Source organism: Solanum lycopersicum, chromosome 1 (genome assembly GCF_036512215.1).
Source record: "Solanum lycopersicum chromosome 1, SLM_r2.1".
Lineage (NCBI taxonomy): Eukaryota > Viridiplantae > Streptophyta > Magnoliopsida > Solanales > Solanaceae > Solanum > Solanum lycopersicum.
In genome coordinates, this window is record NC_090800.1 from 52405550 (window position 1) to 52477638 (window position 72089).

At 35.7% G+C, this 72089-nt stretch overlaps 1 protein-coding gene across 1 annotated transcript; it reads right to left on the bottom strand.

Moving 5' to 3' along the window:
* Positions 1-46038: 46038 nt before the first annotated feature.
* LOC138342263 (uncharacterized) lies at positions 46039-46893 on the bottom strand. Its single transcript, XM_069294602.1, has 3 exons — positions 46632-46893; positions 46296-46448; positions 46039-46190 (listed from the first exon to the last, which is right to left on the bottom strand). The coding sequence occupies exons 1-3, from the start codon at positions 46891-46893 to the stop codon at positions 46039-46041; spliced, it is 567 nt and encodes a 188-aa protein (XP_069150703.1).
* Positions 46894-72089: the final 25196 nt, after the last annotated feature.

A 72089-nucleotide genomic window follows, 5' to 3' on the forward strand; every position in this document is an offset into this window, starting at 1 on the left:
TGAGATAATAGTCTTTCGATGACTCGCCTAATGGATTAGGCGATCAACCGACCTTCTTTTCTTTATTTTTTCAGATGCCTTATTCATTTTACTCATTAGTGTACATTCTTTCTTCCTCAATCCATATACCTAGAAATCAAGGATTTTACATTAGGTATTGGCATAAAATAAGCATTTGAGGACACTAAATATATCCAATTAAAGCCCAAAATGAGTCCAAATCATGAACTCATGAACACCCCTAACTTACACTTTTGCTTGTCCTCAAGTAAAACTCAAGTTTAGTAGTTCAAAGAGGATATCTCAAATAGTGCTACACAAGCAAGGATCTATTGTGTACTCAAAGATTCAAGTTGTGACTCAACATTAGAAAAAATTCTCCAGCTCACACCACTTTGTTCAAGTGCAAGTTCAAGCTCCACAAAGGTACTCAAATGCTCTCACACAAAGAATGATACCATATTCACACACAATGGTTCAACAATTTGAAGCTTGGGAATCACAATCAACACTCACACTCACAATGATGAACACAATGCATGATATTACCCGTAGGTTTGCCCGTATTTTCCAATCAACACTTGTTTCATCTCACTCAAGAATAACTATAATCCTAGACACATGTGTAAGAATTAATATCGTTTAACCCTACATTTGATAAGAAATGTGGGCAAGACTATGTGTTAGTACAAACATGTATTAAATATCATGTCTGTCATAAAAAACATAAACATAATGGTTAATAAATCTAAACTATAACCATATTCAATGCACAAAAATCATCATCATAATAAAAGAGGAATACTTCTCACGCAATCTTTTTTTATCGTTAATCAAGACTTAGGTCATTCACCTCTAGTCCTCCTTACTTCATGGAAAACATCTGAAGAATCAATCCAAGCTATTCATCCTTCATAACATAGTACACATTATTCATACTTACTATTAAAAAAATTTGAGTTATCCTCCTTGTCTAGGTTGCAAAGGCTAGTAAGTATTCGCCTCTTGCTTTACATACCTTAAGATCATGGGAATCCGCCTCTACAATCGCATAATATGACAAGCTTACTCGACTCCACATCATTTCAAAACGATCATGGGTACTCGCCTCCATGTCGATTCATCATAATAGAAACATGAGGAATCACATCTTGTTCAATCCTAAGGAGTATGGGAAGTCACCTCATATACTTCTCACATGGAAGTTGAGGGTAGTCACCTCTAGCCTCTCCAATTACATGGTTTTTAAGTCTAGATTCATTTCAGGTGAGAAATCATTTCAACCTAGAATCATTCATGTGAGAAATCCTTCCACATTCATACCTAAGCAATTCTTGTGGGAAGTAACCATTCCACAACAATAACATCAATTACAAACAATCCACATCATAAGCTTTACTCTAAAAAGCTCTACATCTCATGATCATAATATATGTTGTATTCTCAAGAAATTTACATGATACAATATCAATCACATAAGGATAATCCTAAACCCATAAAGTTCCCCTTCGTGACATCAACCTACTTATATCAATTCTAGATTAGGATCATGGAATAGGAATGGGTACATGTAATTTCATCCCAAAAACATGTAATTCTATCGAATCAATCATAATCAATTGTAGTCCACTCAAATGGATCCACACTCATCATAACCAATGAAATTTTTAGATTTATTATATTCAAGGAGGAGCTATCATATCCAAACAAAAAAACATGTGCAACACAATCTCAAGGAGCCTATATTCAATCTATACTCAAAGCACATGTTTAATAAGTAAATCTCCACTCAAAGTCAAGTCATGTTCAACAACATATCTCGTAAAGTCTATAGACAACTCATACTGAATGCACAACAATCATGAGTAAAATAAATCACACATTATTTCTTTCAAAACTTAAGCTTTTAAGAACATTCTATCAAGGAAATCTTTGAAACACATAAAACAGACATAACTTCTAATTATAAAACACACATAACTTCTAATTAATCTAAAAGCTACTATCCCCGGCAGCAGCGCCGAAATTCGATACTCTTAAAATTACTTCTCAAATAAAAAGTAAAGCGGTCGTATCAAGTAAAGAACCCAGCTAACGAGGTCGGGATTGTTCCCACGAGGAAAATAGTTCAGACTTAACTTTAATCTATTATTACTATTATTTAGTCAATTATTTCCTTAGAACACAAAAGACAATAAAGGGAGGGGGGTTTATATCTAAATGAATGAAAATAATTAGTTAAAGTAAAGTTAACAACTAACAGGTCCAAATCTTGGAGTTTAATCAATTAATAAAACTAACTAGGGTTTAAGTGTTCCCCATAGGTTCCTAACTTGATAATTCTAACGATAACAACTCTTTCCAAGCATCTTGCATGTAAAGTGATAAGTTATGTATTTCTAAATCCTTGGTCCGGCATGTAGAAAATTTCATTCCGCACCTTGGTCCGGCTACGTGTGTTGCTATACTAACCCTTACCTTTACCTCATATTAAGCATTGTATTCGATATTTGACTAAGTTGTTACCTCGTACCAATCAATACAAGCCTATTAGATAGTATACACTAAATCTATGTTGATAATTCTTTTCCTATTATCTACCTCCTTGGTCCGACAAGTAACATTAAGGTGAGCTCTAACGTTGGCCATCCGTTAAAAAGACATCTAAACGAAAGAATTATCAATACATGCAAGACACTATTCTAGAATTGTTATTTTAGTTAGGTTTTACCTCATTATTTGTCCATGGTTCCCACAATCCTTGTTTTGGAGTTTAGTTACCCAGAATCATTATCACAATATTAATATATTAAATATAAGAATTCATGCACTTACTTTGATGAGAAAGAATTAAATACAGAAATTCACTTGATTGATCAACAAAATCACCAACACTCAATTCCAGAATAAATTTTTCAATGACTGTAATTAATGTAGGACTAAAGATTCTCCAAAACTCTAACAATCAAAAAGTCTAATAACAAAGATTCTACTAACACAGAGTATAAAATAACCAAGAGTCTAACCCCAAAAATGAGTTTTTTCCAACTATTTATAGAAAAACAAAAACCTAATAAAAGAAGGACTCTAATTGCTGAAAATCTATCAAAACGCGTCCGAGTCGACAGATCTCATGCCAGGCAGTCGTGGTCACGACGGGCCGTTATTGCCTCCGTCATCCTATACTTTACAAAACATTCTGCTGCTTTCTTTATTACCTTCGACGAACAGGTTTGATGGACCATTCCAAGCACGATGGTCCGTCGAGGGTCTCCGTTCCATAACACTTAAATTTCTTGGAATTTGGGTATTGGGACTACTCTCTGATCATCACGACAAACAAGCAGGACGGACTGTCGTGGCTATGACGGTCCGTCATGAACTTTGTAATCCCACACTTAGGTCAGACTTCCCCATTTTCCTTCAGCAGCTTCACCATGGTGCAACCTACGAACCGTCACAAGCTCGACGAACCGTCACAAGCTCCGTAGGTTGTAGCTTTTCTGCATTTCTTGCTCAAAAACTTCTGTGTTCATCATTAGACAGAATTCCTACAAATTAAAAGCAAAATTACATAAAAATCAATAGAAAAAGACATTTGGACACAAATTAAACCTAAGGAAAAAGTGTTAAAAAAAACCATGAAACCACGGTATATCAACAACCTCAACTTAAATTCGTTGTTTGTCCTCAAGCGACGCACTATGACTCACTACAAAATCTTTGTACAATATCATCAATGTTTTAGCTTTCTCAATCATCTGGCTATCAATCCCGGTCAGTCTCATCATGTTTATGCATGTTATCACTATTAGGCTTTAATTATGTGGGATCATACCATGACAAAGACTCACCACGCACTTACACCTATCCTCTTCAATTTCTCATCGAGGTGCTAATATTTCTGGTATTGCAACTAATGTCCTCACTTCAAAACAACATCCTCATTTTTCACACAATGATTTCAGTTTCAGTATAAGAATTACTTTTCAACACTCACTCTCAGAACAATTTCACAAATCAATCCTACATATTGCCATAGGCTTGCCTTTATTTTCTTTGTTTTAAGTTCTCCATACAATTCTTAGGATCATGATAGGACTTTCTTAGCTTGTAACATAGGCTCGGGGTAAGGTAGGGTATATTTTGGCATACTTTAGTGACTTTTTTCCCAATTTCTCATATCCTTTAGCCTTGCTATTTTCCCTTATTTCTTCAGTTGTGTAAGTGACTCTCTTCTTTTCTTGCTTGTATTTATTGTAATTTTTTTATTTCACTATTTTTTCAACTGATTCTTGAATCACTTTACTTTTGTTCTTTATTTCTCTTTGTTCTTTCAACAACATTTTCCAGAGCATTCCTCATAAGATCCACCCTACACAATTCCCAAAGTTAAGTCAGGACCAGGAAAAGGTTGTTTACTGCATTAGCCACCATCAACTTATGCTTTTGGCATAATCTGAGGTGCACATGTCCAAGGAGGGACCAGGGCCAACACATTATTCCCAGAAAAGATTAGTTGGGGTATAAAAATAAAGGTCTAGTTTAAGATTAAATCATTTGGATCAAAGAGGGATTAACTTCATTAGTTTTTTATTTAGGCTAGAAATTGGCTATATTGAACAAGGGAATATGATCCTTTCCTAATTGTCTATTAATTTTACTTTTAGCAGGACGAACCAGGTAAGTTCTAGCTCTGTACAAATACTGGACTATTCAAATATTCCTCACACTCACTTGACATCTCTTTACTATATCAAATTATCAGACACCTAGTTCGAATTTTTGGACTTAAGGTCATGAAGTGGCATATCTCTATGTCATGCTTAGAGCCACATATTTATCAATTAATATGCCTAGTCATACATCATTTCATTATATCAGGATATCTTTTTTTTATCCATCATGCTTCAGAGTTATACTATGTACACAAGATATAGACATGCCGGTTAAACATTAAAAATAATTAGTGTCTTGGGGGAAAAGAACATAGGCAAGAAAACCCCAAAATAGGATCGTGAATTAGGCTACTCAAACTTCACCCTAGCACTCACTTTCCATTCACCCCACCCCCAACAAAAAGATATGCAATTGTCCCCAATGCATAAAAAACTGAAATACGAGAGTGGTCAGTGAAGCGAACCTGGGGTGCAAAGTGCCGACGATCAGCAAGCTGGTGGGTCAGGTCCGGAACCCACTACCACTGTAGTATGGACACCCTCAGTAGTGTCCTCCTCACCAACAGCACTACCTCCCACTGTCTCCACATCTCTTGAGCGAGATGCCCCAGCAGCTGACTACAACCCTAATTCGATGTGCCTCCTCATCAGCAAGCGAGGCTCTCCTCGCAACCTCCATCTCACGAACCTCCTTCTTCCGTGATCTATCCTCATCCTCCTATCTAACCTTGTGCCTCTTGGCATAATCTCGAGGGGGAGGTGGTGGAATTTCAGAAGTGGCGAATAAGGCCGCCATCACTGTGTCATTAGATGGCTCTACAGAAGGGGCCTCAGACTCAGGCACCCTAGCCTCTAGTATCATATCAATGTCCGCTCGCAAACTCTCAAACGCAACTTGAAGGTTCGACAAGTCCACCTGAGGGGCTGGCCGGGCTAGCACCCGCAACTTAAAAGCTTCCAAATGCTGATGAAATTCAATGATCTTTCGCTCTGTGTGCTGGACCATTTTACTCTCCAAGCTCTGATCTGTGTCAACAATAGACCTCTGCATCCAAGGATGGATGTGATGATGAAGTGTAGCCATCTAGGCCTCTAGTTTCTGTACCCTAGCAAGCGGGACCAGAGCAGGGAACGGGACTGAGCAACAGAAGCTAGGGGAAGTGCTACTACCCAGGATAGACTAGACCAGGGTAGTGTCAGTGGTTTAAGAAGCAGCCTGCGTAGCCGTTCAAGCATGTGCTACCGTATCATACTGATTTTCACCATGTGAAGGCAACTCTAGACGGGGCCCTCTGCGTGGAGCCAACTCTTGGCCTCATCCCTGATAAGGCCGATATAGACAGTGCCCAACTGAGTCATGAGCTGATCAATGTGCCAGATGGGCACACTTGTGGACCAGCATAAGGAAAATATCATGCACGGAAATGGGTAAGTAGTTGTGACTTTGAAAGCCCTCTCGTGCATGACCGCCTGGAGAAGCCAAGCGATGTCCACCTAAAACCCGGCTATCATCGCCGCCATTAGAACTGCGCAATCCCATGTGACAATATTATCAACCATAAGAACTTAGTCATGAAGGTCAAGTTAGCCTTCGTGATAGCTCCCTTCAGCTCTGTTACCCAATCTGCACCCTCTACATTAATTAACAAGTGCTGGGCCATCCACATCTTGGTGGCTCTCTAAGTGATGACTCACGTAGGAATTGGCCATTTTTTATAATTTGCCACCGGTAGTTGAACTCGGCGGTGAGAGGGGTCCTGTTGGCATCAACATCCTTGCCTTTGAGATACTGGCGGATTAATGGCAGTGAGATATAAACTTGTATGCCGAGTACTCGGACATTCTTAAGTGGGGTCTGTTTGGCGAGGGAAGCCCGTCTATCTCTCTGCGATTGGAGAGTAGCCACATAAGAGGCGTTGAACTCTCGGACCATATCCTCACTATAGCGGACCAAAGCATGAGCTTTAAACTCTAGCCGGCGTCTGGTGAAGAGATTGTGGATCTCTGGCATGGTGGGGAGACTTCTCGTAAGGACTCGCCTCTCCAGTGTAAGGGTCTGTGTCATGACACCTTTATCATTCGTAAAATTTGCGTCTTAATACACTTGATATTGATCGTCGACACACTAGTGGTTGGGCTGGTAAGCAACCGGGGTGAGAGAACGAGTAAGTGAACCTGTAGTGGAATCAAAACTGTCAACCTCATCAGCGAGGCAGACTGTGCAGCTATTGCGGGTGTAGAGACTTCTGCGGACCCATAGTCTTCCCCCTACCAAGAAACATATAAGGAACCACACGGTTCTTCTTAATGTGTAGCTTACCTAGAAGGTCTGTTGGTCAGTGTGCGCTCCTCCTCATACTGGGAGGAAGCGACTACGCCGGATGCCACCTTTTTGGGTGTAGCTCTGGTTGCCCGTGCAGCTCTTGATGGATTGACAGTGCCTGGGGGCACGTACTCGGGGATCATGCTCATCATCAGAGCCTATGAATAGGAGGGCAGACGGGGCGATAGACGTTGAACGCCCACGTGCATAAACACGATCTTGTTTTGGTGCCATTAGAAATAAAACCTATAAGAAATCAATATTAGTACTACAAGGAGCAAACAAGACAAGAAAAATGACACAAAATAAATATAAGAGCAAAGCTGTAATGATATTTTTATAGTAATGGTGAAACAGGACAAACCAGGTGACGGCTCGTCATGACTACGATGGACTGTCATGCGGTCCATCATATCTTACTTAAAACTATGTTTATGTGGAGACCCCTGAAGGAAAGTCTCTAACAATTTTGACGGAAAAGCAGGACAGACCATTGTAATTATGACGGTCCGTCGTCGATGTCCGTCGTGGGGCACTTAGAAAAAGTATAGAGACCCTTAGGAGAGAGGTCTCTGATCGTCATGACGATTTGTGTAGGACGGACCGTCGAGGGTATGCCAGACCATCCTAGATATCCGTGAAAGGATACTTACAAAAACATGGAGACTCTTAGGAGAGGGGTCTCTGATCGTCACGATAGTTTGTGCAGGACGAACCGTCGAGGGTATGACGGTACGTCATAGATGTCCGTCTGAGAACACTTAAAAAAGATGGAGACCCTTAGGAATAGGGTCTCTGATAACCAGAACGGTTGTGAAGGACGTACCGTCGAGGGTATGACAGTCTGTTGTAGATGTCCATACGAGGACACTTAGAAAAAATTGGAGTTCCTTAGGAATAGGGTCTCTGATAACTAGAACGGTTGTGCAGGATGGACCGTCGCGGGTATGATGGTCCTTCTTAGATGTCCGTAAGAGGACACTTAGAAAATGTTGGAAACCCTGAAAAATAGGGTCTCTGACAACCAGAACGGTTGTGCAGGACGGAACGTAGTGGGAACGACGGTCCATCGCATGTGTCCGTTATTGGAGACTTGGAGAAAATTGGAAAGTGGGTTGTTGGGGGTGTTGGAACGGACCCTATGACGGTCCATCGTGGGTACGACGGTCCGTCATTGGGGTATCCTTCAGTCATTCAGTGATAGAACTAAGGATGCCACATTAATCCTCTATAAATAACATGGAATACTTAGCGTTAGCCTATATGTTTGTAATTAAAATACCTAGTAAACTAGCAATGCTAAAGCACCTATTTCTAGAGTTTTAACAAGGTAATTTAAGGATTCTCAACCTAGGTCAGACAAAATTTGATCAAAGAATGAAGACCCATCAATAAGAAATAGGGTAATACTAATTGAAAACAAAAATGCAATGTAAATGGGTAGAAATCAGAGACACATACCTGAGAACAAGAGAAAGACAAGCAAGTGCGGCACTTGGTTAGGAAGAACAGAACTACAGCAGAAGACTCCGACTAGTAGAGAGTAGATTTTAGGAATTAGGGAATTTGGGGAATTGATCGGTTGATAGAGCGGTAGGAAATTGGATGTTTGAAAGGTAGGGAAATGGGAGAAAGAGGGAAGGTAATGGGTGAAATGAAGGGGTGGGTTTTTAAAAGTTAAGAATTTGTAAAATAGCCTAGCCGGGTTGGGTTGGGTACTCTCATTAATGATGCAACAAGTCCCCGATGACGGTCCGTCACAGATGCGATGGTCCGTCATTAGTTTCGTCACGTGTGCCCTAGTTTTGTAAATAAATTAAAGACTTACCTCCTACGATAGATTCATGCGAGGGTTCGTCGCGTGCGTAACGGTCCATCGATGTGTTCATCAGTAATTGTTGCATAGTGATTTTCTGCAGAATTTCCTAGTGTTGTGCCTACAAATTTAAAACGCATTCGTAGAAAATACTAGCATTACTAGAAACAAAAAAATAGGTATTGGGTTGCCACCCAACCAGCGCCTGATTAAACATCGCAGCACGACTGAAGACACTTGATTACTTAGACTTCATCAAGATGGTATGCCTCGATCACTTCATTCGCCGATTCAGCATGCCCCAAAAAAAATTTATGTGTTGTCCATTCACCTTGAACAGCACACCCTCCTTGATTTCCAACTCAACTGCTCCATGAGGGAATAGTTGGGTAACCAAGTAAGGGCCAGCCCATTTGGACTTGAGCTTGCTCAAAAACAAGCGTAACCTACAATTGAATAAAAGAACCAAATCAACAACCATAAACTATCGTTTTTCAATTTTTAGGTCATGGTACTTCTTCATCTTTTCTTTGTAGAGGGTTGAGCTTTCATAAGCTTTTAGGAGAAAATCATCGAGGTTATTCAACCTAGTTAATCGTTGTTCTGCAACTTCTTCCCAATCCATTTTAATCTTCTTATTAGCCCAAATGGCTTTATGCTCTAATTCAATCGGAAGATTACAAGCTTTTCCGTATACAAGTTGGTATGGGTACATACCTATGGGAGTCTTTTACGCTGTCTGGTAGGCCCAAAGAGCATCATCAAGCCTCCTTGACCAATCCATTCTTTTAGCATTAACTGTTTTTGACAATATCTGTTTGATCTCCCTATTTGACACTTCAACTTGCCCACTAGTTTGAGGATGGTAAGGAGTGTCCACATTATGGAGAACCCCATATTTCTCCAATTATACTTTGAACAATCTGTTGCAAAAGTGGGAGCCCCCATCACTAATAATTGCCCTTTGGGTGCCAAAACGAGAGAATATATTCTTTTTTTAAGAACGCAGTGACACTCTTCCCTTCATTGTTTGCGAGGGCAATAGCTTCCACCCATTTAGAGACACAATAAACATACTTCATTCCATGAGAACTCACAAAAGGCCCAATAAAGTCAATACCCCAAACATCAAATAACTCAATCATAAGAATGGGGTTTAGACGGAGCTCTTGCTTTCTTGAAATGCCACCATCTCTTTGGCATCTATCACATGTTTTGGAAAACTCATGAGTATATTGATGAAGAGTTGCCCAATAGTAACCACATTGTAATATCTTATGAGTGGTTTGGATACCACTATGATGTCCACCAACGCGTGAGGAATGGCATGCATCTAAAATACTCAACATCTCACATTCTGGCACACAACACCGAATAAGCCCGTCGGCAAAACTCCTATATAAGTATAGTTCATCCCAAAAAAACTTCTTCACATCGTACCTGAACTTTTTTTCTTTGATGAAAGGACAAGTCTGATGGAATAATATCACTAGCCACATAGTTCGCAAAATCTGCAAACCATGGAATCAAATCTTGTGAGGCAGCCAATACATGCTCATCGGGGAAAGTATCATCAATATCAGTCTTATCCCCTAACCCTAACTCTCTTATAGCTTCATCTTCTTGACGGGAAAAGTGACCGGCAACTTGATTTTCGGCCCCTTTTTATCCCTTACTTCAAAGTCAAATTCTTGAAGCAGTAACCCAACGAATCAACCTCGGTTTCACATCCTTCTTTGCCATCAAATATATCAATGTTAAATGGTCTGTATGCATTATAACTCTAGTACCTAGAAAATAGGAAAAAAAATTCAAAAGCAAAGACTACTGCAAAGAGTTCTTGCTCAGACACTGTGTAGTTCTTCTGAGCTTCATTTAGGGCTTTACTAGCATAGTAAATGGGGTGAAGGATTTTGTTATTTCTTTGTCCCAATACTACACCAAGAGCAACCCCACTAGCATCGCACATCACTTCAAATGGATTGTTCCAATCTGGTGAAATAATGATAGGTACAGACACCACTTTTTCTTTTTGCTCGCCGAATGCTTTAAGACAGTTATTCATCAAAATAAAATTTGCAATCTTTGTCCAGCAGTTTGCACAATGGATGTGCAATTTTTGAAAAATCTTTGATGAATTTCCGGTAAAAACCTGCATGCCCAAGAATGCTTCTCACACCTTTTAAAGAGATAGGTGGGGGAAGTCTATATATTACCTCAACTTTATCTCGATCTACCTCTATGCCCTTTTCTGAAATGCGATGACAAAAAACAATAACTTCTTTCGCCGTTAAGTGGCTTTTTTCCAATTTAGTACTAAATTACAGTCTTCACATCTCTTAAGGACCTGAGATAAATTTTTCAAACACCGCTCGAATTATTCACCAATCACAAAAAATCATCCATAAAAACTTCTATAGTATCTTCCACCATATAAGACAATATCGACATCATACATCTCTGAAATGTGGTGGGTGCATTGCACAACCGAAATGACATTCTGTTGAACGCAAAGGTTCCATATGGACAAGTGAAGGTGGTTTTCTCTTGATCTTCTGGTGCTATAGAAATCTGATTATACCCCGAATATCAATCAACAAAATAGTACCACCCTTTTTCGGCAGGTTTATCCAACATCTGATCCATGAAGGGCATAGGAAAATTGTTTTTTTAAGTCCATGCAATTTAATTTATGGTAATCCATACACACCCACCATCCAGTTACCGGTCTCATTGGAACAAGTTCATTTTTCTCATTGGGAACCATAGTCATTCCCCCTTTCTTACGTACACACTAAACAGGGCATGCCCAACTACTATCGGTGATTGGATAGATTACTCTGTCATCCAACCACTTAATGATTTCCTTCTTCAATACTTCTTGCATAGGTGATTTAAGCGTCTTTGCTTCTCAATAGTTGTCTTATGATTGGGCATGAGTTGGATTTTATGAGAACAAATACCATGGGGGAATCCCGCTAATATCCGAAATAGTCCACCTAATAGCTCTTTTGAACCTTTTTAGCACTTTCACAAAACTCTCAACTTTTTATTCATTCATATCTTAATCAATGATTACCGGCAAAATTTCACCATTTCCTAAGAATTCATACCTGAGATGTGGGGGGAGATCTTTTAGTTATAACTTTGGAGCCTCCTCTATAGATGGTTTTGTGGGTGAAGACTCCCGATTCTTCATGTCTAACTCATATTTCTTCAGTTTAAATCCAACATCACCTCGATCAAGATCCGCGACTAATGACTCATACTCTTCAATGCAATCGTAATCAAAATTCATTATCACTGCCGCTAAAGCTTCTACACCTTACCGTTCTTCTATTGGTGTCTCAGATGGATTCACATACTTTGTAGGATATAGCAGATACAGATTGGAGCTCACCACTCTGCCTCATGGACTTAGAAATGTTGAAGGTCAGTTCTTCATTGTTCAATCGAAATTTCATCTGCCCCTTTTCCATATCAACTAAGGCTCTACCCTTAGCAAGGAATGGCCTCCCAAGAATAATAGTCACTTCAAAATATACTTCACAATTAAGAATAACAAAATTTGCCGGAAATATGAATGACTCCACTTTTACCAGCACATCGTGGAGTATCCCTATAGGCTTTTTTACTGTTCGATTGACCATCAGTATCTGCATCGCAGTGGGATTTTGATCACCCAAATCCAACTTCTTGTAAATTGATAGGGGCATGAGAATTATGATTGCCCTCAGATCACATAATGCTTTCACAAAAATGTAATAACCCGATTTTACAAGGAATAGTGAAGGCACCCAGATCTTCTTTCTTTTGTACCAGAGATCTTGTAGCAAAAGCACTACAATGCTACATTCTATCATTATCCTTAAAAGTGACCAATCATTTCTTTGTAACTAGATCTTTCATAAACTTGGCATAACCGGGCATTTGTTCTAAAGCTTCTACCAAAGGGACATTGACAGAAAGATGCTTCAACATGTTATAAAACACCGATATTTACCATCCTCGGTCTTTTTCACTAATCTTTTAGGAAATGGAGGGGGGTCTAGGCATGGGAGTTACCTTTTTAGGCACATCAACATCTTTTCCAGTGTTATCTTCTTCTTCACCACTAACCTCTACCACTTTATCATTATCTTTTATCACCTTTTTCTCATTACACGGCATAGGTGGATCACTGGTTTACATACCACCCCGAGTGGTGATTTCCACATAGTGTCCATTCATTTTTCTGATTTTAGACAGTGTTTCTAGGAAGAGTGCCCGGTTTACGTGTGTTCACAATGGCAGATAATTGGGCCAATTGTAAGTTAAGTTGCTTAATCGATATTGCATGTGTATCAATTTTCTGCCCAATACCCACTAAATCACTCTTTAACTCTTTAGTGTGCTCATCACTAGCATCGAACCTCCTCATCATTTTGTGCAACATATCCTCAAATCACTCCATACTACTTCCACCATCCCTAGGAGTAACTTAACGCTTTTGAGGAGGAACATAGGGCTCATTTCTATCGTTTCTGTTACCATAATTACCCCTGTTGAAGTTGTTGTCGCGGTTGTAATTTTCATCTCGAACATAATGACCCTCACGGTTATATTTACCATATATCCAACCTTGGTTTCCTTGACCTTGGCACCAATTCTCCTGAATAGAGCCTTGGTCACTCGGTCGGAAACCCCCCGTCTGCTCATTTACTACATAGGAATCCTCCTCATAATAATATTTATCATTTGGTGGTTGTGGTTTAGACAAGTAGTTAACTGCATTTATCTTTTTTGCACCCCTAGTGACATGTTTTAATACTAACCCAAGCTTAGTTCTCATCTGAGCCATCTCTTCACGAATCTCATCTGTGGCTGGGTTGTGAGTGGATTGCATTGCGAAGGTATTTCTCTTAGTATCTGACTTCCAAGTACTCCAAGCTTTATTATTCTGGGAGATTTTCTCTAAATTTTTAGCAATCTTGGCATAAGGACACTCCCCATAAGAACCACCTGCTGTAGTATCCAACACCGCTTTATTATTATCATCTTGTCCCCGGTAGAAGTATTTCTTCAGTGACTCATCATCTATGCGGTGATTGGGGACACTTCTCAAAAAATGAGGTGAATCTATCCAAAGAATTACTAACTTACTCTCCTGGTAGTGCCACAATGTTGTTCACTCTGTCTTTGTGGTTTAGTTTCTTGGAGACCGGGTAGTAACGTGCTAAGAAAATGTCCCTTTGATGGTTCCAAGTGAAAATTAAGTTATAAGGGAGATCGGTGAACCAAATAGCAGCCTCTCCCATCAGTGAGGGAGGGAAGACTCTTATCCCTATTACATCCAAATCAAAATCAGTCCTCCCTACACAACTTTTACACACTGCCCTTACCTTATCTATATGGGCATGTGGGTCCTCCGAAGGTAGCCCTGAAAACAAACCTCTTGCAGTGAGAATTTGCATCAGACTACTAGTAACCACAAAGGTGTGGCCTGGTGGTAGAGGGTGTAAGACAAGTGGCCCATCAGAGTCTGCAATATTATCATAGCCTCTATAGTATTCTTGAAGAGTGGAGCGGGATTCTGTTCCCTTTGTTGATTTTCACTCGGATCATCGGGTAATAACTGACCATGAACATCAACAGGAGCTGGGATGTTCTGGTTTGGATCATCATTCTTAATACCCAAGTTTCGATTCATGTTGCATAGTGTACTCCCTAATTCATGATCGTAGGGAAACAAGGGTTATCTTTCTCTCAATATATTTGGCATACAAGGAAGATCGTTCCGCAAGAATCAAAAATAATAATAAAAAGAAAAATTAAGAAAATATCGACTAAACTATAGTAATAAGTTTAAGTTAATCTAAAAGCTACTATCCCCGGAAGCGGCGCCAAAATTTGATACGCTCAAACATACTTTTCAAAGAAGAAGTAAAGTTGTCTTATCATGTAAAGAACCCAACTAATGCGGTTGGGATCGTTCCCACATGGAAAATAGTTCATACTTAACTTTCATCTATTATTACTATTATTTAGTCATTTATTTCCTTATAACTCAAAAGACAATAAAAGGGGGATGGGGGGTTTATATCTAAATGAATGAAAAGAATTAGCTAAATTAAAGTAAACAACTAACAGGATCAAATCATGGAGTTTATCAATTAATAATAGTAACTAGGGTTTAAGTGTTTCCCATAGGCTCCTAACTTGATAATTCTAACTATAACAAATCTTTCATAGTATCTTTCATTCCGCACCTTGGTCCGGCTACGTGTGTTTCTATACTAACCCTTACCTTTAACTCATATTAAGCATTGTATTTGCTATTTGACTAAGTTGTTAAATCGTACCAATCAATACTAGCCTATTAGATAGTATACACTAAATTTATGTTGATAATTCTTTTCCAGTTATCTACCTTCTTAGTCCGACAAGTAGCATTAAGGTGAGTTCAAACGTTTGCCATCCGTTAAAACGACTTCTAAACAAAAGAATTATCCATATATGCAAGACATTATTCTAGAATTATTATTTTAGTTAGGTTTTACCTCATTATTCGCCCATGGTTCCCCCAACCCTAGTTATGGATTTTAGTTACCCATAATTATAATCACAATATTCATATATTCAATATAAGAATTCATGCACTTACGTTGATGAGAAAGAATAAAATCCAGAAATTCACTTGATTAATCAACAAAATCAACAACAGTCAATTCCACAAAAAATTTCTCAATTACTGAAATTAATCGAGGACTAAAGATTCTCCAAAAGTCTAACAATGAAAAAGTCTAATAACAAAGAGTGTACTAACAAGGAGTCTAAAATAACCAAGAGTCTAACCCCCAAAACGAGGTTTTTCCCACTATTTATAAGAAAACAAAAACCTAATAAACAAAGGACTCTAATTGCTGAAAATGTGTCAAAACGCGTATGAGTCGATAGACCTCGCGACGGGCCGTCGTGGTAACGACGGACCGTCATGGCCTCCATCATCCTATACTTTACAAATCCTTCTGATGATTTCTTCATTACCCTCAACGAAAAGGTATGACGGACCGTTCCAAGAACGACGGTCCATCGAGGGTCTTCGTTCAATAACACTTAAACTTGTTGGAATTTGGGTACTGGGACTACTCTCTGATCATCACGACAAACCAGCAGGATGGACCGTCGTGGCTATGACGGTCCGTCAAGAATTTTATAATCCCACACTTAGGTCAGACTTCCACATCTTCCTTTAGCAACTTCACCACGATGCTACCTACGGACCGTCACAAGCTCGACAGACTGTCACAAGCTCTGTAGGTGGTCACTTTTCAACATTGCTTGCTCAAAAACTTCTGCGTTCATCTTTAGACAGATTTTCTGCAAATAAAGAGAAACTTACATAAAAATCAATACAAAAAGGCTTTTGGACACACACTAAACTTAAGGGAAAAGCATTAAAAATACCGTGAAACCACGATATATCAATTACTAACATGCCTCAAAATTTTATATGGGCGTACATAGCGGGGACTAAGCTTCCCCTTCTTTCAAAACCTCATCACACCCTTCATGGGTGAAATTTTTAAGTAAACCCGGTCATTAAGTTTAAAACTACATCTCTTCTTCTCACATCAGCATAGTACTTTTGTCGTCTTTAGTTTGTTCTCAAGCTCTCTCTAATAAGTAGGACCCTTTCCATAGCCTCAAGAAATAACTCGGGTCCAATCAAGGCAACTTCACCGACTTCAAACCACCTTATAGGAGATTTACACCTCCTACTATGTAGATATTCAAAGAGGGCCATACCAATACTAGAATGGTAGACATTATTAGAAGTCAATTCTATTAATGGAAAGTGATAATCCCAACCTCCCTTGAAATCAATGACACATGTTCTCAACATATTCTCTAAAGTTTGGATTGTTCATCCGCTTGGCCATCAGTTTTTTTGGTGAAAAGTTGTACTATGCTTCATATTCGTGCAAAAACACTTTGGAATGACGTCCAATAGTGAGATGCAAAGTGGGTATCTCTATATTATTGGATCTGAATTTCACATTTCGATACGGTAACATTAAAGGAAAAAGATATTTAATTAACTTAATGTACTCAATCTCAAAGAACCCATTTTCCAAATGAAAGTGGTGTGGATGCATGAGCCTCACATGTGTGCTTGATATTGTGATTGATTGAGTACTTACTTTAGTATTCTTTCACTGGTTCATGTTTCCTGTTGCTTGATATTTGCTAAGTGTCATAGTTTATTTTTGTATTATTATTCATTGTATATTAGTCTCTATTTTGGGTTAACTGGTGATATCTATTTAGTATATGTTGCTCCGTACTTAGCCCTACTTGTATTTTTTCTTTGTTTCCATTTTATGGAGTATAGAGAGTGTACCATCAACATTGACTCGCCATCAGCTCTAGCCAGTCTCTAGCTTATCATGTTACAAGGTGAGATATTCATATAATCTCGTGTTAAATTCTCTTGGTCATGACATGATGTCTTGAGTTTTCGGTATTAAACTATTTTATTCATTGATTGTGGTGTCTTTAATACTCTTAGACTTAGTATTTAAAGATAATATGTCATTGATGTGTTTAATTTCATGTTTTGGGGATACTATATAATAGGGTTCGGAGGTTTTTTTATTGGTTACTTAAATAAGTTTTGAACTTTTACATCATGGTTGTTATTCATGGTTGAATGATACTCTCAAATTTACTTCTCAAAAAGAAGTATATGCGGTCGTATCAATTAAAGAACCCAACTATGAGGTTAGTGTCAATCTCACAAGGAAAATGATTAAGAATTAACTTTAACCTAATATTACTTCTATTTAGTCAAGTCCTTTTCGAAAATGTGTTACAAAAAAGGGCTTTTAAGCAATAATGTACTTAGCTATTTCTAAATTAACAAGTGACAGGGTTAAAGATTTAATTTTTATCAGTAATGAGAGTAACTAGAGCTTAAGTGTTTCTCAGAAGTTCATAAAGCGGTAATTCCAGCTATAACAATCCTTTCCTAGTATCTTGCATGCAAAGTGGTAAGCTATGTATCCCTAATTCCTTGGTCCGGCAACTACAAAATTTTACTCCGCACCTTGGTCCGGCTATGTGTGTATGTGTTACTAAACTTTACCTTTACCTCATATTAAGCATCATAATCGATGTATGGCTTAGTTGTTACTTCGCACCAATCGACACTTGTGAAAATGGAAAACTTGAATCTGAACATGAATCTCCTCATAAGATAAGTTATCCTTAATATTCGATAGGTATGATAAGTGAAGGAATACCCATACACTTCTTAAACATAAAAATGTGGAATACCGGATGAGCAACTACTACCTCTTGTGGTAACTCTAACTCATAAGCTACATTGCTAATACTGTTTGATATTCTATAAGGATGAATATATCAGGGACTAAGTTTCCCCTTCTTACCAACTGTTTGATATTCTATAAGGATGAATATATCAGGGACTAAGTTTCCCCTTCTTACCAAATCTCATAACACCCTTCATTAGGTGAAATTTTAAAGTAAACTCAATCATCTACTTCAAACTCTAAGTCTCTTCTCCTAACATCAGTATAGGATTTTTGATGACTCTACAATTTTTTCAATCACTTTTAATTAACTTTCACTTTTTCCATAGCTCGATGAACTAAAGAGTGCGCTTTACTTGACAATCAGCCAGATGATGAAAAGCAGTACTCAAGTTCACTTTCGAACCCAAACCTTTATGGAATGACGAAAAATTGTGCAATAAATTAGGCACATCTATCTCAAATAATCGATGCTCCATGAAGTCTGAAAACCTATTGAATATACAACTTATCCTAATCCTTTACACCATGGGTATTCTTAACCTGCAAAAAGTGGTCTAATTTAGTCATTTGATCTATAATTACCCAAATGGAATTATGATGTCTAAGAAAACATAGTAACCATGTGATGAAATCCGTACTAATCATATCCCACTTCCATTATAGAATATCTATATTTTGAGACATACCATCGGGCCTGTAGTTCTCTACCTTAACTTGTTGTCAATTTGAACACTTTGCAACAAACTCTGTAATGTGAATCTTCATACTAGTCCACCAATAAACTTCTCACATATCACGATATTTCTGTGTGGAACCCGAATGGATAGAATATCTAGAGATATGAGCTTCCTCCATCATCCTCTCTTGAAGTTCATCCACCATTTGCCCATACAATCTCTCTTGGTACATCAATACTCCATCTCTAACCTTGATCAAATGCAATCACTTTTTGCTTATGAACATTTGTCTTCAATTAAAGTAAAATAGGTTCATGGTCTTGTTTCTCTTTCAACTTAAGACACTAATGATGATTCAGCCTGATTCATCACCACTATTCCTCTTTCATGGAATCCCTTCATCGCACTCCTAATCGTGTAAGTCTATGAACCTCTTTTGCTAACATTTCTTTGATTCCTCAAAATGGGCGGTACTACCCATTGACAATCTACTCAAGGCATCAACAACAATATTAGACTTACCTGGGTGATGAAGAAAACTCATTTCAATCCTTGAGTAACTCTTACCACCTTCTCTATCTGAGATTCAGCTCTTTCTATACTGAAGTTTCTTACGATCGGTAAATACATCTACATGAACACCATAAAGATAATGACGTCCTATTTTCAAAGCAAATCATATGGCAACCAACTCCAATCATGGGTAGGGTATTCTACTTGTGAACCTTAAGATTTTTGGAGGCATGCGCTATAACGTTGTCATTCGGCATTAACACACAACCCAATCCAACTCTAGAAGAATTACAATATACTACAAAACCTTGTGTATCCTGTAATAAGGTCAGTACTAGGGAAGTAGTAAACTGTTTCTCAATTCCTAAAGCTTTTCTTACAAGTTTCAAACCATTGAAACTTTACTATTTTCTAAGTTAACTTAGTCAAAGGAGATGAAAATGATGAGAATCCCTTGACGAACGTTTTATAATAGCCAGCCAATCCCAAGAAGCTCCTAATATCAGTTGGAGATGTGGTTTAGGCCAATTCTCTGTTTCCTTTATTTTCTTAGTATCAACTATAATTCAATAACCAGAAACAATATGGCCTAAGAATACCACAAACTCAAGCAAAAATTCACTCATAGATAACCTAACATATACATCTTTATCCTTCAGAGTTTTGAGAACTATGAGATGACTAGCATGATCTTCCTCATTCCTCCAATAGATTAGAATGTCATCAATGAAAATGATAACGAACAAATCCTAATAAGTCTTTCATACTTTGTTCATAAGGTTTATGAATGTTGAAGGAGCATCGTTCAAACATAAGGACATAACTAGGAGCTCAAAGTGACCATACAAGGTCCAGAAAGTTGTCTTAGGATATCGCTTTCTCTTATTTTCAATTGATGGTAGCTAGATCTGAGGTTTATATAAGAAAAACAAGTAGCACCCTCACGCTGATCAAAAAGATCATCAATTCTTCGAAAACAATACTTATTCAATATAATAACTTTGTTCAACTGATGGTAATTTATATACATTCCAAGATAACTATCTTTCTTTGTCACAAATATTATAGGATAGCCCCAAGGTTAGACACTTGGTCGAATAAAACCTTTCTCAAGGAGATTTTTCAACTGCTCTTTTAACACTTTCAACTCTGCTAGATCTATTTTATATAGTGGAATAGAGATAGGATGAGTAACAGGAATAATATCTATACCAAAGTCTAGATCTCTCTTAGGAGGCACTCCGAAAGATCATCTAAAAACACTTTTGGAAAGTCACTCAAAAATTTAAACTAATTGAATAGGAGGTGTCACAACACTACAATCATTAACTCAAACTAAGTTATAGCCACAACCCTTGGAAAGTAACTTTCTATCCTGAAGGTATGAAATAAAATGACCCTTAGGCATTGTTGAACTAGTCTTCCACTATATAACTTACTCATTAGGAAACTGGAACTTGACTAATCAAGTTCCACAATCGATTGATGCATAGTAGGCGTGGAGCCAATCCATCGCTAGAATGATACAAAAATCTATCATATCTAATTAAATTAAAGTAGTCATGATGCTTTTGTGTTAGATGAAAATGGTACAATCACGATACACTCTCTCATATAGAATAGACGAAGTAACATGTTAGAAACACTGAAGGGCTTAAGAAGTTGATTAGCAAGACCATCAAAAATAATTGCAATATACAGAGTCACAAAATATAAACTTTCTTCTAATACAGCAAAGCATAAACATCAAAAGTAAAGACTTTTATCATACCATTGAAAACATATGGTGAATTCTCTTGCTCTTAGTGGCTAGTGATAGCATAAAGATGGTTTTATCCTCTGCCTTACCCTAAAGTAGCTCCTCTAGGTGCAGCATTGTCTGGTGGAGGAACAAAAGATGATTAATCTCTATTACTCCTACTTGCCTGTTCATTGTTTGTTTTTAGTTCACTATCCCATTAGGAGACTATTCTGACCAAACTTAAAAAAACCACTATAGCCATAACGTCACACCTCTGAGTGCATCCTATCAAAATTAGTGCATGCAAGAATCCCATTACCTCCTTGGGCAACACTATGTTGAGGTTTCTTTTGCACATGGATCATCAGCCTTACTCTTTTACATCCCGAACTTGTTCCCTGATAGCTTAACCTTCTTTTTTTAAAACTCTTCTCTACCCTCAGCTTGTCAGCCTCAATCCTTTGCACATGGATCATCATCCTTGCTATATCCATATCCCTTATCGGCATAGTTGCCTTTCCTTCCTTGCTTGACAAACGATAAAAAAAAAGCAATGAACAAACTCATCCTGCTCCTCATATCAGCAACGATCCCTAGAGCATTGTGGGTGAGTTGGGTGAACATTAGACTGTACTCATGAACACTCATACAATCCTGCTTATGATTTAGGAATTTTCTTACCTTTGCCTTTCTTAACTCACAGGGAAAGAAACTCCCTAGAAAGGCACTTTCAAAAACAGCACAACTCGCTATTAGTGCATCCTCAACCCTATTCTTTTTCCATTAGTCAAACAATATTCTTGAAACACTCTTCAGTTGATATACTGCTAATTGCACTCGCTCAACATCAGCAACATCCATAATCTCAAAAATCATCTAAAGCTCTTCAAAAACGTTTTTCGGGTCCTAAATGACACTTGAACCAGTGAAGCTTGGAGGATTATTCCTTAATAACTCATGGACCCTAAAAGTATCAACCACTTCCTGATGATTCTCTCTTTGTTGGCATGCTTGGTTTATCACAACTTAGATCAATATCAAGATGTCCACACGGAATTCAGCATTAGAGACAACCCTTAGGAGTGCATTAGGTTCCTTTGTTCTTCAACATTCCTTGTAGAAGGGCAACCTCTTACAGCATTTCGTGGAGGCATGATCTGAAAAGCACGCACAAGCATGTGTTAGAAAGAAACTTTTACAGTGATACACTCCATCATATGAAATATGTATGAAAGAAGTGAGATAGTTCCTAAATATTGCAGCCTCTTATTATAGATGTCATGTGCTTCACATTGATAACTAAGACTCTATAGACATGGTTTCATAGACACCCTAGGACTCTTGAACTTTTTACTATAATACGATATTTGAGACGCCCCGAGCCTACACCCAGGGTAGAACTGGCACTCCAGATCCATTGTTGGCGCAAGCTAATCCTTGGCCTGGATAGACTCTTGGCGATAAAGCTTAAGTATTATAAAACAAATTACATGAAACTCTACTCACTATCTCAAAATAACTTAGAATGTTTAAAGATAAATATTTGACTTAGCAGAAGTGTACCCCCAAATATTAACATAAACAATTTAAAATGGAAGGAATAAAGGACTATAACTAGCTTTCTATGAAGCCTCTAAAACCATGAGGAATATCAGGACAAGACCACCAATAATCCTAACTACTGAAAATATTGATATAATGTTAAAACAGGAAATTTATTGTTGTATCTTGTATCCCACCTTACTCATACTGTTTTAGGAGTTTTAGTCGTTTGAAGTTGACCCAAAATTTGTACTTAGCTTAACTTGTAAAAATCGCAAAATTTGATTATTTCCAAAAATTGTTTATTTCGAGTTCTAGTTCTTTAAAACAGCGGGGTGTAATGGTTACGATTTTGAAGAACATCAATAACATTTCCATTTTCAAAATAAAATGAAATAAGAAGATGTGCATGATTGAGATATTTTCTCTTAATAAATTTCTAAAACCGGTCTCTGTTGTAGTTAGTAAGAAAACTCTTCATAATTTTTTCCGATATTCCTACAAAAGAGAAGGATGATGTTATGTTCCCTTAGTAAGTGTATAAATCAATTTCGAATGGAGTGTGTAGTAACACTCTTGATAGATTTACCGATAATTTTTTGTAATGTAGGGTGAGATTAATATCTCTTAATAAGTTAATAGACTATTTGGTTAGAGTACGCAAAGGTACTCTTGAAGAATTCACCGCACTAAATCCAAAGTGGAGTTCACTTCAATATGATTTTAATAGGTAAATCTTAAAGCACTTCGATAAAAGGATTCAGGACACATGGTAGTAAGGTGTCAAAGGATTTCGATTTTAATCGGAACATAGTGATATGCGTGAGTAATTTTTCTATTTCATTCAATGAACCTCTTAGTTCAACATTCGTTCATTAAGTAGTCAATGATTTAGAAAGCCTTCACTAGCTAATGATTCAAGTCCAAACAACACCATTATTAATGCATGTATCTATATTTATGTATGAAAATATTGGTTAGATTTTTCAAAGATAAAAATTTCTTGAAACAAGTGGGGGATTGTAAGAGTTAGTATTACATGAATGTGAGTTGTAACATTCATTTTTGTTTTAATTCTATGTTATATATTTTTTAAAGGTACTTTTAAAACTCTATATTATAGGTTTTTGAAGTTAATTGTTTTTCAATTCGTGAACCTATGAAAAATACTATTTAGTGAAAAATCTTCTCTCCCAAAATATTTTGTCCTATAAATTGAGTTTATATTGGTGGAAGAATAGAGTTGTTATTTAATCTTCATTTTGGTCATGGGAGAAACTCCGATTATCTTCAAGAAATGTATTAACGTGCCTTTAAGCCAAATGAGTTTTGTTTTAAATTCCTTATATTTTTATCATTCTTGTTCAGTTGTTCTAACGTTTAACATAAATCTAAATAAGTAGGGAACAATTATTTTTAAAACGGGGCGATTCTATGGATGCTCGTGGGGGTGCCACCCATGTTTTAGAAAACGAATATATATTTTCTTTATCACCCACTAAATAAAATGGTTAACAGTTCAATTGCCAAAGTAGGAAATCTCTCACACGGCTAGCACAGGTTCGAACTTTGTTGACAACATTAATTTTTTGAAGCTTTTTCTTCTCTCTTTTTTTTAAGTTAATGTGTGAGTTTTTTTCCCTTTCACTCATTCTTATTTGTTTACAAGTATTCTTTGTTAATTCGAATTGACTACTATTAACCATAAGTAATTTTTAAATTCTTTTACTTTGTCTTTCGCTAATTATTTATGACTATCGTGTGTTTATACTTTATCAATTAAATTATGAACATAATATAAATATTATTACGAATATATTAAAAAATGTAAATTTTAAAAATGATGAATATTATTATTAATGTTCTTTTAATTTGAAGGTTCATTCAATCTTCACCAACTTTCTTGCTAAGTAAGATGACTAGATTGAAACTAAAGATTGTATTCTCTTTTGTCATATTTTGCAAAAACTAATCAAAGTCAACGAAATATGAATATATTGAGTTAACACTATTAGATGTTTATACAAGCTTAAATTTTAGTGTGAAAAAATTCCTTCTCCTCAAATTTTCAGCGAATAAGGCCACTAATTTCTAAAAAGAAATAAAAAATGAATTGTGTCTTAGCTCTAATCTCATAATATGTAAAAGAAAATAGTACTAACATGAATGTTTGATCGATTTGATTATGAGGATCGAAAAAAGATAAATAACTCAATTGTAACTCAAAATTAAAGTAACCAACCCGCTTATCTTAGTTGAACAATGTGAAATCCAAGACCTTCAAATCCTAGATAACCTATGTATATTCTTTTTCTTTTATTACGCTTTTATATTCTTTTTTCCTCTTTAGAATGTGGCATTGAAACATTGAAGACAAGATGTCACATCGTCTTCAAAAAAAAAATTATTTGTCTCTATTTGATTTTGACTTTTACTTTTATCCATATTAATATTCTTAATGACATTTATATATGTTTTGTGTGTGAAAATTCTTAATCGATAGTATATTATACTTTAAATTTATGAAAGTTATCATGCTTTTACGTCCAAATTACAAATATGTCTATAAAAGTAGAAGTTTTATAATATTAATTTTGTGTTAGATGACTATATTGGTGGAGTAAAAAACACGTAAAGATTAGACTTCCACTTTTAATTTCTTCTTAATTTGATTTTTATATTGTCTTTTCGATTTTACGAAAGATTTGAAAACATTAGTGAATGTTACGTGTAGAGGAGGTATGCTAGAAATACAATTCTGTTGTGGTTTGTTCAAATGATTATTTATTACTATTATATTTTGTTGAATAAAATGGATGAGGGATAGAAAAAATTGATTCACTTAGGAAGAGACAAAATGAATGCAGTGAAACTCCAAGTGAGAATTTCAAATAAAGTATCTTATATGACTAATATCATTTCTCAAGTCAAAAAGGAATAAATACCAATAAACCAATAAGATTACATGTTTTTTACTTTAATTTTTTTTTTAAATTTTAAAAGTCTATTTTATATTGTTGTATGTATGTATTCACTGCATATCACTTTGTAAATTTATACATTACTGATTAACACTATAATTATATGGTACTTTTTTTGTTAACATTATTATATCGTACTACTAAATAGATAACGTTTCCACAAAAAAAAATTAGCGAGTCATTGAAATAATATTCTTCACTAATATTGGTATTTTATTTAATCAACTTTTTCGAAGAACGGAGAACTACTTAAAATCTATCTTTTTAAACTTAGGAATGTGAATAGTTATCGCGATACAATTTAAATCTATAGCTTGATATTCATATTTTAAATGAATTCATATGTATGACGGAGTTTTAATTTTTGTGATTTACATCGAGATGATATATGTAGTTATTAAATTTTGATAATTTTAATTGAAATATTTTAATTTTTACTTTGTTTACAATTGTATTTTTAATGAATTGTAATTAAGATTATGGGAAGTGATGAAAAATATCCAATTATCTTAATGTTGTAAAAGCATGTAACCTTATATTGTTAAAGTCAATTAATATTTTAAAAAAATTCCGATAGTAATATTTGCACTCTTCTTTGTTGAGGCTATAATTCATCCGCTGAAGGTGAAGAAGAGTTCTGCGACGTACATATAATATAGCGAAAAGGTTTTGAAAAATACTTCACCTATGATAGAAATTATTGTTAGGTTATCAAACTTTATGGGGGACTTTTTACCCTCATGCACTATTTAATAGTATATTTTAAAAGTACATATTTGCCTACCTGGACATGTTACTATTTATAATTATGCAATATTGGAATTTATCATGAGAAAATTATTACATACGCAAAATCATAATGTGAATAAAACTATAAGACCATAAAACTAAAATATTAACAATATAATGTAACGATTAGGTTTTGTCGTTATAGAAATACCAAGAGTGAAAAATTGGGGTCAGAAAAACTTTTATAGTATTTGAATTTTTTCAACCGTGTCCAGATATAGATGAAATCAGAGTAGTTGAGGTGTAGGGAAACCTTATAGCAATCTAGTAATTCATTTATGTATAATTGCATGGATAGTTAGATAACTCGTTAAGGCATCCGTATGACTTTATAGAATAGAATTTGCATAAGTATATCTCCAGGAATTGGTCTTAGCGTGAAAGGTTATTTTCTAATCGTAGTGGGTTAAGCGTGTATGGAAAAAACGGGAAATTCAAATCCTTCCTAGAAGCTTTATGTCTTGCTTTGGGACACTGTAGCGAGATTATGACTGTTGTGGCGGGGTCACTATAGGAGGATAGTGATCAATGTGGCGGACAAGGCGAGACTTAAAATCATAGATGAAAGAGGGGAGCTCACTATTTCAAAAATGTCGTTGTAGCGGAACTTCAGGCCATTGTGGCGTCGCCACTATAATAGGACATGTTCAAATTAATTCGCTAATAAAATCCCTAAACACCCTTACTTGAAACTTTTCAACTTTTAGAGCTAAGGAACGATCCTTGGGCAATTTCTACTCGTTTTTCACCACTCTTGAGTCTGAAGATAATCTTTTTAATCCCTGAATCAATTTTTCAATCCGTAAAACGTAATAGAATGGGTCAATATCGATGTGAGAGGGTTTTGATTGTGAATCTATGGTAAAATAACACTAATTTGGAGAACTGGGACCATGTGTTGATCTAGGGTTTGTAAAAATTGTCAGTAATACGGGTAATTAGTAATTTTTTATTTATTCTCATATATTATTAATTGTTTGTAGACCAAGAACAAGCGGACCAAACCCAGAAATAGAAGAATCAAGTTTCGTAGAATTTCAAGTTTATTTCGAGGTAGGTGATAGTTGTTATCCTATGATTTTGTGATATTTGTTTGTTCTTACATCATTATGATAATTGGATATCTCTGAATGTTGTAATATCTATCGCACTTGTTGTAAATAAAATAGTTCAATGATGGTTACCATTATATCATGATGTAGATATATGATGTTGATGATTTACATGTGATTGTGATTGTTCTGTGTGATTGGGAACGATTGCCACGTTCCGGCATAACTAACTAGGATTGATTGTCACATTCTGCCATAAATATATGGGACCAGTTGTAACGTTGCGGCATAACATTGACATCAGATTGCCACATTTCGGCAAGCTAACTTGTTGGCTTGGATTCAGTGAGAGGACCAACGATGAGTAATAATTGTATATTGATGAGCTTGATGATAATGTTTTAGATGTTGATATATCATGCATGTGATTATAATGTTGTTTGACTTATTTATGTTGCACTCGTGGAATAGACGTGTGATCCTACCATTGTACTGTGGTTGTGTACCGATTGTGCACTTGCTCATATTTTTGTTGAGTAGATGGCATCTTCAAGTTGTTATTGAAAGACCTCGCTTAGGAAATTAAAGATCATCTCATCGAATTCCAGGGTGGGAAAAATCTTCCAGGCTGCCATGGAATTTTCTTTCGTCTATGTCCATGATTTCCGAACTTAGATATTATAGTTAGTTGATTAGTTCATTAATTGAGGTTGTGACCCTTCTTTGCTTAGACTTGGATCTTAATTTATATATTATGGTACATTGATCGGGTTTTAGGTTATTCCTTCCTTAGCTCTTTACATTTATTATTGATGTTTTATGAGAGCTTCATTCATAAGTTATTTAACTGTTTTAGTAGTTTAAAGGTCTTAATTTTGGTTTAGTTGCTTCTGTTGAGTTGTTGTACTAGTTTTTTCATCGATTAATTAGAGTGGACGCTAATCACGACAGTTTTGATCATGACATTTAAGTTTTTGAAAAGAATAAAATTTTGAATATTAATTAAATTAAAAAAAAGATAATGTGATGGTTTGTATGTTTACCTTTCAATTTCCTGAAAAACAATGATATCTTTTTATAATATAACAGCTATTTTTAATATGGTTAAGAGCCCATTATGCCCACTCAGATTTTTCACTTCCAAAAGCAAAGGCATAAAAAGAAAAGCAACTTCCACATATAGTAATAATTAAAATCATATTTGCTATAAATTTAGTATGCATAATTGCATTTAATAGTAAATTTTTTATTTGCTATGAAACCTTTGATTTCTAAACTCGCTAGCTACATTCAATTTCATACAAATCGTTTAGTTTTGTGTAAGTTCATTTGTATATTGTAATTTTGTTTTACATGTGCTTCTCAATTCTTAATTTTTTTTACTAATTTGTAAATTTCAAAATATGTGTTATCAAAGTGATATTTGATGTCTTTTACTCAAATTTGCATAACATAGTAATTTACGAATAAGTTGAATTTTAGAATTTTATGATATCTTCTTATTTGATTGGTATGGTCAGTTGTCACGATCCAAGCCTACACCCTAGACATGGCTGGCACTCGAGAATCGTTGTTGGTCCACAAGAGAACCGTTATCCCGACTGTCACCAAGCGGGAGACTAACTCAAGAATACAAAAGCTTAAAAATAGAATTAATTTCAATAAACTCAAATATACAATTTTTTTAAAAGTCTGTACAATACTCAAAATAAAAGTAATTAAGGAAACTCTTCCATGTTCTATTACAGAAGGATATCGTGACAAGACACATGACATCTAAAAACTACTAACGATAAGATAAATTTGAAGTTCTCTGGATTATAAGAAAGTTCACAAATGCTAAATGGAATATCACATGACCTCACCAAAACGCCTATTGATTATCCTGAACACATGTATCTACATCATAATTGCAGACCAAATGAATCAGTACATGAAATGTATGAGCTTCTAAATCATAAGCATAAGCTTGAACTGATGGAAAAGAAACATCCATGCCTCTTCTCAACTTAATGAAACATAGTTCAACTCAACTCGGAGAAAATAGGGCTTAACTCAATAATAAGATACTTAACTAAGTGAAACATAGTTCAACTCAAATTAGAGAAATAGGGATCAACTTAACAATAAGGTACTCAATTCTGGCTTAAGATACTCAATTCAAAATAAATATATACTCAATTCAAAATAAATATACTCAACAACAATAAAGATGCAATATTTGGAAAGCTTTTAAAATAATACACAATTACTCAGTTCTGTGCAAAAATACAATAATCACTCAGTTTTATGAAAATACAATAATAACTATGTTCAGATATACAAATACAAAGTAACTCCGTGGGATATTCTCTAACTGACAACCATCAATATGATCTATGTTATTATACAATGTCTAGCTCACACTTCCAAGACTTCATATACTTTGCCAGGGTATAAAAACTACTACTAAGTGGATTCACTAGTCTTTGCTAAAAGCATTAAGGAATCATCAAAAAAGTATGAATCTTTCTACCCACGTTGTCTCCATGATTAATGATGATTGTGAATTGTTAGAACTCTCCCCTATATCGGTGCTCAATATTACACCCAAAATATAATTAGCTCATATGTTTTAAAATATAATTCTTTCTCTGTTTTTAGATTACTACTCAAGAATCTTTCTCTTGAAAGAGACGGTACTCAAACTGCTCAAAACTCTTTTGAAAATCTCAGTTTCCTCTCATCTTAAATGTAGAAATATTTACTCTTGGAAATACTCAGTTCACATATATCATTTTAAAGAAAATGAACTCAGCTCTACTATTCTTCAACTCAATGCTCAATTTTTTGAAACAAGTTTCAAAGCAATTTGTAAAAATACTTCTTAAAATAGAGTTCATGTTGAATTATGGACCTGAAAGACTCAATTCAAGATTTTCAATAACCATTCATAGAACTTAATATTAGAAAGATAACAACTTCAGAACTTCAGGAGTCTATGATACTACTCATATCAAGGACTCTATGATATCATCATCTCAAGGTTGCTCGACTCATAGGTTTCATGTGGAATTATGGGAATGAACTACTCAACTCTAGAACCTTCATGCGTAAAATATGGTAGCCTCATGATTAGGTATATAATCCCAAAATTATTAGGAACTCAATACTTAAGGCTTAGAATTTGAAGTTACTACTTCTCTAAAAAATACTCGAATGATGGAGTTCATGCAGAATTCATGGGTATGAGTGACTCGACTCAAGGGTCTAAATAATAATATGGGAACTCAAGTATACACCTCCTCTTATTTTCATACTTACTTGCTCAAGTATTGATATAAGTTATTAGAAATTGTATAAGACTCCTAAAAAAAGACTCAAAAAGGACTTTCTCAAAATGTTTGAAAGACCTATAAAGATTTCACTCTTAACTTTACCTTGAGTTTGAATTATGATTCAAGGTTATTATTTATGTAATGAATTATTTGTCTTTAGAAGTAGTTTACAGTGTTTAGAATGAATAGTTAATAAAGGAACCCTTTTACAGAACTCAAATCAATAGTTTATCTCGAGGGATTCACAATGTAACTCTAAGACTTTCGTTAACTTTTCTCTTAACTCTTTCTACAATTTAAATAATGAATTCAAGGATCGTGACTTAATATTGAGGATTTATTAATTATTAGATGTAGGTTGGATGGTAAAAATCAATAAGAGAGTAAATACATAATTTAAACGATCGAATACAAAACAAAGAAAGGAGGCAGAAGGGACCTGACGTGCCTGGTGCAGCACTGGTACACCATGCTAGCCCTCAATTGACTAAGACAGGTATAGGTTTCACTTTAGTTGTAGGATGCTAGCAGGGTTAGTTGCCCCAGCCACGTCCCTAGACGAATCCAATGAACTTTTCTTTAACGTTTTTCAACCCTACCGTGTCAAAACTAGAATGATATCCTTCATTCTCTTTTGAATACTTAAACCTAACCTACTTATAGACAATTCTACACCAAAACCCCATCAACAATAACACTCATTCGAAACTCTCACGTCAAGAATTCGACAAGGACTTCATTATCAAAAACGAAGTACAAAACTTCAAGAACATATAAAGATTATCAATATACACAATATCATGGATGAAATTCATAAAATAAACTCATATCAGCTTGTGGGAAAACAAACCCAATACTATTGAAGCTTTTAAGCCTCTTAGGATTAAATCCTTGGTGAAATCCCTCAAACAATCGCAAAAATCTTGAACGCTCTTTTTTTTCTCCTTCTTTCCTCTTCTTGTACTCCTATAAAAACTCTAAGCGCATTTTAGGAATAACTAAATTTTTTTTAATTAGCTTAGACTCCTAAAACCTTACTAAAAGTGTTTAAATTCTATTGGGTACAGAAAGGAAAAAAATACCCCTCATATATTCGGTAAAATTCCTTAATTAGATAGCCCTACTCCAAATGGGCATATCTCCCTCATATAAGCTTAAAAATTAGAAACTTGGTAGTGTAGAGGGCTAAGAGAACTTTCTTTTGATATCTTATGGGTCTCCAACATATCTTGTGCTAGAATTTATGGGCGTATCAAGTTGACCAAAAACATAAAAAAACTTAGGAGTTATTTGGTTGAAGTCTCTTATAAAACCCTATGCGTATTTGGATTTACAAAAACTAACCAAAACAAGATTTTCCCCAAAATATTACTAAAATTAGATTTAAGCTCATTTGGTAAGGAAAAGACCAAAATACTCCTCATATTTTTGGGTAACTTTCCTTAATTAGACAGTCGACTTCAAACGGGCATATCTCCCTCATACACATTCGAGAACTAGTAACTCAGCAGAGTTGCGAAGAGGATTCCAATACGTTTCAATGATATCTTATGGGTCTCCTAGCTCATGATGTACGAAAAGTTATGGTCGTTTGAAGTTGAACTTAAACTTAAAGGAACCTAGCAATGACTAGGAGGAATTCTATTTAGTTCTTTTAGAAACTAAAGGATCTACATCTAGCAACCCTAAAACTCAAGAAATCTTTAAATTCCTCTGTAACAAAGAATTGTTCGAGGCTTTGCATGAAATTTCTACGAGGGGTTACATTATCTCCCTCTTGGGATCATTCAATGTTGAATGGAGGATGGACTGGGTATGAAATAGGGTTACTCTGACTAGACTCATGATTTTTACTACTAACACAATCTTGATTACCAAGAGTTAGGACCATCTATAGTACCTAAGTAAAGAAACATGTTATTGTGAACATAGTCATACTCTCTCTAAGTTAACTCATCTGGAACAAAGGAAACTTGGGCATGATGTAAGAACATGATACCATGCCTTGGTAATATGACTGCTAAATATTAAGCTTAGCAACACTCTCCAACTAAGTGCTTCTTCCCTTGTACCTTACCTCATTGGCTGCAACTCCTAGTTCGCTCAAGGGTACATGACTTCTCTTACCAAGGCCTCAGTCTAGCAATGGGCTCTTACCATATTCTAGCTTAACCCAAATCCTTAGGTTCGGGTTTTATACCTCTCCATAGGGAGTCTCATCCCAAAAAAAAATTACTTTTTACAACCATTAAATCAATATTGGGCTCATATCAAGCACTAACTCATGTTTAATAACACCAGATTCAAGCTTAGTATTCTAACAACTCCGCGGACTCTTACCAACCAACTCCTCAAGAAGTTTTCTTTTTCTCATCATCCCTACCATACTAACTAGATTTCTACATTACTTTTCAAGACCAACTAAGGGCTCTTATTTAACTATTTATCACAATAAAACCTCATCCTCCTCTTCCTCCTTATCTATAACTGCATATGAAATTATCACACCATCATTATCACAAAAAAATCATTAACCTTCTCCTTTTAACATTACCCCACTACTAAAAGGATTTCTTAAAAAAGATATCTCTGATACTCTTTTGAACTCATTATTGTCTTATTCTCAATATTTGACTTGATTTCAAATCTTATCATCTCCCCCTTAGGCCTAAAGTTCACATTTGAAAGTTATGGACATATTACCTAATCTCTAAGATGTTCTACATCCCTTTTTTACAATTGGAATACTATTTGCCCACTTATAATACCTGATTACGTAATCAGTTCTATAAACATTTGAATATCATGAGCCTCTCCAATAAATAATAAGCCTAGCTTATATTTATGACTTACATGAATACTATGTTCTCTTATTAAAAACATGTATTTAGTTTCCTCTACTATGTTCTCTTATTAAAAACATGTATTTAGTTTCCTCTAGCATGATAGCTCATCGACATCCACTCTATTTTGGTTATAATATAATGGATCTCATCATGACTATCAATAACTCTATACAACAATATTATTCCTTATTCAACTCATAAATGGGACTCATCACTTATAACTGACGGGGTGCATGATTGCAATAACATAATCTGCCCATCACTATTCTTTTCCATAGATTCCTAAAGCTTTAGATATTTTTCTGTAAATCTGGGCACTTTCACTACTGTTGCTCATAATTGAGTAACTCATGCTACCTTTTTGGATAAAAATACAACCCAAGCTCGAAAAATACTTCCTAATAAGGATTTCAGTTAAACAGGGTTTAGAGAGGAGAGTACAACTTGACGTTAGCTCAAATGCACGATTCACATGAATACAAGTGCATTTTCTCAAACTCAACACTTAACTCACTCACATGCTTCTCTCAATCCCCTATGAAGTCTCATGACTTCCTGAAGATTTTTCTAAGGAAACTCATTGATAAAAGTTAGCTTTAATTTTTAATCGCCGCTAGTATGAGGGGTAGCCGAATAGATATAAGAACACAAGATTTAGAATAAGTCTCTATGACATAGCTCTATGGCACAATTAAGAGTACGCAGGAAGAGAAACTTTTCTTAAATGTATGAAGTACCTCATTTATAGAAGTGGGGCCCTCACTACCATAAATAAGATCCTATTGACCGTCTTCATAAATACCCTAGGAATATTAAACTCTGTGCTCTAATACCAATTTTTTACAACCTGAGTCTACACCCTGGACATGACCGACATTCAAGAGCTATTGTTAGTCCCCAAGCAACCGTTATTCTGGCTAGTTGCAAGCGAAATACTTACTCGAGTATACGAAAGCTTAAAATTGAATTAATTTTAATAAAATCAAGTATTGAACTTTTTAAAAGTTTGTAAAATACTCAAAATAAAAGTAAATACAGAAAAACTTGAACTCTGCCTATCTATGAAGTTTCTACTACTAGAGGATATCGAGACAAGACCCACAACATCTCAAAAATACTACCTACAAGATAAAGGTAAAGTCCTTTGGAATACATAAAGGCACACCAAAGTGAACTGGGCTATCACATGACCTCAATGAAACTCATAATGATGATTATCAATATCTGTATCTTCATTATGAAAAGATACAGGTCAAATGACTCAGTAAATTGAATGTACATGTGTGTAGAGGAAATTCTAAAACATAACCATAAGTTTGAACTGATGGAAAACAAGCATATTTACCTTTTCTAAACTCACTTAATTAAACTCAATGGAACATAGTTCAGCTCAACTCAGAGAAAATAGGGCTCAACTCAATAGTAATATAATCAACATAGTAAGACATAGTCAACTCAACTTAGAAAAATAGGGCTCGACTCAACAACAAGGTACTAAATTTTGACTCAAGATACTCAGCAACAACAAAAGATACAATTACACAGTTGTATGCAAAAATACAATAATAAATCAATTGTATGGTATATAAAAATACAAAGCAACTTTATGGGATATTCTCTAACAGACAACAATGAGTAATGTGATGATACAACGTCTATATGGATACAACATATAAACGTTGTATCATTCAAAAATACTATCCGTTCATTATCAGAAACCTAGTTCGAGTTTTTATATTTAAGGTCATGCAGTGGTGTATCTCAATGTCATGCTTAGAGCCACACATTCATCAGTAACTATGCCTAGTGTTGCAGCATTTTCTTTCAATCGGGATATCATTTTGTTTAGTCATCATGCTTCAGATTCCATTTCTATACTATGTACAAAAGATACCAACATGCCAGTTCAATAGTAAAATAACCAATCTCTTGGGGAAAAAGAACACAGGGAAGAAAACCCCAATAGAGGATCGTGAGTTAGGCTACTAAGACTTCACCCTAGGACTCATTTAACATTTACTCCACCTACAACAAAAAGACATGCAATTATCCCAATGCATAAAATTATATAAAATAGAGTTTTAGGTGAAGCAACCGTGAGGCGCAAAGCACCGGTTATCAACACGTTGGCGGGTATGATTTCCCGAAACCTGCTCCCTCTGAAGTAGGGACACCCTCAGTAGTGTCCTCAACAACAACAACAACATAATCAGTAATGCTCCTCTCAACCTCTACAACTCAGGAACTAAACGCCCCAGCAGCCACCTCGATAACCCTCTACTGGAGGGCCTTCTCATAAATTAGCGAGGCTCACCTCGCAGACTCTATAACAACCCTAAAATGACTATGATACGTAATTCTTAATGTATCTAGAATTCCTACGATTAGGCCAGGTTCACACGGATTGATGCGCGTAGAACCAGACCTCTGAACCCTTGCAACAACCAGACAACTAACTTGGTGATTTAGTTTAGCTAGGAAAGGTCAGTTCCATCCATGTAGGACACCTGAATATGAAGATTTACCCGGATGAGTCTTAACCATACATAAAAAGGGGTAATCTGACGTTTGGAGGGTCTAGGGGTAAAATGGTCTTTTAAAGGCTAAGGATAGTATCTTAATTACCCTAATAAATAAATAAATTAATTAATTAATATGGTTAAGGAGCAATTTGGGTAGAGGTGGCCGAAATTGGCCTTTTAAGCAAAATCTTGCTCCACCCGAGTTCTAGCCTTGATGGAAGCAATGATTTAATTGACTTATTCTATTTAGTGAATTAGTTAAATAAATTGATATTTAATTTCTGATTTAGTTAAAGGAAAATCAGATTTTTAATAATAATAATAATAGTAATAATAATAATAATAATATAATAATAATAATAATAATAATAACAATAAACAATAGGGAGTCCTAGTTTGACTAATTCTCCACCTAACTCTCCTAATCCTAATCCTCTCATTCGCACATCTCTCACTCTCATTATCACGTTTTTCATCAACAAAAGAAATGAAAATAATAGTTCTTCACTCTTGAAGAACTTACACACAAAAACTCAAACGAAAAACTAAGCTAAAAACGAAAATCAACAACATTCTTCTTGACGGATTGGGTTTTGAATTTTGGTGGTGAGGCAGTGGTGTCGTGGGAATCGGGAACATTGAAACAAGTGTTGAACTACATTAAGGTATGGGTTCTCTTTCTCTTGGTACCTTTACGAAAAGACCCTTAGGTTCAATTTAATCGCAATTGAAAAACTAAGGTTATCCCCGTTGCATGCCCCTGTCATTAAATCATTTGAAAGATACAAAGCATGTGTTAGTATGTCTTCTGGTAGATAATTTTAGCTCTGGTTGTGATTATGTGTCGAATGTGTATTTGGAAATTATTTAAGGAATGAAAGATGTATTGCAAATAAGGGTTTTAAGTTAACTATTTGAACATAGGTGTGCTGTAAATTAACTATGTCGCTGCCTAAAATTTATATGTTAATAAATGTTGTGTTTTCATTTAAGAAAATGTTAAAAGTGTGATGTTCATATAAGGGTAATGTTGCTAGAAAAATGTCACCCGAAATACTCAAAAAACAAACTCAAAAACCTTAAAGAAAGATGGATTGGAAGAGACCAGATTTCCAGCTTGCTTGAAATGTTGGTCTCGGCCCAAAATATGAAAAGTGAGCTATGTTTTAAAAAACTTTTAAAAATTGTGATGTTATTGGAAATTGAACCCAAGATCTCACCAAATGTAAACTACATAAAAATTTCATGAGAAAAATGATTGGAAAAATAAGTGTGGAGAGTGGGGATTGAGCCCACAACCTCTTGAATAGATGAAAGAGTTAGGAAAAAAAATAATGTGGAGAGTGGGGAATGAACCCACGACCTATTGAATGGATGAGAGGGTTAGGAGAAAAACAAATGTGAAGAGTGGGATTGAACCTACAAACCCTTGAATAGGTGAAAAAGTTAAGAGATAAATTAAGAGAAAAAGAATGAGATTGTGGGGGATTGATCCCACAACCTCCTTGCCTTAAACGAAAAAGAAAAGAGGAAAAAAAAGGAAATATTATGGTTGTGATGGGGATCGACCTAGGGTCCCCCATATCTTAAAAATGCAAGTACAAAGTTTAATATAATATTAAGTGTTGCTCAAGGTATTAGAAATTGGGTTCCCTTACCCAATTCCGTATTGACACATAAATCGTACGTTAACAAATAAATAATTAATGCTACTTCTAAGGATCGAAATCAAGATCTTGGCATACCAACAAGATGCACAAGTATTGTACCACAAAATCTTAGGTAAGTATTAGTAACTTAGACGAATTATGAATGAAGCCTCATGGCTTGTATGTATGGATCCACAAGTCCAGTGTACGTTTAAAAGTAAGTGTACCTAAGATGTATGTAATGAAATGATGTGAACCTAGGAGGTTTAAGTAAGAGTATTAACATACAAAAAGGCCAAGTGAATTCGAATATGACGAAATAAGCATTCACATAAGGGGAGTGTAGAATGATATAAAGTCAAATCTCAAGCATACTCCAAAAGAAAGTGTTAAGAATGAATTCACAGTTAATATGTAAAGGAAAGAATGACTTCATGAATATCGGCTAGTGCAAGTGAGACAAGCTGCAACTACGCCTAAAATCAGTGTCACTAAATGAAATGACTAAGAAAGTATATTTATGCTAAACGATGAACAAGAAAAGAAAGAGTGATTAAATGAGGATAGGCTAGTACAAGTGAGACAAGTTGTATCTACGTCCAGAATCAATGTCCCTCAATGTAAACTCCAAGAGAGCATACATATGTTTTACGATGAATAAATAATGAAAGATGAGTAAAGATGAAATGAAAAGATGTTAAAAAAAAGAATAGGGTGGCATCACAATATGAGGGTAGTGCAAGTGAGACAAGTTGTACCTACACCAAATATAAGGCCAGCAAAGAGTGTTGAAAATTAAGAGAAAATTATCAATCACACTATATATGTAAGTGTAAGGACAATTCATACTTAATACGTAATGATGAGATGAAAAATAATCTAATGAGCTACGATACCTCACGCTAGAAGCCAGCTTCTATGATATATGAGATGAATGTAATGGGACTTTTTACTGAGCACCAATAGGCTAACTATGAGTAGCGATTCCATCTTTCGGCAAGGTAGTGGTTCGTGTAAATCTCATGAGATGAGATTTTCCGTCTAGATAGATATGAGTCTCCTTATATCTCCTAGTCTTTGAACCTATACTACCAATATGGGGTTCTAGCAAGGTTCGATTCGTTATATACACTAGCATGTTTTGGTTCACTTTGGCCGGTGATTCCACCTCTTTTTGGTGTGGGATTAAACACTGGATCTGATGATGCTCACATGATCTATTTCAGTTAAGGTTAAAGATCCCAAAGAAAGAATGAGGTCAGTCTCAAGTAATGCACATAATGAAACTAACGATACCAAAGGTGTTAGGATAGGATAATCAAGAGGTGAGCTAGACTTAAGTAATGACACCAGGTCATTCTTGGTCATTGCACATCAAACCCGATGAAAGTCTTAAACTACATCCTAGGTATGACTGGTGTTTGCACTAACTTAGAAACGAATGAAAATGAAGTATGTATGAATGAATGAAGCAGACTATGAGTTTGCTAAAGAATGCTCCCTATTTGAGGTTTCATATGTTAATCCCTCATTTTGGGAATTCCTAATGTGAAATCTATGATTCCAAGGTGTCATGGAATATGGATGAATGATATGAGATATGTTATTGCTAATAAGCAATATGTTGTATGTTGTTTTACTTTTAAAATATATATTTGGTAAAAATAGTGAAAAATGACTGAGTTTCGAAAAATCAATTAATCATATGATTTAAGAAAAATCAATTTTTCAATTTATGGAGTCGCCACTTGATTTTTGATAAAATCAAGAAAAAATTTATAATTAATTTTCAATGGATTTAAAACAGATAAAATCAATTGAAAAAGGTTCGAATTTCAAATGTACATTCCGAGAAGGTGTTAGGCCCTCGGAATGCCCGCTAACTTGCGGTTGAACGGCGATTTGACTAAAATGACCCTTTTAAAATAACTTTTCCGATAATGAAGAGAAAATTCATTTTATTATATATTTATTTCATTTCATTTTTTATTTATCATTATTTCTAAAGGGAAGCATTTAGAGGAAATTATCTTAAGGGAATAACCTAAATGTTGACAAAAGTCAATAAAACAAACTAGATAAATAAAATAATGGTAGAAAAAAGTTATGATTATATAAATATAGTAACAAATGGTTGTCCTTTAAAATTAATAAAATTTAATCAAACGTTAATCAATCAAACAAACAATAAATAAAGGAGGGAGAGGAAAAAGTATTTCAACTTAGGCTAGTTACCCAAATTCATTAACTTAGGCTTTGGCCCACTTGTCTTACACTAAATTATTCAAGAATGTGGGCTTGGGCCCCTTTTCAGCAACTCAATCCTGCATGAAAAGATTTGTGGCCTTTGGGCCTATTGAATAAAAATCCTGCTGATGGTCCTTAAGTCTTTGGGCTTCCTACAACTTTCAAATGACAGAATATACACTGAATGTGTATCGGATGTATACAACCTGTACATTGACGCATTTCGTACTCCTAAAATCTGCGTTTTGACTTGAATTTCGCATTTTTCTGTATTTTTAAGACTGCTTCAACGTATTTTGCACCTGTACTTTTTTTACTATTGTATAATGATGTATTAATTGTGTATACCAGTGTATACAGGCTATATTCTATGTATTTATTTATTCGTTGTTCCTGAATTTTACTTGAGATTGATATCATAGCATGTTAAACCTGCGTTTTCACGTTTTACACTCATATGTGGTATGACGCATCTGTATACCAGTGTATACAAGTTGTATATCGACCTGTTCTTCGACTTTCGAAAGCTGAAAAATAATTTCCAGAGGTATATATTCACTTCCCTAAACTTTTATTTAGAATTTTGGCCCCCTATGTGTATTTTACCGGTATATCAATGTATAGAAATGGGTATAACAACCGATTTCAAGGCTTTGAAGACCCTGCAATTAATTTCCAGCAGTGCATTTCAACCTGTTCTCAACTTGTACATCAGTTACCAATTTCGGAGGGGCTGAACGACTCGGGAGTAGAGGTTTGAGCCTTTACGGCTCAACAAGAGAATGCAACGGAAAGAAATCCATTATGGACTAGGAGCAGGTTCATACAAAGAAAGAAAGAGAGATAAAAAGTTATGTAAGATCTTTATCCATCCAAACTAATCAGGATAACACATAATGACATTTTCAAGTAATAAGCTAAAATCTACCCTACTGTATTCAAATAAGGAGGAATAGCATGTGAAGTAGACACAATTAATGATATTGAAAGACTACTTTATACACTCCATGCACTACAGAGAACTCAAAAGATAGTAATAGACATAAAGGAATGCAATCAGATTTGTAAACAAGGTCTATGGGGCAATGATTACATTGCACACAGACTAGTATCAACAAACAAATTATTGGCAATTAAGAACATGCTCTAAACAAAGAAGAAACTATTTCCCCTAAGTAGGAGAAGTCAAGAAAAGAAGAAGAAATCAAAACGAAATAAGTTTGAACAACAATATTAACAAGTTAATAGGTTTACTAATGAGAACAAAGCAAGAAAGCTGAATGTCGAAACATACAAACAACTCCAAGCAGCAAATTAGTTAGCTTCACAGAGGATATAGAAGACAAGGAAACAGCTTCTAAAAAAAGCTAAACACAATACAAACAAACACCTTGAACATGCTAACGATTTCATTAGAATGAAGAAGACCCTTTGCAGGATGACTAACTCAAGGTTCATGTAAATAATATATCTATGTATCTCCATATTAGCATGCGAAGATGAACGACATTCTCAAGATTGAGCGAGCAACAAGACAAAGCGAAAGAGACGGCAAAAGCAACTTTTGACTAAATCCAACTAAAAACAAACTAATATTCAATGTATATCAAACACTTTAACAACAAGACAAACATATAACTAAACCAAGGTGAACTAAAGGGGTATACATGGCTAGACAAACAGATAAAGCAAAATCAAACTCCAACCTTTATCAATAAAAAAAACCCATCTAGATTTACTTTATCCCGTCTACTTATTATTATGCTTTTGTTGGTTATTATCTTTTTTATGAAAAAGGAAAACTAACTCAGGTACACGCGGATGAACTCGTCGGCAGAAATCAAACAAAAGGCTCCGAGCAGGCCGACTAGTTCCCAGCAACAAGTTATTCCCAAGAAACAGTCAAAACACACATGTTTACATAGTCATCATCGATGAATATCTTCCAGCGATAAACAGACGTTGCATACATCCTTAGATATCTAAAATATTAAACACAAAAGAAGAAGAAAAAAGAAGAAGAACAGGGAAAAGATGCTATCTAGGGAGGAATATTATAAGGAAAGAGCATTACCTTCTTCTGGGCAGCGGACAAGGATCAGGAAATCTAGGCGAACAACCTTTCTCTGAAGAACACCAACTCAAATAATCATAAGATTACAAGAATACTTAGGCATGGACTTAATATCGATGTTATTTCTGTTGCCTCTTTTTCTCAAAGTGATTACTCAATCTCTGTAATATTCTGCCTGAATCCTTTATGCCAAAAGATAAAAAATTATAGAGAACCTGCTTTAGTTTCAAGAAGAGAATTCAACTCAAAAGAAAAAAAACCTCTGTAAAAAAAAACTTTGCTCCAATGAACCAACATAACATTATATAGGAAGGGAACTAGGTTGTTAAAAATGGGGGGAAAGGGTAGAACCGTCGCAGTTACAAAACGTTATCCCCTCTAATTCAGAGAATATTCTAAAATGATTCTTTGTTCCGAACGGATTTGGAGATGGCTTGACAGCTGGGATCAATCCGTCGTCCGTGAAGCTTGACGTGGCACCCATCCACGCGAGCCAAGGACGAGAGCCAGCTGTACGAAATGTACGAGCGAGGTCGAAGACGAAGGAGACAAAAGAGTGAAGGGTACTGGGTTGCCCACTCGACGCTCACGCGCTTGGCACAGTTGGGTTTCCACTTTGGAGACGTTAGGGGAAGGTGAAAAGGCATGAGGGTCTCTTTAATCTGGTAGCGAGTGAGGAAAATCGATCGCAAAATCGACACTGATGTTTCAGAGTTCGTAGCGAGGAAGAAACCAAATATGGGCCGGGTTGAAAGGATTTGGAGTTGGGCTGGCTGAAGCTTAAATGGGATTGCAGGGCTTTGAAGATAGGTGGGCTGCTTGATTGAAATATATGGGCCAAATTCTGGAACTAAAAAACAGGCGAGTTGGGCTGGATTTGAAAAAAGGGAATTTTGTATAAATGTCCCAAAATGGGTGGACAAACAAATTATATAATTGAGAAACTAGAGGGAATTGATTAAAATAAAATACTTAGATAAACTTTTTTTAAGTTTACATTATAAAATAATTGACTTAGTTGCGAAATAATTAAACCGATAAAACCTTTTTGAGATGATTTTTGAATAATCACGATATTATAACTAAACATATTATTTATGTAAACCTAATATATTATGAAAAGCGAAGAGGTCCATTAAAAGTAATATGAAAATTAATTTAAGATTTATGAAAATTTAATTATTTTAAGTCGTTTTGAATTAAGAAACTTGTCAATTAATTTATCGGAGAGGGTCAAAATTTGGGTGTCAACAACTGTTTCTCAGTTTACTTGGATTGATGCAAGAAACTCTAGGAAAATGAAATTGACCAAACAAATTTTGACCGACCCCATTCATCTTTAAGGGAAGTATTTTGTACGGACTTTAGGAATTATGGCTGAACCCTAGAAATGGGTTACCTACATATCTCAGGCTATGTAAGAATTAAGGCTACTTATAGTTTGATACGCTAGTTCTAACTTACGATTTTGAAAGAATTCAAAAGTCATCTCGATACCGGATTATGAAGTAATAAAAATTCTCGAAATAGGATTTAGGAGCGAATGTTCGGATACAGCCGAGTTTTCAGCATTGAGCTGACCTACATATCCTTATACCTCAGGAATCAGGCTGTTTGTAATTCGACTCGATCGGTTGAAAAAGGAATCTATTGTGCTAGATAACCTTTGGTTTTTGATAAGTAACGAATTAAACGAGTATGAAAAGGAGACATGTAACGTCTTAGACATTAATGTGGTGCGCTCACATCCATAGGTAAGAACTTATACGGACATAATTTCCAAACTCTTGGCGTAGTGTCACTTAGATTGGAAACTTGCTTTCGGTAGATGAAATTTTCGAGATGCGAGACAAAACTGACAAAACTCAAAGGAAAACCCACATGCTTTCTGATAAGGGTGTGGTTTGATTGTGGTGGAAGTCCCTCCTCTGCTCGCATCCTTAGAGTTTGATATTCCTCTTTGGACTGTGTCCCAGTTTGTTTCTAAGAAAGAGTTTCACGTTGTGCTGCGTCCTTTTTGACGTCGTCCGCACCTGTGGTTTTTGGAGAATTCATCCTTTTAGATGTTCTTGACAACGACTGAGATAAAAATTTGTTAGCTAAAAAATGCAATTAGGATAGGAGACAATGTCTTTTACTATGTCCACACTCCATTTTATCCTCGATATTCGACGTCAACTTGATCGGTCTAACGTAAAGTAAATAAAGCTTATGCCTTGTTTTTGCAGTATAATCTTCAATGCACTCTTCAAGTATTTTCCCATGATGCGTAACTTCCTTTGACGAATGAAATCTTCTCGTGATGCATTAACTTCTGCGAGGGATGAAATCTTCTCGCGATACATATATTTCTGAGAGGTATGAAATCTTCTGGCGATGCCTTAATTTCTGCGAGGTATGAAATCTTCTCGCGATGCATAAATTTCGACGACGTATGAAATCTTATCGCAATGAAAAAATTTGACGAGGCATGGAATCTTCTCGTAATGCATAAATTTTGCAAGGTATGGAATCTTCTCATGATGCATAGTTTCTTGCGATGTATGATTTTACCGTGATTCTTGGACATTAACTTGCAATGCATGATGTTCCGCGATGCATGAATATTGGCTCGCAATATATGATTTTCCACGATGCATGCGTATTGACTTGCGATGCAAGATTTTCCGTGATGCATGCGTATGGACTCGCGATGCATGATTTTCCGCTATGCATGAGTATTGACTCGCGATGCATGAATAATCATATGGCCTCCAACAATGATAAAGTTAAAACATCTTCCAGGTAATAAATCGTCTAGATCGATAATAAACTAGTTGGTCCTCTCCCAGTAATGACTAGTATCATGCCCGACATTATGAAGCAAATGATGTCCTTTATAAATCTCATGTTGTTGGAAATTGATTGAAATAAACAATTCACATTCCCAAGTCTCCGATGTAAGAGATATAAAATGCTTCTTGCATCTAGGAAAACTATTGCTTTTGGGATAGTTTTCTCCTCTTTGGAATTCTCCATTGGAAGAATTTGCTGGTTTCAGAGAAAAACTATAAACGTGCATCCACAAAAAAATTGTTAATTTTAAAAACGAACCGATCTGTGTTGATTTCTTTAGTTGTTTGCTCCTTGTCTTGATATTTCCGGTTGATTTTCCGATCTCTCGACTCTTGATAGATAAGACAAAATATTTTATGCGAAAAGAAATGAAACATAAAAGGAAAATTTAAGAGAAATAAATCTTCGAGAGATAGTATCTTAAAAGGGTCACTGCCAAATCATGTCATATCAGGCTTAACATAATTTTTCAAGTTTGATGCTTAGAGGTTTATTTGATCAAGTTTTCAGAGTCGCTCCTGACTTGCAGATAAATCCGTGCTAAAATTCTGAGGTCATCCTTAAAATTTCCGTCCCAGTTAAGTGTCTTGCTTATCTTTCCACTATAACTGAGCAGATCGCAGAATTTTTGAGATTTTCTCAAATATTTTGTCCCTGTTGCAAATATCGAAATATCTTCTGCCTTGACTTGCTAAGGAAGAATCTCTTTTGGAGAATTTTTGAGTCCTTCGCAAAAAATTTATCATAGTTTCTATGGTAAAAAGGAATAGAAATCTTACGGGAGATATGACCGAACCCTTGTGGCGCTTACGTATACCATTGAGGCAGGAATCAGGTCTAACGTAGTTCCCCCCTTACAGGTTAATAAAAGCATTTACAAAGAAAAACCGACCGAGGCCAACATTGTCCGCCTACGTATCTCGTTCTTTAAAATTCAGGTCGAACGTAGTTCATATACAAGGAAATAATGAAAGGGGATAAATGGGATGACCGAGGCTGACATAGGCCGCCAACATAACTCAGACGTCGTTCATTACAAGAGGGGTAAAATTTTAAGCAAGAAAAATACAAGCAAACAGAACGATTACAAGTAAATAACAGAAATGCAAACCGAAGCATCACACGTAGTATCTCTTGACAGCATCTGAAATTATCGGTTTTGGCCAGACGGTGCCATCCATATCTGACAGGACTAAAGCACCTCTAGATAATACTTTACGAACCATGTAAGGACCTTGCCAGTTTGGTGTGAAATTTTCTTTGTACTCGTCTTAATGAAGAAAATAACACTCAAGAACCAACTGACCAACTTCAAAGTTTCTGGCTCTTACCCTCTTGTGAAAAGCACGAACCATTCTCTGCCTATATAATTGACCATGACAGACGGCAACCATTCTCTTCTCATCAATCAAAGTTAGTTGGTCAATCCGCTTGCTGACCCATTCAGTATTACTTAATTCAGCTTCTTGGATGATTCTCAAACACGGTATCTCGACTTCAGCAGGTATAACTGCTTCTATTCCATATACTAGCAAATATGGAGTTGCTCAAGTTTATGTTCTTACAGTCGTGCGGTATCCCAATAAAGCATATGGTAACATCTCATGCCAATCTCTATGCTTTTCAATCATTTTTCTCAAAATTTTCTTGATATTCTTATTGGCGGCCTCTACAGCTCCGTTCATTCGATGAGTAATCTTAAATTTCTCACATATCTCTCTCATAAAGTGACTGTTGAGATTCTCCCCATTATCAGTACTGATGGATTCTGGCACTCCAAATCTACATATCAAATTGTTGCGAACAAAATCAGCCACCATATTCTTGGTTATCAACTTGTAAGAAGCTACTTCCACCCACTTAGTGAAATAATCAATGGCGACCAAAGTGAATCTGTGTCCATTAGAAGCAGCGGGATCTATCGAACCGATGGCATCTATACCCCTAGCTACAAATGGCCAAGGTGAGCTCATAACATTAAGCTCGTGAGGTAGCACTCTGATCAAATCATCGTGCACTTGACATTTGTGGCATTTTTGCACAAATTTGCAACAATCATTCTACATAGTCATCCAGAAATACCCGACTCGTAGGATCTTTCTTGCCAAAGTAAGCCCGTTCATATGCGTACCACAGACTCCAACATGTATCTGTTCAATAAGCTTCGCACCTTGGACCACATCAACACATCTTAGAAGACCCAACTATGGAGTCCTCCTATAAAGGACTTCTCCACTTAGAAAGAAATTGGAGCAACACGACGTATCGAATTCTTTTGGTTGGCTGTAGCATCTTCAAGATAAGTTCCAAACTGCAAATACTTCTTTATATCAAAATACCAAGGCAAACCGTCTGGTTCTGCTTCAATATGGGAACAATGGACAGGATGTTCTTTCAACTCTGTATCTAGAGAAACAATGTAATCTGTATCCGGATGCTTAACCATCGAAGCGATGGTGGACAGAGCATCAGCTAATTCATTATGTATTCAGGGAGTATGTCTGATATTGATCTTACAAAATCTTTTGCACAACTTCTGCACATGCTGTACGTAAGGTATAATCTTTGGGTTATTCACATCCCGTTCTCCTTGAACTTGATGAATCGGAAGATCTGAATCTGTAATAATAAATAACTCAGAAACATTCATGTTGATGGCATCTTTCAAACAAAGAATACAATCTTCGTATTCGTCCATGTTGTTTGTGCAATTAAATTGAAGCTTAGCTGCCATGGGATAGTGCTGACCAGATTTTGACACTAAAACTGCTCCATTGTCTTACCTTGATGATTTTCCGCTCCGTCAAAGAATAATCTCCAACCTGGATATGCTTCAAAAATATCCTCACCCACAAATGACACTTCTTCATCATGAAAATACGTCTTAAGTAGTTTATATTCTTCATCAACGGGATTTTCTGCAAGATGATCATCCAAAGACTGTTCGTTTAATGCCTTCAGAGTCACATAAACGAAATCAAACTCACTCAACAACATTTTCCATTTAGCTAACTTTTCGGTCGGCATCGCTTTCTGGAAAATATACTTCAATGGATCTATTCTAGAAATGAGGTATGTAGTATACGAAGACAAATAGTGTCTCAACTTCTGGTCAAGCTACGTCAAAGCAGAACATGTTCTCTCCAAAAATGTGTAACGAGACTCGTATGGAGTAAACTTCTTGCTTATATAGTAGCTAGCTTTTTACTTTTTTCCTGTCTCGTCGTGTTGACCAAGTACGTATCCGAATGTGCTATCTGACACAGACCAGTACAGCAACAAAAGACTCCCTTCTCGCGGAGGAACCAATGCCGATGGATTGGAAAAATAGTTCTTGATAGAGTCAAAAGCAGTCTGGCACTCTTTAGTCCACTTTGTCGGGCGTCCTTCTTCAACAGCTTGAAAATAGGCTCACACACCACGATTGATTGAGCTATGAATCGACTGATGTAGTTTAATCTCCTTAAGAAACTCATCACCTCTTTCCTCATCTTCGGTGGAGGTAACTCTTGGATCGCTTTAATCTTAGAAGGGTCGAGCTCAATAGCCCTTCAGTTGACTATAAATACCAACAATCTTCCACCTGGAACTCTAAAAGCGCATTTGGTGGGATTCAACTTCAAGTTGTAACGACACAGATGATCAAAGAATTTCTTTAGATGCGTCAAGTTATCCGAACTCTCACGGGATTTTATTATGAGGTCGTCCACGTACAGTTCAATCTCCTTATGAATCATGTCATGATAAATAGTCGTTATAGCTCTCATATAGGTGGCACCGGCGTTCTTGAGGCCGAACGACATCACTCTTTAGTGATATACACCCCTAGGTGTAACGAAGCCGTCTTTTCCGCGTCTTCGTCATCCTTCAAAATTTGATGATAGACTGCATAACTGTCCATAAATGACAGCATCTCATGCTTGGTACAGTTGTCAATCAAAATACGAATATTCGGCAGCGGAAAATTATCCTTCGGGATAGCTTTGTAGAGATCTCTATTGTCAACACATATCCAAATTTGCCCGTCTTTCTTGGCGACCGAAACAACATTGGCTAGCCAAGTTGGATATTGTGTCAATTCCACCAATCGGGACTCTATTTGCTTGGTGATCTCTTTCTTAATCTTCAAACTCAGTTCAAGCTTGAATTTTGAGTTTTTTGCTTCACCGGATTGAACCCCGGGTTAATCGACAACTTATGAGATACTACATCAGTGCTCAACCCTTGCATGTCACCGACTTCCCAAAAAAACACATGACTATATTCGACAAGCAAATCAACTATGACCTTTTTCTGAGTTTCATATAGGTGGGTGCTGATCTTAACCTCTTTAACACATTCCGAATCTCCCAAATTCACCATTTTCGTTTCCTTAACATTTAGTTTATGCTGATTCTCGAACTGTCAAAATTCCTCGGCGACATAATCTGGTTCCCCAGTTTCTTCTTCATAATCGTCAGCCTTGTCGTTACCTGTCTCATTTTGTTCATTTAGCTCGTGACATGACATGGCATGGACAAGTCCATAACTTATGTTACTGAAATCATAAATAGAAAAAATTAGGAATGTAAGGCATAACAAACAGCTAAATAAATAAAGTTAAAAATAAAGAGGTTTCATTTAAAAACTATGCAAACTTTTGCAATTGCATGGGGCAATGTTTCCTTTTTGAACATCATAACAAAAATTCAAAGAACTTGAATGGTTAAGAAAAATGCAGAAATGGTGGGTCTCGGGTCTCTTCCGGACAACCACCGATGTTAATGCATGAAATGACACCTATCTACCGAAGAAATCGGGGTATCAGGATCGACGTGAAGGTCTAGTTACGCAACACTCCCCCTGGTTCAGCATCTCCAATACCAGCTAGCTTGACCTCCTCCTCGGCAACAACATAGATCTCCTTTAAGAGGTCACAGATTCCTTCCCTAAAGTCTTCAGACTCGGCATATTCCGGGATTGGAAAAGACTGATACTGATGTGGGATCGGCTTAGCCAACGCTTGATCATTTTTCTTCTTCATCTTCATGTCATTATTTCTGGGGATATACCCCAAACCATATCTGGATCCCTTAACAAGGACTGGAACAGTCTCAATAATTCCTTGGGGATCTCTTCCCAATCCAAACCCTGTCTCAAAAGCGTTCTGTAGCATTACAATGGCTATCATTTTGTATACGGCTGTCATGGGGTCTGTGGGGCCAAATTTTCACCAGTGGCATTCACTAGCTCTACCGTATAAAAGTATGTACCTCGCGAAATCTCATCAATGATCATCACCTGCCTACCAAGGTGACTCCCCTCGCCATGAATAACCAACTCTTCATTCCTCCACACAAGATTTATCATTTGATGGAGAGAAGAGGGCCAACCATATGGATGAACTTCCTTCCCAAAAAAGGTTGTAACTGCTATCTATATGCAATATATGAAATTGTGCGCTGAACTCTGCGGGGCCCATTTGAATGGTCAAATTCACTACTCTAAACATGTCTCTTTGAACCTCATCAATGTCTCTCACGTTGACCTAGTTTTGCTCCAGTTTCCCAAGGTCAAACCTTAGTTGCCTCAACGTCGACAACGGGTAGATATTCAGACCAGATCCGTCATCTACTAAGACGCAGTTGACAACCTTTTCACGGCATATCATAATGATGTGCAGCGCCTTGTTATGTGATCTTCGTTCGACAGGTAGCTCATCGTCACAAAAGCTAATTTAATGCCATCGAATAACCTGATGAATCATGGCAGCCACGTTATTACTACTTGTACCTGCAGGTACGTATGTATCATCGAGAGCTTTCATTAGGGCCTGCCTGTGGGACTAGGAGGTCATCAACAGGGCCCATACAGAGATATGAGCCGAAGTCTTCTCTAAATGTTTGATGATAGAATAATACTTTGGTTGCATACTTCTCCAGAATTCTTCCGCTTCTCCTTCGCGTATCGGCCTCTTAGCCCGGTCCTTCTTATGTCCTCCGAGAGCAAGCTCTTCAACAGTGTAACACCTTCCATACCCGGTCATACCTTGAGCCGCAGTAGTTTCAATGACAAACTTAGGCTTGACGAGAGTTTCTAATGGCACCAAGGCAACAACCTTTGTAAGTGTCAAAATAAAAAACTCTCTTTTCTTTGACGCTTAAAGAAGAGACAACCCTTTCCAAATCATCGTGAAAGATGGGAGTAATCATCTTCATTCCACACAAGTCTTCATCTTTCTCGATTATATTGACATTTCCCCCTCCATGATTCTGCAACGGGTTTGTGTTGATATTTGGCACCGCCGGTTGGAGAGAAAATATGTCCTGATCAATCAGTTCCTGAATTTTTTACTTGAGATTGATACAATCTTCTGTATCATGTCCAACACTGTTTAAATGATAAGCATATCTCTGATCATCCACAGGTTTGGTCCCCATAGGGTGGATGTATCCAGCTGTGGCCAGTCTTTCATACAATTTTGTTCGGCTTTCTGAGAGTGCAGTAAAGTTCCTTGAAGTCCCCTTCTCAAATCTGGGTTGGGGAGGGTCATAACCGCCTTGTTGAGGGGGAGGCACCTGCTATTATTTTCTGGTATTTGGACGTGGAGGTTGGCTTCTAGGATATGGATTTATTTGTTTGGTTATTTCGCGATGGAGCTTGGTAATTCGGAATGGGATTTTGGTATAATGAAAATTGGACTTGATAAATAAGAGGGGGTGCTCGGTAGCTCGACTCTACATTGGCACAGTCGGGAGCAATACTGTGATAGGGAGATGGAATTTGGTAAGGTTGAGGGTAATTTGGGTACATGGGGGAAAGATGTTGGAGATTAAGGGGTTGACTTTGGTACAACGGAACTTGGGCGTTTTGGTAAGTGGGGGTATTATTATGGTTATTGGGATTAATGGATTTCGGGTAGTAACCTTGGTGGGACTTTAGGGAAGGCCTGGAACGACCTTGGAGGTACGACGAGCTTCTGGGGGTTTTTCTTCCCCCATACGAAACAACATCAACTTCTTCTCTTTTCTTCTTCAGCAGCCCTGAAAAGCTAGGTGATGCGGATACACGGGCTATCTTCCCCGATTTGAAACCATCTTCGATAGTCTCACTTATCTTGACTATCTCGTTAAACATTGCTCTAACTAGCAATATGATTCTATCATAGTATTCTGGCTCTTGCACCCGCACAAATGCTTCAACGATCTCCTTCTCAGTCATGGGCGACCTTACCCTTGTTGCTTCCTTCATCCACCTATGGGCGAACTCCCTATACTTTTCAGTTGGCTTTTGCTTCATTTTTTCTAGAGAATACCGGTCAGGAACTATTTCGACGTTGTAGGAAGATCGGTAGATGAAATCTTTGTCCAATGCATTCCAACTGGTCCATTGCCTTGTTAATTGTGAGGTAAACCATTCGAAGGCCTCCCCACACAGGCTTCGTCTGAAAAGTCGCATCAACAAAGCCTCATCCCAGCCAACTCCCACAAGCTGGTCACAATAGGCTCTCAAATGAGCCATGGGGCTGCCCACTCCTCCGAAGGAGTCAAACTTCAGAATCTTAAACCCTTGTGGAAGGTCCAAATCTGGGTGGGTACACAAGTCATGGTAATTGAGTCAAGCAATGTCAGGGATGCACTGTAGCTCTTTCATGGCCTTTTTGATTTCCTATTTTATATTGATCTTGGCATCCTCCTTTTCCCTTCATTCCTTTTCCTATTCTTCATAGTGGTCCAAATCAGAACCGTGCACTTCGTGCTCGACAGGAACGGGAACTTGGAATGTGGCTCTCTTTGGTAGGGGTGGAGCTATAGAGAGGCTTGGAAAATTTTGGGAGGTTTGGTAGTTCTGCGGGTAGGCCTAAGTATTGGTGTTCTGATTCAAATGGTGATGAGATGTTTGGGTATTGAAAGCATTTTTGTTCTGATTTTGGTTTTGATTTTGTGGCAGTAGAGCAGTTTGATGGTGAGTATTCTGAGGATGGGGTGGCAGTTGAGAATGGTTGTTTTGAAGAGGTGATGGAGTTTGGTAGGATGAAGAAGCATATTGGAGATTTTGGATCGTTAGATCTATAGCCGACGGATTATGATCAGTCGTAGAAGGCTGATTCTGAGTTGGATCCATATTTGAGGATCGGAAGTAGATTGGAAGCCTTCCATCAGCAGTACTAGGAGCAAACCCAGGCGGAGGCAGGTCCCGTCTCTTTCTCATTTCCACTCTCATTTCTGCAACCTATTGCATCAGCTGCATAATCAACTCATTCTGCTCTGCTACGGTAGGTTAGGCCACCACAACATCTGTAAGACTCACTTCTTCATTGTTATCTCCCATAACTGCCTTTCCTCTGTCTGAGCTTTGTCTAGGGAAGGAATCTGCAGAACCTTTTGATCTGGTAAAATAAGGATGATCTACAAGCATTCGATCAACACAGATCAGTTTCAAAGTACCTAAGAAGGAAAACAACTCAAAAGTAGATTTGTCAGTGCAGATTTAGAGTACAAAATGCATAATATCACACAGAGAGAATATAAACACACAAGTTGCTTTGTTTGAGGATATCTTTAACCCACGAGTGAGGACGGAAATACATTTTTTTAACAAATAGGAGTTTTCTTGTTTTAGTTTTGACATTGTCTCTGGAAGGCTAAATCACATTGATTTACGGTCTTTTTGCAGCTGCTTTTTGACGTCTGTTGATCTGATCTTCGTATCTTATCGTAACATGTAGGGGAGAATTAAAATTTTTAAAGATGAACAGCCAGGCTTGGGAAGGCTGCCAACGTATATCACAAAGAGAATTCAAGCCTAACGTAGTTCGAGTACAGAATAAAATATTTTCATTCATTCATTCATTCATTATGATTAAAAGTAGATTGAAAGACAACAGTAGAATTCTTAAAAGATAACATGACAATGATACTTTGGTAATTTCTCTTCTTGTTGCAGCATTAGTTTCTTCCTTTCAGACAACCTAGCAATGGAGGCTTGTAGACGATTTCCTCACCGTTATCCTCCTCAGTCAATTGAGGGTGAGCGTTGTCGGGACCACTACTAGCTGTTCCTCGCTCATAGGCGGGGTATTTTCCGCCCGTCAGGTTGCTTTGGACTGTTAATTCCTTGTCAAGTAACACACTTTCATCTAACAGAGTGGCGGTCTCCGAATCTATCATCGCCTCTCTAGATTCTATTTCTTGCACTTTCAACCAAAGCGTGTCCAACTTTTCTCTCAAGCTCTCTGTCTCCATTTCACCATCTTTCTTTCTTTTCATCTGTGATGCCATATCCTCATCCAACGTCACGGTTGTAGCTTTGTAAATTCCGGTGGCTATGTCGACTCTGAGCCCTTCTCCTTGGCTTCTTGAATTTCTCGAGTGATCCGTTCGATCTTTCTCTGTAGGTTTTCTTCAGTGAGTTCAATCTGGATGTTCTTACCTTTGTCCATAGCAGTGATTTTGCCTTTCATGAGACGATAGAACATTGTTTTAGGATTTGGGGTATAGAAGGTGTCTTTTGAGTGAGAAACTTGATACATGGAAGTTTTGGTCGGACATTTTGTAATAGTGGATTCTGTATATTTTTCAGAAATTTCGGGATATGATAGGTTTACGATATCCTCATTCATAGCAACATAGCACATAAGCAGTTAAACACACATATATCGTGTCCTAAACATGTTTGTGACCCTTTTATGCCAAGGGTGGGCCTAACAAATTGAAGGATGTATATTCTTTTTAAACCCGATTTATTATGCCCAAAATACTATATTAATAGCATCTGAAATGTCTGATAAACATAAAACAGGGAAATAGTTCTAAAAATAAATTACAAAACAAAGTACAAATAAAGCAGTCCACGCAGGGGATGGTAAATAAATCTCAAGCCTCCTCTGATCTTTTAGTATGTATGGTCCTCTTGGCGATGTAGACCTCTTCCAACATAGTATATATGTTCTCCCAGATATGATCTATCACCAATCGAGCTCCTTCTTGATGTTTGAACCCCTCTATCAACTTAATCTGTTGTTCCATGCTATCATCTAATTCTGCCATGCACTGTCTGGCTCTTCATAGTTCTTGTTTCAATCGAGCTATGACTTTGGCGTCTTTTGAGTGACGACGTTGATGCTCTAAATATTTCTTATCAAACTTCTCTTCAAGGCGGACTTGATGTTTTGCTCCAACGTCGGCAATAATGTTAGGAACATTTTGACCAGGCTCAATAGTTCTAGCGAGAATCTTTTTCAACCATTCTTTGTACTCCCTCGAACATTATGGATGAAATTTATTTGGCACAGTCTCACCCAACACTCTTCGAGATCTCCACATCCTACGCATGTCTTCAGTAAATGCAACTTGCCTATTCTCGTGGTCAGTTACGAATTTCCTTATATCTGCGATCTGGGGCAACTCTTGTTATCCTCCTAGTTATTTCAAAACTCGACCGGGAGCATATGGTCTAGTCCCTCTTAACCCAGCAAATACCAAAAAATGGACCTTTTCAGTACGAACCACCATATTCTTAGTTACCACAAAACTATCTATTGACCATTGTACGTCTTCTTCTCTTAGCCCTTGAAGCCTCGGATACAAAAAATTCTCTCCTCCGGTCTTGTTGCAACGACTATGATACAACCACCAATCATGATTATGTAGCTCGTCGGACCGTCTTAGGGGATCTAGTTCTTTTGGGTTATGAGTCTTGATTAAATGTCGCATCATCCACTATTGTAGTATCAGATTACACCCTTGAAAAAGCGTTCTCCGCTCTAACACTTGTTTAAAGCCCTATAGATGTCGGCCAGAATCATAGGCGCTAAAGTGTAGTACTTTGTTGATGTTCTGTAATCCACTCCATAGAAAATTGCATGAGTGACCATAAATACACTAGGATGAATAGTGTATGTTCGTTCTTGAGGGAAAACCATCGTTCCAAGCGAACATATTGAAAATGCAAGGGGACGCGTGTCTTTCCATTTTTCTTTCGAAACAAACTCGTCATTATAGTCATAATCCCTTTCACGCGCAAACCGATGATATAGTTTTCTGAAGGGTATATTTGTGTCAGGGATCTTATCAATCCACTAGGCTTTAACCATTGACAACTTTTCTCTAATTTTGGCGAAATCCTATATTATAGGATTTAGGATATTTGTATCTGGATGTCATTTTCTTTTGTTGCACACGGAGACACTTTTATAGCTGATCAGAATTTCTACCATAGTTGGCGTCAACTCTACTTCCACGAACTGAAAAACCATGTTTCACTATCCCAGAATTTCATTACCGTTCCAATTAGGCCAGGCCAAGAATTTATCTCTAACAGCGACGGGAGGTGACCTATGTGTTTCTGAACGATCATTTTATCATCGTTATTCATGAACCTCCACCATACTTTGAGGAAAGGATCAAGGATAGTAACCATTCTTGTATTCAAAGGCTTATATGTCGGATTTATCCTACAAAAATAACAAAGAAAAAGTAGTCAACCCCCCGCCCCATAGACAATAAATTGTTTTTAAAATGTATATACATCCTTCAATTAACACGTAAGCATGATTGTCTGTTTTTGGCTTTCGCCCAAGTAGACACAAGGTGGGCTTCTAATGGGCCCAACACGCCTTGGGCGTTGGGTCATCTTAGTTCAAATGCTCCTAAATTTGAGATTTGGCTCGGCTCTACGCTAGTTGAATAGGAAGGGCTTTTTGAAAGGACCAGGAACCCAAACAGACAATTTAGACTAAAACTCGCGACAACCATTGGACGCCTTACGAACCAATAAATTGTCGCTAATTTCTAAAAAGGGTGACTATAAAAAAGTCCGGCTGCGGTTACGCAAAGCGTCCTTTAATATACTATATATATATATTGGAAATATTCCATGATATGCAATGCCACCTTTTATGAAAATTTAAACATATTCGTCACAAACATCATTTTAAAAATTAAAACAATTAGTCAAACAGTCAAATCTCATGGTTAGAACATAATTAATCCCTAGCGGAGTCGCCATTTCTGTTTTAGTTTAAAAATATATATTTGGTAAAAATAATTAAAAAATGACTAAGTTTCGGAAAATCAATCAATCTTATGACTTAAGAGAAATCAATTTTTCAACTTACGCTGTCGCCACTTGCTTTTTTATAAAATCAAGAAAAAATTTATAATTAATTTTCAAAACATTTAAAATAAATAAAATCATTTGAAAAAAGGTTTGAAGTTCAAATATACATTTCGAGAAGGTGTTAGGCCGTCGGAATGCCTGCTAACTTGCGGTTGACCGACAATTTTACTAAAATGACCCTTTTAAAATAACTTTTCCGAAAATAAAGAGAAAATTCATTTTATTGTATATTTATTTCATTTCATTTTTTATTTTTCATTATTTCTAAAAAGAAGCATTTAGAGGAAACTATCTGAAGGGAATAACCTAAATGTTGACAAAAGTCAAGAAAACAAACTGAATAAATGAAATATTAGTAGTAAAAATTTATGATTATATAAATATAGTAAGAAATGATTGTCCTTTAGAAATTAATAAAATTCAAACAAACGTTAGTCAATCCAACAAATAATAAATAAAGGAGGGAGAGGAAAGAGTATTTGATCTTGGGCTAATTACCCAAATTCATTAAATTGGGCTTTGGCCCACCTGTCCTACACTAAATTATTGAAGAACGTGGGCTTGGGCCCCTTTTCAGCAACTCATTCCTGCCTGAAAAGGTTTGTGGCCTTTGGGCCTATTTAATAAAAAACCTGCTCATGGGCTTTAAGCCTTTGGGCTTCCTGCTATTTCAAATGACAGAATATACACCGAATGTGTATCGGATGTATACACCCTGTCATTTGAAAGTATGAGGAAGCCCAAAGGCTTAAGGTCCATCAGCAGGATTTTTATTAAATAGGCCCAAATGCCACAAATCTTTTCATGAAGGATTGAGTTAATGAAAAGGGGACCAAGCCCAAGTTCTTGAATAATTTAGCGTAGGACAGGTGAGCCAAAGCCCAAATTTAATGAATTTGGGTAATTAGACCAAGTTCAAATACTCTTTCCTCTCCCTCCTTTATTTATTATTTGTTCGATTGACTAACGTTTGGTTGAATTTAATTAATTTCTAAAGGACAACCATTTCTTACTATATTTATATAATCATAAATTTTACTACTACTATTTTATTTATTTAATTTGTTTTATTGACTTTTGTCAAGATTTAGGTTATCCCCTTACGATAATTTCCTCTAAATGCTTTCCTTTAGAAATAATGATAAATAAAAAATGAAATGAAATAATTATATAATAAAACAAATTTTCACTTCATTTTTGGAAAAGTTATTTTAAAAGGGTCATTTTAGTCAAATCTCCGGTCAACCGCAAGTTAGCGGGCATTCTAAGGGCCTAACACCTTCTCGGAATGTACATTTGAACTTCGAACCTTTTTTTTCAATCTATTTTATCTGTTTTAAATCTTTTGAAAATTAAATACAATTTTTTCTTGATTTTATCAAAAATCAAGTGTCGACTCTGTAAGTTGAAAATTTTATTTCTCTTAAATCATAATATTAATTGATTTTTCGAATATTAGTCATTTTTCCACTATTTTTACCAAATATATATTATAAAAGTAAAACAAGCGGCAAATAATTCCACTCCGAACAAAAGAACGACAACCAAAAAGGAATAAAACGCAAAATAATGAAACTTTAAATTGCAGGTGTGATTGTATAGAGTTAAAAGTGAGGGCATGTGAAAGAGTTTGAAAGTTTAAACCTTTGGCCTTTTAAAACCGTCCATTTTACGCGCATTCGGTGATATTAGTCGCCTTGGACAAACCATTCAGTGGCACACCGAGTGGTTACATACCTCACCGACTGTTAAAGGACATGCAGTTTATTTGGGGTTCTAAACGGTGGACAAAGTCGGGTTTCCCAACTTCTCCATGGGCTCTCCAAGTTTTACAGAATTAAGTTATATTCTGGGGTTTTGCCATAGTATCACTAGGCAAACCCCTTTGTCATTTTGGGTATATACGAGACAACATATGACCATTTGGGTCTCTGACAACTTTATAGACATATAATCAGAAACAGTAATCTGATTTATTATTGAGACATTATCTTTTATCTTGTTCAACACTATGTCTTGTTCTTTGACTTTGTGGAGAATGAGTGTGAGTATCTCTTTTACATGTTCCCCCTCATAATCCTTGGTCTTTCGTCATTAATGAGGAGGATTGTATCGATACTTATATTGTATGGTAGTTCAAATTCCATGACCTTTTTGGCCAAGAGATTTAGAAGCGTCCCCATTTTGGCCAGATTATGATCCCTCTCTTTCTTCTTCTTGGTCTTAGTCATGCGATCGAGGAGTTGGGCTACTATTGCAAAGGGTTGTCGTCATAGACCACCCCTCTTTAGAAACAGTCCAGTAGCATCTTATTTGGGATTTCATGAGTGGGGCACTGAATCATTAGTGTGTTAAACTTCAGTCATAACTCATGGATTGCCTAGTCTTCCAAATGCTTGAAATTTAGGATGCTATCCCTAAGAATCATCATCTTTGAAGGAGGGTAGTCTGCTTGGTTACCATTGCTACCATATTCACTCATTTTCTCTTTTTTAATTAACAACACAAAAACCAAAACTAAAATTATGTAGATTCAACTATGACTAAAACTAATAAACTTCAACTTCAAAAAAGAATTTGAAACAACACTACTCCCCGACATAGGAACTATTTTTATTGAAAGGGTGACATCATAAAAAGACATTATCAAATTCTAAGTTTTAACAATCGTTAATCATTATATGATCGAACTAAATGAGTTGGAGTCGAATCCCACAGGAAGCGGTACGTATTTCAGATTCAACTGAGAAGTATGGACATGTTTAAATAAGTTATAGGAATAAAAGTTATTGAATAAACAAATTATTCAAATTAAGGGGTAACAAGAATGCCAAATAGGGGTTTTTACTTTTGATTAACAGCTAAGAACAGTCACAAAAAATAAAGAATTAGTAATAAGGAGATGGGTTCTTGGGATGTGATCGATTATAGGCAATTATAGACATATGAGTGATTGCAACTATGAATAAATAGCTAGATATCCATGAGTAAGCTAGGATACTTGGGATGTTAACTTTCGCGAACATTAACAAGCATGCAAAATAAGAGCAGCCAATACCTTACTCCATTCGCTCTCTTGAGTTGAATGTGAGGGATTGGGTTTTGGATTCACTCTATCAAGCTGAACCTAGTTCAAACCAATACCCACTGACAATCAACAAAATAATTTGGTTCTAAAACCTCTATCTCGAGCAGGCTAAGAACACAAACATAAAACTGCATTTGCAACTACCATTTTTAAATTAAACCACAATTACTGAGTAACTCACTTCTATATAACATTTAGACTAGGCTAAATTCATAAAAATATCCCTAAATTTGTTTGGTTTTTTTCGTTCAGGTACCTCAACTACGCCATTTTTCTATTGAATCACTGAACCATCCATAAATTATTCCTTTTAAACACTGTTGGCTTATTTTGATATGTTTTTCTATTGTAAAATCCTTCAATTGTGTTTGTAATGCAACGATTTTGATTGAAGGAATGAAGACAATATTGTAGTCTGATTTATTTTCTAATGTGTTCAAATGACTTAAAGTAAAACACAATTATACTCTAACATTTGCACTATCAATTGGACTTATGAGTTTTGGAATAACATATGTATCCTCTATCAATATCCCCTTGCAAAATATGGTTCCACATCAACCAACGGTATTTAAAAGGAACAAATTATGGGTGATTGAATGATTCAATAGGAAAATAACATAGTAAAGGTACCTGAGAGAAAAAGTCTAACAAGTTTACGGATATGTTTATGTATTTGGCCTTTAAACTAATAATTAACAGTACCACAAACAAAATAAGTCCATAATCATATGATCACACCTCAAGAATTGGGGTTCAAATAGACATTATAAAAGGGTAAAAACAGTTACCAAATTTATTATCCATCAACTCGATAAGTGTAGATTAGTCATTCCAATGATCTAATTCGAAGAATCTCAAAGACACCCTTTCAATTTCTCAGAGTGAATTTCCTCGGTCCCTCTAAGCTAGGGAAAAACTAGATAAAAACTATCTCCAGGTGCTAAAAGCTTGATAAACTAATCTCCAATTAAAAGATTGCTACTAAACTAAATGTTCAAAAATGTACTTCTCGTCGCCAAAATTGTGTTGCGAAGGGTTATTTAAATATTTAAATTGTCAGACATGAGACATTTATATTTAGTGTGATAAATAATAATCTTCAAAAAATTTTTGCATGTAAAAACAATGTTTTCTTTTATTTCAGAAAAAAAGAATTATTTTTAGAAAAAAGGTATATGTTTTCTCTTCAAACGTTCAATAGACACGGTTTCTCTTTAAAATAAGTTTTGTATCGTTTAATTTTTAAAACCTTTTGTCTTTTTATTTTGTTTCCTGTTCTTTTATTTTGTGTTTTGTTTCCCAACATTGATAATTTTCTTTTTGTTTCTCAACATAGTATATTATTTCAAGAATAAAGTTTATTAGTACAAAAAATTATTTATTTGAGTCTCACCTTAAGTATCATACAATTTAATAGATGTATAAAATTATGAGATGAAATTAATCATATTCATAAATATCCAATTTTTTATGCAATATATTGTAATTCTTACAAAATTTGGAGAATTGTTGTTTAAAATTGATCAACTTAACTATAGTTATGATATTTGTTAATATAGTATAATCTTAACATTAAAACTTTAAATAAGACACATGTCTCTCATCTATAGATTCATTTGACAAAACGGCGAGAAGGGATAATGGAGGGGAGCCAGAACCTAAATAAGCGACCAAAAAGTGTAAAAGATTATTATGTACCATAGGTTACCGATCTAAAGTCTAATTCTGCTCTAATTCTGCATCTTATATGCAATAACTAGCATTAGACGTATTCTTATGGTACAAATCGTAAAAAGAAATTTGACTTTATTTGCTGCAATTTCAAATAAAATTTTCAACATTGCATGTTATTTTACCTCTTTATTACAAATATCAAAGACTGAGAAACCTTGTAATATAGCACATAAATTTTAGATTATTTCTTCTTGTTTTCTCTTTAAGCTTCGACAAAACAACAAAATAAACATGGAACGAATCCCAAAAAAAATTATTTCCATAGTTGAATGTGGAGATTATATAGTATTCGATATACTGTCATGGATGCCCGCCAAGTCCCTCATGCGATTCAGATGTGTGTATAAAGCTTGGAACACTTTAATACAGTTCCAACTTTATCAACATCATCCTCTTGTTCACCTAACAAAACACGAACTTGAAAGATTTTCTTTACAACTCGTGCCTTAAGACACAAGATCAGATATCATTATGTACTCGAATCATTGGAATGACCTTATTTATTTTTCTAGCTATCAGGTTATCTACTTACTCAATGTAAGCACATGGAAGGACAAATCTCTGTCATTACCCTCTCTAATAAATTGTTGTTAAATATTTCTAGGACATGATACCATTACCAAAAAAATAAAAATTGCTTTCTATTGGTGAAATAAAGGTTGACATTCTAAATCTAGGAGCAAACTCCCTTAGAGAAATAGATCAATTAATCCCGCCTTTTTCACATTATTATGGGGTTGTGTTTTACTCAAAGGGATACTTTATTGGAGTCTATGTCTTGGCTGCTTCGACTTCAAAGATGAAAAGTTTGAAATTCTTTGATGGTCAGAAAGCAAGGTGGTTCCATATTGACCCTATTGCGAGATATATGGAAGATATGAAAATCACAAGTTGATTAGAGACATGAAATTTAACTCTAATGATCCAAAGTATGAGGAGGTGGTTACCTTGCAACTTGAATCATAAGCAAATGACGAGAACAAGGTGTTTTGACTTTAGCAACAGCGAGTCTTATTGGTGCCCCAGGTTAGCAACTTTGTTGAGAACATTATTTTGTTATCATGTATTGAGGTGTAAGATTTGAGAGTAAATTGAGATTTTATTTGTGTCTGGTGTTCTTTGCTAATACTACATTTACCAAATCAATGAGCATTTGTTAAGCATAATTATCAACATTAGTTGACACTATTGATGAAAAAATGATTTTCTTGCAAGATCAATTTTTGTCCATCTAGTGTCGACATTAAACATTTATTTAGGAATAATGTGTTTCCTTAGCATAAGTACCAACACTAGTTGATCCTATTGATGAAAAAATTGATTTTCTAACAAGATTGATTTGTGTCCATGTAGCATTGATATTAAGATAATTTAGGAGTAATGTAATTTTTTAGCATAAGTACCAACACTAGTTGATCCTATTCATGACAAAATTGATTCTCTTGAAAGATCGATTTTGTCCATCTAGGGTTGACACTTAGCTTTAATTTAGGAATAATGTGTTTGTTAGGTTGGGGTTGTGTTCAGATGATTTTACACCATTCTCTAATGCAGCTTCACATTATTCATGCTGTTCGGTATTTCTTACTCCATATAATCTGTGTGATTTTATGTTCCTTGAGGTTTCCACCGAAGCAATCTGGCAAGTTAAATTAATGCATAATTCAAATGGCACTAAATGGGCCCAAATGGCCCAACCATGGATAGAATCATTTAAAGGAATACTATTCAATGGCTATCGGCTAATTTTTACGCTTTCAATATAATGGAACCTATCATTTCTCTGTTTTTATATTTGATTTAAGTACTTCCGACATTGAATATCTTTCTAGTCTAGGAAGATATTCAATATCAGAAACACTTAAATCAAATATGAAAATAGAGAAATGAGAATTTATATTATATTGAAAGAGTAAAAAGTAACTGATAGCAATTACATAGTTTCCTTCAAATGGTTCCATCCATGGTTGAGACATTTGGAACCATTTGAGTTTTGCAATAACTTAACTTTCCAGACTGCTCTAGTGGGAACCTTAAGGAAAACTACATCACACATCTGCCAGGCTGTCTGCTTGGCTAAAGAAAGTTTGGGATGATGCTCAACTTCCGGATTGAAAGTTACCATATGTTTATGATGATCTCAGTGTGTATTTGAACCTAAACAACTTTAAGGAAATATCATACCAAGCAAAAAAGGCTACAGGTGTCTAAAGGGTGGCTCGTCGCAAACCGGAGGTACAAAGTCAGTCAGAGCAATTACCAGAGAGATGGTAAGTTCAAATTCAAACTTTTAAATAAATAATTAGTTTATTCATATATATCATTATAAATTACACTTTTTTATTTATAGGAAAAAGAATTGGAATGCTCAAAGATCTACTTCGGCTCCCGATGACACCTACAACGACAATTGTGATAATGAGGTTGATTGTGTAGGATCCACTCCCTAGATAATTAACATCTCCAGACATATATGATTATTTTTTTAAAATTTGAAACAAATTTTGAAGATACTTTTAAAAGACTTTATATGTTTTTAAATTTGATTTAACTTTCGAATGTTATTTTATGTTTCTTATTTTATGTTTTGTATAATGTTTATATAAATGTGTTTGTTATATATAATTGTGCGCTTATTGGGTTTAATTGTATTTGTATTGCAGGTGGGCAACTATAAATAAAATTGCTAAAAAAAGCGATAGTCAATGTGATTTTGTCTGTTGTTTTTCCGAGTTTTTTTAAAAAAAATTTCCAAAATAGCGATGGGCGATGTCCTTTTATCTATCACTTTTCCGGGGTTTTCAAAAACCAAAATTTTACAAAAACGAGGCACTGCATCGCATTGTGGAAATTTTTAAAAAAAGAATTAAAACATATCGATGGAGTCCGTCACTTTTGTTTAAAAAATTAAAAAAACATAATAATCAGTTTGTGATGCCGTCCGTCGCTTCTGGAAAAGGGTCGAGATAAAAAGCGACGAGGAACGAAATTGTGTCACTTTTATCTGTCTCTTTTTGGAATTTTTTCAGTGTGCTTGTTCCACCACAGGAAGGGAGAATAGTGATTGGAACTAAATTGGTATATAGAAACAAGCTACATGAGAATGAAATAGTCATATGAAACAAGGCAAAGTTGGTTGTTCAAAGTACAATCAGGACGAGGGAATCGACTATGATGAGGCTTTTATCCTATTCAAAGACTTGAAGCTATTCGATTACTCATTGAGTTTTCTGATTTTAAAGAGTTCACTCGCTATTAAATGGATGTGAAGGGTGCATTCTTGAATAAATATTTTAGAGAAGAAGAATGTGTATAACAACCACCTTATTTTAAAAATCCTGAGTTCCCTGATCATGACTATAAATTAGACAAAGTTTTGTATTGGCTAAAGCAAGCTCCAAGAGCATGGTATGAAAGGTTATCCAAGTTTCTACTAGACCATGGTCACATAAGAGGTAAATAAAGAGCGCTATATTTCTAAAAAAACAAATGGAAAAGCCTTGTTGATTGTGAAGGTATATAAGCATGATGTAATCTTTAGATCTATAAATAGTATGATGACTCAAGAGTTTGTTAAACTTATTACTCGAGAGTTTAAAATGAGCATGATGGGTGAACTTAATTTCTTTCTTGGATTACAAATCAAGCAAACACCCACATGTACCTTGATTCATCAACAAAAATATTGGAAGGAACCGCTCAAAATACTTAACATGAATGAAACAATGGAAATTGATATTCCTATTACTACTACTACTAAGCTGGATATGGATGAAACAGGTACGTATCCTCAGCAAAATGTGCACAGGGGAATGATTCTTTCTATATATTACTACAAGTAGACCTGATATTGTGTTTATTGGAGGTTTTTGTTCCAGGTGTCAAGTAAATTCCAAAGAATCTCATCTTAAATCTGATTAAAGAATTTTCAAATATCTCAAAGGAACCACTAATCTGGGTCTTTTGTACTTTAAAGTAAGAAACTCAAATCTCGTTGGTTATGCAGATGTTGATTATGCTCGATACTTGGTAAACAAGAAATGTACCACATGTATGGCTCACTTCCTTGGAACATGTTTGATATACTTGTCCACTAAGAAACAAAATTTTTATCTTTGTCTAATGCTGAGGCTGAATACGTTGTAGGTGGATCAAGTGGTGCAAAATTGCTATGGATCAAACAACAACTGTTGAATTTTGGTTTAAATATTGGTAGGATTCCTATCTTATGTGAAAACACTAGGTCTATTAATATAGCAAAGAATTTTGTGCAACTTTAATCCGTTGATTATGCAGATGTTGATTATGCTCAATACCTGGTCAACAAGGAATGTACCACAGGTATGGCTCACTTTGTTGGAACATGTTTGATATCCTGATCCACAAATAAACAAATTTTTGTAGCCTTGTTTACTGTTGAGGCTGAATACACTGGAGATGGATCATTGCGCATAATTGTTATGGATCAAACAACAACCGATATATTATTGTTTAGATTTTGGTAGGATTCCTATGTTATGTGATTATACTAGTGATATTAATAAATCAAAGAATCTTGTGCAATAAATGAAGAAAAACACGAGATACCATTATTTTCGAGATAATGTAGAGAAAGGTCAAATATCAATAATGTTCTACTCCAATGAGGAAAAATAATTTATATTTTTATGAAGGCATTATGTAGAGATTGCTTTCGGAAAAGTAGACTAGACTTGGGAATTATTAAGATTTTATAATTTCCCTCCTTCAATAATTAGTACGAAATAATAAGTGTTTAGGCTAGGAAGTGATAAATTCTCTAGTCTATTAAAGACATTCACTTGTATATCAATTTTTTTCTTGTTAGCTCACCCAATTCTCATGGATCTTTGTTACTATGACCACTGAAATATGTCGCCAATCTACGTTTGAAAAATAGAATTATCAATTCAAACAAAACTTTGCAGATACATGAAGTTATCAAAGTTTAATGAACCAGTAAGAAAGATGAACAAAATTAACTCACAAAAAACTAATATCTGTAAACGTTGCAGAATCTAGAAAACTAAAACAGAAAAAGATCAAGTCCACTGGATACATAGTTTCCCCTTAAGAAAATTATTCCCCTTTAGTAACCGAGTTTTTATTCAGAATATGTCCTCCTAGTATAGATTGATGTCAATCACCAGCGTATTGAAACCCAAAACTCTAGTTTCAGCGAATCACTCAACAACAGTAAAGTAACGAAGATATTTTTTTAGAAGAAAAAGAAGTCAAAAAAAATTGTAAGGAAAAAATCTAAAGAATCAATGTATTTATAGGCAAGAGGAACAGGTTCTGAAAGATTGCAACCCGTTTAGAATCCACACGACCATTCATAAAAATTACAATCTTTCAAACACTCATGGTTGTTACTGAAATTTTCAACCTTTTAGAACACTCAATTTAAATGGTGGGAAATTCAAATAAAATGGTAATAAATTAAAATAAAAAATGTCATGTATCGATCTGAGTCGGGTCGGTCAATTGACTAATTAATTGAAATTTTTCTTTTAATTAACTAATTAATTGAAACGTTTTAGACATTTAATTTAATTTAATTTATAAAATAAATTATTAAAAGAAAATTTTCCAAAAACCATTCTCTTGATCGATCATTTTCCAAAGTCGAAGTCGTAGCCGAAGTCAAGCCGAGCAAGCGCGCGATGACAATGGTGCAATGGCCCCCCTCTTTCAAACCCTTTTAACAATTAATAGGAGTGTTTATTTATTTAAAATATCCTAGTTTTTTTCCGCCACATATGAGAAACAAATGCCTTTTCACTAAAGCATTAGAGGACTTTTCAAGTTTCCAACTCTTTAAGTTCCCAAATTTTCAAGTTCCTCTCTTTTTATGTTCCCTCCATTTCCCATTAACTCTTGCTACATACCCAACTATCCACCACATGAATGGGGGATGCTTATAACATAGGCATGTACGAACAAGTGTGTTGCATGTGCATAAGTAGATTTTCCCTTGGACTTTACGTAGTGAAAAAATGTTGTATATACTCGGTGAATAGGTAGATGCGGTATCTTTAAACCGTCAAACATTGGAGTATACCTAGACAACAATGTGTCAGACAATTAACCATTTATTGTTTATGATTCTTACGATTGTGTTCTTTTCAGCCATAAACACCTCATGGTTTCATGAGTGTAAAAAGAATAGGCTTTTGACATACAATTCTCTTTGAAGCAGCTTACATTTAACACTCACATAGGTGATTTATAACTGTGTCATCTCGTAGATACACTATTTTGTCAAACCTGCCAAACATAGCAAATCATTAAGAACCTTAAGCTTTATTAACTCATTAACAAGCCTTAAAGTCTTGACGTTTTTCCTGAACATCATCATGATACTTGATTGAGTTGATTGACCAATTTGAACTGTCAATCAAAACTTTGTTTTTCTCCTTCTATGTAGATCTTGGGATCTCTATTAAGCTAGATAGATTTACTGTCATGCTAACTTGTCCTAAGTCGTAAACCCATTCCCTTAGATGATATTTCTACTTCCTCTCTCACTAGGTCTTTCATTTGTGGATCTGACACTTTATTGCTTGACTTCATAGAGTCAATTGTGATAATTCCACTAAAGAGTAGTTGTTTTATCGTGTTATGTCTTCATTGTATATGATGAGACTTACCATTGTACATGGATCTCCTTGCCCTACATATTGTTGTTTGACTATCGCAATGTATGCAATAGGTCCCACAGATTTTGGCCAAAATGGAATATCCTTTAGAAAATTCTGGAGCCATTCAACCTCTTCGCCCACCTTATCTAAAGCAATAAATTCATATTCCATTGTGGAGCGAGCGATATATGTCTTTTTGGAATATTTCCAAGAGGCTGCTACTCCACCAAGTGTAAACACATAACCATTTATGGATTTTACTTAATTTGAGTCGATGATACAGTTTGAATAACTATATCCTTCAAACACGGCAGGATATTTATTATAATGCAAAGCATAATATTATGTATGTTTCACATACCCCAAAACACGTTTCATTGCCACCTAGTGATTTTGATTCAGATTACTAGTGAACCGACTCAGTTCGGTAATAGCACATGCTATATCTGGTCGCATACAATTCATAATTTACTTCAAACTTCCTAACACTCTAGCATATTCTAATTCAAAGTCACTTTCACTTTCATTTTTTTAAAATGTAATGCTTATATCAATTGAAGTTTTGACAACATTGAAATTCAAGAACTTGAACTTATTCAGTACTCTTTCAATATAATGAGAATGAGTTAATGCTAGTCCCTAAGGAGTTTTGAGAATTCTGATCCCTAAGATCAAATCAGCAACTCCTTAGTCCTTCATATCAAACTTGACGGACAATATGCGCTTAGTAGCTTGTATATCATCATCTTTACTCATTATTAACATGTGTTTAACATACATACAAACAATGACTTCATGATTCAAAATGTCTTAATGTAAATATACTTATCACATTCATTAATCTGGAATCCAGTTGCCAATATTGTTTGGTAAAATTTAGCATGTCATTGTTTGAGTGATTGCTTGAGCCTATAAAGCGATTTCACAAGTTTGCACACTTTTTCTTCTTTACCAGCAACTACAAAGACTTCAGGTTGTTCCATGTAAATTTCTTCCTCCAACTCTCCAATAAAGAAGGTTGTTTTTACATCCATTTGGTAGATTTTGAGATCATACACTGCCATTAGTGCTATTAACATCCTAACTGATGTTATCCTTGTTACTAGAGAGTATGTGTAAAAGTAGTCGAGACCATTCTTTTGTCTGTATCGTTTGAGTACATGTCTAGCCTTATGTTTGTGAATAGTCCCATTAGTTTTCATTTTCCTTTTGAAGATCCACTTTGATACTAAAGCTTTATTTTCTTGAGGAAGATCAGCCAATTCCCAAGTATGATTACTTAAATTTGATTCGATCTAACTATTGAAATTTTTATCCAATAAGTTGACTAAGACGAAGATATAACTGCTTTAAATATTTGAGGCTCATTTTCAAGCAACAGTGCAAAAAATTTTAGTCTGAAAAAAGTGGGTTTCTATTGGCGAGTGCTTCACCTAGGATCCTTACTAGGTAGTGTATTTTCCATTGATGCTTCCTGTGGTTGTTTAGATCTTTCACTTGTTGACTCACATTCCGTTTTATAGGGATAAATGTGTTAAAAGAAATCTGTGTTATCTTACTCAGTTATTGTTTTAAATTGAATCTCAGAGTTATCAGATTTGTGAATCAAAATCCAGCAGGCCAAACTGTTCACATTATATCCAATAATTACGCAATACACCATTTTGGGTCCCATTCTCACTTTTTGGGTTAAAGAATGTCTACCTTGGCTAGAAACCCCACACTTTGAAATATTTCAAGTCGGGTTTCCTTCCTTTCTACAACTCAAATGGAATTGATTGTGGTTTTCTATGGGTTACCTTATTGTTTTCTACCATAAGTGATCATCAAGACATAAATAATTTTATTAAATGTTCTGTTATTCTATTCCGCCGAACCATTTTAATGTGGTGTGTACGGTGCAATAGTTTTATAAATAATATCATATTCCAAACATATCTCTGCAAAAGGAAATTAATATTCTCCAACCCTATCACTTCGAATCAATTTAATCTTTTGATTCAATTAGTTCTCCACTTCATTTTTGTATTTCTTAAATGCATCAATTGTTTCATCCTTACTATTAAGCAAATTTACATAACAAAATTTAGTGAACTCATCATTAAAAGTTGTAAAAAACTTTTTCCCACCGCGAGATGATGTCAACTTCATATCGCATATATCTTTGTGAATTAAGTCTAAAGGTTTTGGATTTTTTTCAGCGGACTTGAAAGGAAATTTTACAAACTTACTTTCCACACAAATGTCACATTTCGATTTATCACATTTAAAATCTTGCAATACTTCTAAAGTAACCAATTTTCGCAAGACTTCGTAATTTACATATCCCATATGGGCATGCCATAAATAATTTGAATCCAATAAGTAAAAAGAAGTAGAATTCTTATTAATACCATCAACAACCATTACATTAAGTTTGAAGAGGCCCTCATTGAGGTAGCCCTTTCCTTTGTATATCTCATTCTTTCTTATTACAACTTTGTCAATAACTAAGACACACTTAAACCTAATTTTAACGAGCAATGCAATAAAAACTAAAATCTTCCTAATAGTAGGAACATGCAAAACAATGTTCAAAGTCAACACCTTATCGGATGTTATTTTAAACATTATTTTCCCATTTCCTGCAATCCTTGTTGTTGTTATGTTTTCTGTGAAACAATATTCATCAAACTTAGCAGGACTGTATGTTGCAAAAGATTCTTTCATTGAGAAAATATGTCAATTGCCACCTGAGTCGAGAAACCACTCCTTGGGATTTCCGACTAAGTTTCACTCCAAGATCATTGCACACAACTCATCTGCATCTTCCATCTCTTCTACAATGTTTGCTTGAATTTTTGCCTTTGCCTTTATCTTTGTCTTTGTCCTTTCTTGGAGCAAGACAAATAGAATATTTATGACCAACCTTACCACAATTGTAAGAGTTTCACTTGAATTTCTTCTTGGCCAATTCTGACTTTTGTCCGTTAGAATTCTCTCTTTTTGTCTTCGGCAGGAGCTTCTTCAATAATACTAACTCCATTGATTGTATAACTCTTACAAGACTTCTGTTCGGCGGTTTTGTTATCTTCCTCATTGTTGAGCCAAATCACAAGATATTCAAGCTTCATTTCCTTATGATTATGCTTTAGATTATTCTTGAAATCATTCCATGAACAAGGTAATCTCTCGATCATTTTACCCACTTGAAAAGCTTCACCTACTATGGCTACTCCAATCTCGAGAACTAATCATAAAGCCTCGATGACGCTCCGTGGCATGAACCCGTTCAAGAAAGCCTCTGACCTCTGGCTCAAAGATATAAAAAGCAATCCAATTGTACTGGACCCATGAAACGTGCGCCATCACTGCCTCGCTGGACCACGAAACTAATCAGCCCTAAAGTCGGCTCTTCTCGACTCAAAGAGTCCTAATGACTGTAGCTTCTTTCGGCAAGCGAGTTGGAACTCATAAGTGTCCTCCTTAATTGCCCCTCAACTGATAATATTGTCAGTTAAAACTTCTAGAATACCTCAAGCATCTTCTGCTTGCGCATTGTCATCTCTTTGACCTCTAAGTCCGGCGGGGCAACTAGAGGAAT

Excerpts from the sequence above, each read along its gene's own strand:
- LOC138342263 (XM_069294602.1), bottom strand. The coding sequence starts at position 46,893 with ATGAGCTCACCTTGGCCATTTGTAGCTAGGGGTATAGATGCCATCGGT. Across the intron at positions 46,449-46,631 it reads TCACTTTATGAGAGAGATAT|TATATGGAATAGAAGCAGTT; the intron begins GTGAGAAATTTA and ends CATATTTGCTAG. Across the intron at positions 46,191-46,295 it reads AATGGTTGCCGTCTGTCATG|ACGAGTACAAAGAAAATTTC; the intron begins GTCAATTATATA and ends TTCTTCATTAAG.